Genomic DNA, 72089 nt, shown 5'->3' on the forward strand with positions numbered 1-72089 from the left:
TGGCCTGCACCGTATGGAACCCTCTGAACCTACTGACGTTATTATCAAGTGACAGACGCTGAACATCTGGGACTCCACATGTCAGATTTTTCTGCTTCTTTCATTTTCTTGTGGACTTCAATTTTTCCCGGATTCAAGGATCTGTGACTTAAGTTGTGTTAAAATTTTGATGGCCAGTAAATACAGGGTTATTAATACGGATCTTTGAGTTTTAGGAAGACGACTGTGTGAAAACTACAGGACATACGGAAAGTAGACTCATATCAGTGGACAGAGCACCTCTGCTAGTTGTGACTTACTTTAAGGTGCTGAATGTGGGCACCATCTGTGACACAGTTTTACTGTTGTCAAACTTTTGTCATATCAGGAATTATTACAAATTAAGCGCCAGTGGAGAAAGGAACACACAGTCTTTAACACAAGTCCATAAGAAAAAATCACTTGCGTTAAGTCAGGTGACCGTGGGAGCGAGAGTCGTGTTGGGAAGCAAGTCCACTCCATCGTTGAGTCAGTTTAGCGTTGAGGTAACCACGAATGACTGAAACAAACTGTGGTGGAGCACCACCTTGTATCAAAATAAACTACTGCTGCAGAACGTCCAGATACACGAAACCAGTCATTTTCTTTTCTGCAAAGAAAAATGGCCACTAAATTTTTAAAAAGGACGTCGTACAAAATTCGTTACATTTAGGTTAATCACTAATGTTTTCCACAATCTCGTGTGAGTCTTCTGTACCCCGCCTAACAGTGTCTTTTCGACACACATGAAGCACGTATTCGTCAATAAAAACCAACATCTGTGAAAAATCGTCTTCGTCCAGTATCCGCTGCAAGTTATTTCAAAAGTCAGAACAAAGCTCAGTGTCCCGAGTAGACAGCTTGTTCAAGAACTGCAGCCGGTATCTTTTACACGCTGGTGCTTGCGTAGGATGTGTCAGACAGTTGACAGTCGTTTCTGTAGTTCTGTAGTTGGGATTCCAAAAGAGTTTCTCTACTGAGAATGCCATTTACATGTTTATCCACTGTGTTTTACAAGAATTAAATAATAGAATACCGCCGACTGATGTTTTCTGCGACTTATTTAAGGCATTTGTCTGTGTGAATCACAGTATTCTCCTAGACAAACTGAAGTTTTATTGGGTTGATGGTATAGCCAACCAACGGATAATGTCATATCTCACCAAATGAATGCAGACTGTTGAACATAGTAATTAATTCAATTTCATCTGGGGACATTGTTCTGATTGGGGGAATCTCACAAAAGGGGTTCCCCAAGGCTCAGGTCCACTACTGTTCCTCACATACATAAACGATTTTCCGTATAATATACAACAAGGAGCATTGTACTTAATCCAAGCAAACATATAGAAACAGAAGAAATAATAAACGATGTTTTTTGACTGGTTTTCTATGAATGGTCTCACCCCCAATTTTAAAAAGACGTAGCATATTTACACCATTGGTAAGTGTAACACTTGATGAGGAAATAATAAATAGGGTGAAAACTTCAAAATTATTAGATGTCCATACTAATGAAAATTTTTCTTCAGTCACATTTACACTTCGAATCAATGCAAATCTTGGGGAGAGAAAAATAAGTATACATATTTTCCATGTTCTCGTTAAATAACGTCATAAGGAATAATGTTTTGGAGTAACTCCTTTTTATGAAAGAAAGTCTTAATTTTTCAAAAACGTGCTGTGAGAACAATATGTGGTGCTCGCCCACAAACATCTTGTAGATATCTTTTTAAGGAGTGGGCATTCTGACGACTGCCTCATAGTATATTTATTCCCTCCTGAAGTTTTTTTTGTAAATCATCCACTGCATTTCAAAAGGAACATTGATTTACATAGTTCCAATACCAGAAAGAAAATGACATTCATTACTCCACATTAAGGTCGTCTTTAGCAGAAAAAGAGGTGCACAATGCTGCAACAAAGATTTTTGTTAACTTACCCAGTGACATGAAATGTATGACACACAGCCAAGGTAAATCTGAAAACAAACTAAAAAGATGTCTTCTTGACGACGTCTTCTATTCCGTATAAGAATTTCTGTTACTGTAATGTGTAAAATGCGGTGGGTAGATATTACTATTTCTTATTTGTATATTAAATAAAGGACTTATAAATGTTCTTCATGTACCCATATTTACATATTTGCAATTTGAATGTAAAATGACTTGTTCCACATCATTATGACTTATGGTGCACGTGATCAATGGTACATGAAACTAACTAACTCTGCTCGCCCGTGACGTCGATGTCTTTGGACTGATGGTGAATGATCCCCGCACACGCTCCAGTTTCTCTGCTGAAAGTACCGCCCAGTCTGTTTCCTTCGCAGCACAGAATCAGCCAGACTCAGGGGATGTGTTGTACCACTCATGGATTGCTATCGCTATTGGAGCTTTTACCTGATATTTGGTACTCGTCTGAGTTAAAAATTTTTGAGACATTTTACCGTGTTTCTATTTGAAAGTAAGCGATTATAACTAACGTAATTTTTTTTCGTGAAACAGTCCGAACATCATAAAGTTGTTTCCACCACTGTTGTGGTCATCATCAGACCGGTTTTTCTGTGAAAAGAGTAAGATGAATGCACTTAAGTAAGCCCGCATCTCGTGGTCGTGCGGTAGCGTTCTCGCTTCCCACGCCCGGGTTCCCGGGTTCGATTCCCGGCGGGGTCAGGGATTTTCTCTGCCTCGTGATGGCTGGGTGTTGTGTGCTGTCCTTAGGTTAGGTAGGTTTAAGTAGTTCTAAGTTCTAGGGGACTTATGACCACAGCAGTTGAGTCCCATAGTGCTCAGAGCCATTTGAACCATTTGAACCACTTAAGTAAAGTAAACTACAAGCACTGAAAAGAAACATAGTACATCAACAAATACGTAAATGAAAGAAAGCTATACCAGTGGGAGTCTACTGATGATGGCGAGGAGCTTGTGTCAGGTGTTACTCAGGGAGGCATATATGCACTACTGCCTGACATGCAGTTCACATCGCTTAAATAGGGGAAGCTCTACTCACCCGCCCCAGCATTATATCATTGTTAACCAGTGACAGTAAGACTCGTTACACAAAACCTAAATACAACTATTTGTTTACAGTTTTACATAAATAAGCTTATGAAACGATAATGTAAAACTCAAAATTAATTTCAGCGCGATGCCCTTGGGATGGGGTATTCCTTAGCAGCTTATTTTCTTTCTTTTTACTCAATTTTATGTCTTATATTGTGGTTTAATAAAGTTTATTTGTATTTTCGGTACACTTCTGGACTGGACATAAGTATTGTACACAAATAATTGTCGCTGATAACCACGCAGTTGAGCGTCCCACAAACCAAACCAAACAAATAATTGTATTTAGTATTTATTTAACTTGTTTTACGGCCACTGGCTGACAATTATATACGCTGGAGACGGTGATTGGAGCTTCCGCTGCTTAAGCGACGTAAATTGCATGTCAGGCATCAGTGGCTGTATGCCTGCTCGTCGCCAGTTTCAGTAGAGTTCCATGGGTATATCTTTCTTTCATCTACCTATTTCTTGATGTAGTATGTTTCTTTTGTGCTTGTAGTTTATATTCCTGTAAGTATATTCATGTTACTCTCCTTACAGAGTAAACGGTCTGATGATGTCCAGAACAGTGGTCGAAACCTGTTAGAAGTAAATCAATAATCCTCTTTATGCGGTTGGATCTGTTTCATTATAAAAAATAAAATAAAATTAACACACATTGAGTAAATTCGAGGTCGTAAAACACACATTTCGCTCCATTATAAGCTTTGTCCTGACGCGCTTTCCACTTGTAGTGCACTCAGCAATTACACCACGGCGCGTACTTCCAATCCAAAACTGGAGAAATGCTCCATCGATCAGTATGTCTGTCGTTTTCGCACAGACATCTTCTGACATTCTGAAAATACTTATCAATAACCCTGTACGGCCAATACAGAAGTACGTTGCAGCAGTAACTGTGCAGTTGCGCACCCTCGGCGGGAGGCATGACGGTAGCGCGCGGCCGGCAGCACCTGCTGGTGGGTCGCAGCGGCGGCGTGCTGCGCCTGCTGGGCCTATGGACGCCACCCGCACAGCGTGATCGTCGTGGCTGCGACGCTTGCGTGCTGCTGCGCTGCTGCCTCAGCTTCATCCTGATGGCCTCCATGCCTGTCGCCTCCTTCTCCAAGCTCTACTGGGACACGCCAGACGACCTGGAGGAGCTTAGCTCTTGCATCTTCGTCATCATGGCTTCAATCGCTTTGCTGATTAAGGTAAAATCAACAAGTTACAAAACTAAGTGTCTTTGTACTCACTGAGCTAATATGTTGATTACTAGTAAAATGTTACAACGGTCCTATTCCTACCAAATAACCTGTCCAAACACCATTTATGCAATGGGCTCAGTGTAGGCTGTGAAGCACTCTGAAACCTGCAAGAAACGGAAGCAGAACATGAGAAGTATTTGAAACAAGAACAACGATTTAATTACACCTGAAATCGTCTGCTTGACCGCGTGTACATTAACGTCTAGAAACACTGAATGCTGCGTAGATTTAAGTGCACAATTGATAACAGGTTCCTCATAGTCGTTATGAAACGTATTGTTTGCCCACGAACATCGAACTGCGTAATTTTGTTACTTCTGTTTCTTGCAGAAAAATATGGAGATAAGTAACCAGAATGCGTCTCTTATTCAGCGACCACATGCAACTGCACAAGAAATTCAGTGTAAAGTTTCGATACTTAGCTTTTCTACAGCAGCGCTATTATGAGAGAGTACAGGACTGCAATCCAGCACGCAGAGCTGTAAGTTTTGCACAGCTACACAAATAAAGGGTAGCAGTCCTCGTTTATTTGCGAAATTTGCTGTATAATAATGCAAATTCTCAATGTAGAACGTACTGTGCTTCATTCAAAGTTGAGCAAATACGTTTCATCTAGTGAACGTATATTTCCGTTGAAAGTATCATTAACTTCCGAAAGCAGTCAGTAAGATTACGAAATCGCACTGGTTGTTAATATGTAAGTCCTTTGCAACTGTTCGTTCAGTTCAAAAGAGACTGGTAACGTACAGTACCAAAAGGCACCTGTAGGAGCTTCATCTTACATACGAGGTGCGACAATAAAGTATTGAGACTGATGTGAAAAAAAAAGGTTGCTTACCGTTTTAGTCAAGTTTAGTGTTGTCTCCTTCACAGTAGTTCGCTTTTGATTGCACACACTTTTTCCAGCGCTTCTGCCATTGATGGTGACATTTCTGGAACTCATCTTCTGTAATATCCTCCAAGACCCTCGTCACAGCTTTTTTGACATCTTGTGTTTTTTGAAAATGGTGTCCCTTGAACGCCGTTTTGACTTTTGGAAATAGAAAAAAGCCGCTCGGAGCGATATCTGGTGAATAAGGTGATAGTACTGAAATTTGTTTTGAGGTTAAAAATTACTGTGCTGACAGAGCAGTATGGGATGGCACATTGTCATGATGCAGAATTCAATTATCAGCAATGTTAGCGCGGACACGAATTATTAGACGAACCGTTTCTCGACTGATGTTCAGTTCTGCAATCATTTTCACGGATAATCTTAGATCAGATCGTACGAGTTCACGCAACCTGACCAAGTTGACATCCGTCCGAGAGGTTGATGTTTGTCCACTGCGGTCTTCATCTTCAACATTCGTTCTACCTTCACTAAACATTTTATGCCAACGAAAAACTTGAGATCTTGACATAAACTCCTCTCCAAACGCCTTCTGAAGCTTACCGTAAGTTGTCGTCGCGTTTTCACCCAATTTAACGCAAAAAGAAATGGCACACCGTTGTGCAATATTATGCGGTTCCATTTCCGTGACGAGAGACACAAGCACGTGTTAACTTACTACAGCACAGCTCACGACTGAGCACTTACATCGATGTGCCGCTTGGACTAGAAGCAGCTTATAGACCAAGGCCAAAGATATTTTGCCTATGCAAGCCTGCAGGGTTGACACATCTTGCAAAGGAAATCAGTCTCATTACTTTATTGTCTCACCTCATACTTTTCTCATCTACGAGTATGACTTATGCCGATGAAAACACAGTTAATCTTACAAGAAATAATAGTTTTACAAGAACTAAAGAGCATCTCTTGTCGGAACCGGGTATAATTAAATCGTGGAATTCACAGTTCTGGTCATATTTTAATTTATTTGCATCGATAACCGGTTTCGTGCCCAAATCCATCTTAAAACCTTCGAGAAATCTATTCCCGATCTGGTGATGGCCGTAAAGGCTAAACCAGTAATCGATGCAGATAAAGTAAAATCTGACCAAAACTGTGAATTCCACGGCTTATTTAGATGTAGTGGTCACCAGTCTCCTCAAAAGATCAAAGCGACCTCATTATATGTCGTCGTTGTTGTTGTTGTTGTTGTTGCTGTTGTCGTGGTCTTCACCTAAAGATTGGTTTCATGCAGTTCTCCACGCTAGTCTATCCTGTTCAGTCCTCTTGATCTGCGAAGAACTTCACCAGTCCACATCCATTTGACCCTCTTCACTGTATTCGTGTGTAGGTCTCCCTCTACAATTATTATCCTCCACACCCCCTCCATTACCAAATTGACTTTTCTTGGAGCCCCATGTTGTACTTCTTGTAATCTAGTTGTGGCTCAAATGTTTCTTTTTTTCCTCCCCAATTCGATTCAGTATATCCCCATTAGTAATTCGAGCTACCTGCCTAACCTTCAGCATACTCGTTTCAAAAGCTTCAGTTCCCTTCTTGTCTGAACTACTTATCGTCCACGTATCACTCCCACAAGAAGGCAACCAAATACCTTCAGAAAATACTTCCTAACGCTTAAATTTATAAGTTTTTCAAAACAGCCACAAGTCACACTTTGTATATTTTTATTTACCAGTTTCGCTCTTCAAATGAACAAGAGCATCATCAGAATACCCACTTTGAAAGATATAAATTGACATAATTCGGAAAAGTTACAATGACGTTACGTAAAGTACATATCTATTTCCCGTATGGTGACTTACGTTTAAAGTTGGCTGACAGTTCTAAAGATTAAACTGCCAGTACCGTTGTGGATAAACTTACGTGTGAAGTACATTTAAAATACGGTAGTAAATGATGACATTGACAGCGCCAAAGATTAAATTGACTACAACAGTACTTGTAACGTCCACGACATAGTGCCGACAAAGATAATTTATAACTACAGAAAACGAAATTTACATTGTAGCCGTCTCTTTTGTGGGCCTGTGAGTTTACGTCCCATATCTGTTTGTCTTTCAAAAAATTCGAGTACCTCTGTAAAAATTAAATAATCTTTAAAAATACATTGTAAAACTACACATTTAAAACGAACATTTGAGAACAACTAAACATACATTAGGTGAGATTCAGGGCAGTACGAACTATCGACAGTGCAGATAAAACACGCAAAATTCATTGAACGAATACAATTAATTTAATTTACATGAGTTCTTCCAGTTATTTAATGTAGTACTGTAGATAAGCAACCAAACACGTCGTATTGTCCAAACGGAAATATTTATAGAAACCATAGTTCTGAATGCATTTTTGTATGACATTTTTAAATATATAATTTCATAACGTATTTTGAATGATTTTTTAGTTTTTACTGATGTAGTAGTATTTTTTGAAAGATAAATAGATATGTACAGATATGAGATGTCTACACACACGCATAAAAGAGGCGATTCAAATGAAAATTTCCTTTTCTGTAGTTGTAAATTTTCTTTTGATACACTATAGGATGGAAATTGCAAGCGCTACTGTAAAAGTCAGTTTAATCTCGGGAGCCGGCAGTGTCATAATTTACTACTGTAGTGTAAAGGTAAGTTTAAGTGCTACAGCATATCCTGTTTTATCTTTACAGCTGTCATCCAAGGCAATCTTTAATGCATTTAGCGAAGTTTAAACGTAAGTCACTATACTGGAAATCTAATATGTACTATACGTAAGGTCAGTGTACGTTTTTCGTATTATCTCAATTTATATCTTTTACAGTGTATATTCTGATGATAATCTTATTCATTTGAAGAAGGAAACCAGTAAATAAAAAATACAAAGTGCCACTTGCGGTTGTTTTGAAAAGTCTAGTGTTAACAGTCGCTTCCCCTGCAGGCAATGACTGCACTGGCTAAAGTTAAATTTACGAGGGCAGTTCAATAAGTAATACAACACATTTTTTTTCTCGGCCAATTTTGGTTGAAAAAACCGGAAATTTCTTGTGGAATATTTTCAAACATTCCCGCTTCGTCTCGTATAGTTTCATTGACTTCCGACAGGTGGCAGCGCTGTACGGAGCTGTTAAAATGGCGTCTGTAACAGATGTGCGTTACAAACAACGGGCAGTGATCGAGTTTCTTTTGGCGGAAAACCAGGGCACCTCAGATATTCATAGGCGCTTGCACAATGTCTACGGTGATCTGGCAGTGGACAAAAGCACGGTGAGTCGTTGGGCAAAGCGTGTGTCATCATCGCCGCAAGGTCAAGCAAGACTGTCTGATCTCCCGCGTGCGGGCCGACCGTGCACAGCTGTGACTCCTGCAATGGCGGAGCGTGCAAACACACTCGTTCGAGATGATCAACGGATCACCATCACACAACTCAGTGCTTAACTTGACATCTCTGTTGGTAGTGCTGTCACAATGGTTCACCAGTTGGGATATTCGAAGGTTTGTTCCCGCTGGGTCCCTCGTTGTCTAACCGAACACCATAAAGAGCAAAGGAGAACCATCTGTGCGGAATTGCTTGCTCGTCATGTGGCTGAGGGTGACAATTTCTTGTCAAAGATTGTTACAGGCGATGAAACATGGGTTCATCACTTCGAACCTGAAACAAAACGGCAATCAATGGAGTGGCGCCACACCCACTCCCCTACCAAGAAAAAGTTTAAAGCCATACCCTCAGCCAGTAAAGTCATGGTTACAGTCTTCTGGGACGCTGAAGGGGTTATTCTGTTCGATGTCCTTCCCCATGGTCAAACGATCAACTCTGAAGTGTATTGTGCTACTCTTCAGAAATTGAAGAAACGACTTCAGCGTGTTCGTAGGCACAAAAATCTGAACGAACTTCTCCTTCTTCATGACAACGCAAGACCTCACACAAGTCTTCGCACCCGAGGGGAGCTCACAAAACTTCAGTGGACTGTTCTTCCTCATGCACCCTACAGCCCCGATCTCGCACCGTCGGATTTCCATATGTTTGGCCCAATGAAGGACGCAATCCGTGGGAGGCACTACGCGGATGATGAAGAAGTTATTGATGCAGTACGACGTTGGCTCCGACATCGACCGTGCAGGCATACAGGCCCTCATTTCAAGGTGGCGTAAGGCCGTAGCATTGAATGGAGATTACGTTGAAAAATATTGTGTAGCTAAAAGATTGGGGAATAACCTGGTGTATTTCAATGCTGAATAAAACAACCCCTGTTTCAGAAAAAAAATGTGTTGCATTACTTATTGAACTGCCCTCGTATATTAGATGTTTCACAAATGTTTTTTGAGCCGTGGCGGCTTTAATTTTTGCGGACATACCACTCCGATGACGTTACAAACTACTTAGGCTGCCGATATCAGTCCTGATTATACACTATGTGATCAAAACTATACGGTCACCCCGAAAAACATACGTTTTTCATATTAGGTGCCTTGTGCTGCCACCTACTGCCAGGTACTCCATATGAGCGACCTCAGTAGTCATTTGACATCTTGAGAGAGCAGAATGGAGCGCTCCGCGGAACTCACGGACTTCAAACGTGGTCAGGTGATTGAGTGTCACTAGTGTCATACGTCTGTACGAGGGATTTCCACACTACTAAACATGTGATAGTGAAGTGGAAACGTGAAGGGACACGTACAGGACAAAAGCGTACAGGCCGACCTAGTCTATTGACTGATAGAGACCGCCGACAGTTGAAGAGCGTCGTAATGTGTAATAGGCAGACATCTATCCAGGCCATCACACAGGAATTCCAACTGCATCAGGATCCACTGCAAGTACTATGACAGTTAGGCGGGAGGTTAGAAAACTTGGATATCATGGTCGAGCGGCTGCTCATAAGCCACACATCACGCCGGTAAATGACGAGCTTTGTGTAAGAAACGTAAACATTGGACGATTGAAGAGTGGAAAAACGTTGTGTGGAGTGACGAATCACGGCACACAATGTGGCGATCAGATGTCAGTGTGTGGATATGGCGAATGCCCGGTGAACGTCATCTGCCAGCGTGTGTAGTGCCAACAGTAAAATTCGGAGGCGGTGGCGTTATGGTGTGGTAGTGTTTTTCACGGAGGGGGCTTGCACCCCTCGTGGTTTTGCGTGGCACTATCACAGTACAGGCCTACAATGCTGTTTTAAGTACCTTCTTGCTTCCCACTGTTGAAGAGCAATTCGGGGATGGCGACTGCATCTTTCAACACGATCGAGCACCTGTTCATAATGCACAGCCTGTGGCTGAGTGGTTACACGACAATAACGTCCCTATTATGGACTGACGTGCACAGAGTCCTGACCTGAATCCTATAGAACACCTTTGGGATGTTTTGGAACGCCGACTTCGTGCCTGGGCTCACCGACCGACATCGATACCTCTCCTCAGTGCAGCACTCCGTAAAGAATGGGCTGCCATTCCCCAAGAAACCTTACTTACGCAAAAATGGCTCTGAGCACTATGGGACTTAACTTCTGAGGTCATCAGTCGCCTAGAACTTAGAACTAATTAAACCTAACTAACCTAAGGACATCACACACATCCATGCCCGGGGCAGGATTCGAACCTGCGACCGCAGCGGTCGCTCGGCTCCAGACTGTAGCGCCTAGAATCACACGGCCATTCCGGCCGGCTGTACTTATGCCTCCGAGAGTGAAAGCTGTCATCAAGGCTAAGGGTGGACCAATACCATATTGAATTCCAGCATTAGCGATGGAAGGCGCCACGAACTTGTAAGTCATTTTAAGCTAGGTGTCCGGATACTTTTGATCACATAGCGTATGTCGGGAGCTAAGGCCTTTGGTCGAGGCGTGTGTTTTTAGTTTTTGACGGGCGCTGGTACTGATGATTAGCTCGAGGACGCGTGGCTGGCAAGATGTTGGTTTTCGGGGACTCCTGCTGTCCGGTACGGTCTTCGAGAAGCGGCGAGCTTTTAAATCGCTCGGTGGCAAGCTTTGCCGGCTGGATTAAGGATTTACAGCGGCGAGTTGCGGGAAGAGCAGAGGTCAGGAAGTTCTGGGCCAACTCTTCTACTTAAATTGTACGGCACGTGTAACATCACCTGTACTGATTGGAGGCAATAATACTCCTGCTCGAAATCCTGGAAGGCAAGGTTCCTTCACATCTGAGTGGAATTAAATCTTTTTCTTTATTGGTAATTGTAATCGTAAGGCCACGTCTTTGTTGATGTGGAATTAGATCTGTCATACTAACGCGCCTCCGCGTAATTGTGTGGGTGGTCATCGGTCAGTGCAACTGACAATAATTTGTTGTTACTGGTCTTATTCCGTGCAACTGTACGAGCATTCTCTGTTGTAAACTCACGAGGGCTTAAGTCAGGGGAGTGCTGTAGGTGGTATAGCATTTAACAGCCCCATCAGTCAAAGAAATCGGTAACGGCTTGCACTGTACATGCTTAAACATTGTCCTGCAAAATGATGGTCAGGTCGCGCAGGAAGTGTCATCACTTCTGTCTCTATGCGGTTCATTTTTGGAACACAACCTGCGACCAGATTAGAAGTGATGACACTTTCTACAGGACCTGACCATCATTTTGCAGGACAATGCTCAAGCACGTACAGTGCAAGCTGTTACTGATTTGTTTGACTGATGGGGCTGCTAGGTGCTATACCACATACTGCGCTCCCCTAACTTAAGCCCTCGTGAGTTCAACTCTGTTTCTAAACTGAAGGAAACACTTCACGGCATTCGCTTCAGAACTGCTACAAATTCGTCCGGCAATAGACCGCGCCGCTCGAACTGTCAACACAACTGGCACTGCTGAGAGTGTCCTACTACGCCCACATCGCTGGCAGCGGGTTATACACAATGCTGGTGACTACTTTGAAGGTCAGCAAAACTTTGAAACACGTATCTATTTTGTACGAGCTGTAAATAAATAGTTGCCACTATTAAAGTTCCAACCATCGTAGTTCTAACTTGTACCATTATTATTCTTCAGATCTGAAGAGTACCTACCACATTCCTAGTACTTCGCATCTGTTTGGAAGTCTGGGAATAGAAACATCTATCTTTCTTCTTCTTCTTTTCCTCCTAGGCTAAAGCCCCTCCAGTACCCCCAACTATATCCTAAGGCTGTTGCTCCATCTTTCCCTTGGACGGCCATATTTCTTTTACCAGCTGGTGATTTGTTTTTCACGATTCTCACAATTTTTTTTTCATCCATCCTGTCTTTGTGTTCGTTCCATTCATGCTTTGTCATGTGCACTGACTCAGTAACGGGGTCCAGTTTACATCCTTTTCTAATGCTTTCACTTCTCTTACTATATGTCAGCGTCTTCCCTGTAATTCTTTGCGGAATTTTCATTCACATGGTTTCAAAAGTCTCTTTGCTTTTGATGTTTCCAGTCTTGTCTCATCTGTGTATGTCATTATTGGACTCACTATTGTTTTTTGTAGTCTTTTTCTATATGCTTGTTTTTCTAAACAGTACCATTTAAATTCCATGCCATTTTCTTTGCTTTTGTTGCTTGATATCTATCTCCCATTTGGACATTTCCACTGATGGGCAATTCAGTACCAAGATATTTAAATGTCATTACCTGTGGAATAATGTTTCCATTCACTTCCAGTTGGCATATAATTGGGTGCATAGTTGTCGTCATATATTTGATTTTTTGAGTTAATGTGACCATATTTAGATTTTCGCCTGCCACGTGAAATATATGTAAATGTTTCTGCATTTCACTGTTTGCCAGTAGAACTGCATAGTCAGCACAACAAATGATCTTTATTTCTGTGTCCTCCATTCTATAACCACTACTAGCCAGTATCTTCCACGATTATATTAAAAAGTAGCGGGCTCAGAGAGTCACCTTGTCTATTACCACTGTTAACTGTTGTGCAACTAGTTAAACCGGAAACAATTCTCATCTGTATTGGAATAAATCCTTTCAATTGTTTTTATTAAGTTGGAAGGATACCCTCTACTGTAGAGCAGGTTTAAAAGACCTGTTAACTAAATCCTGTAAATCAATAAAGCAAAGATAAGCTGGTCTGTTGTATTCAGTGGACTTCGCTACAACCTGTCTAAAAATGAACACACCATCTGTACATGACCTACCGGATTTAAAACCATACTGCTCCTCTGCAAGGGTTGTAATGCTTTTATTTTATGTCCTATTATTTTTGTTATGAGTGTACTTATTTCTCTGTAGTTCAATGGGTCTTTCTATTTTTTTACATGATAGTTGCAATACAAGTTCTCTATTGGTTTGGAATTTTATTGGCAGTTATAACATTGTCAATCAACTTGGATAGTTGTTCAGTTAGTGAACTGTGCCATACTTCAGTAGCTCATTGGAAATTATATCTTTCTCTGAAGACTTCTTATTTTTAAGAGAGTTACAGCTCTTCAACCTTTGCATGTGAAAGAATAATTATCGCAACATTTACTTTCACAGTCAGTCCCACAAGAAAGTCTACACCACACTTTTAAATGTGACGCCCGCAGCGACATTTCTGGGAGTGGTGTCGAATCTGTAATCAGTGCGCTTTTGCACTGTATACAGTTGAACAGTGTGAGAGTTGAATGTTTTGTTTTGTCGGTTGCAGTTTAAAATGAGTGCAAAATATCTGAAGCGTCACGAGACAGTTTTCCTTGTAAATCATCCAAAGGGACTAAAGCTCTCATATGGAGATGCTGCTAAAATTCTTAGAAAGTCAAAGACATTAGTTGCGAAATGGGTCTAAAGATATTTATAGGTTGAACACGGAGATGATTTACCGGAGAGAGGGGTAAGGTGTCAAGCTATAATCTATAATGGCGGTGATTAGATTAACTATTAGGTAATTGTACAACTTGTATTTTCATGAAAGCTTGTATTTATAATAGTGTCTTTTATTTCAAACAGATAAACGCCTACACTTTCTGACTGTGTATTGATCTCTGGTCTCTCTTTGTTTTCTGGTGATTTTTTACCTTTACAGAACTCTGTTAAATATTTAACCCATGATTCCTCATTTATGTCATTATCTTTCAAACTTTCATTTAATTCTTCCTTCTGTTGTCGTATGATTCTCCAAATTCTCTTCTGTAACCCTTAGAAATCATGTTCTAAATTTCTAGAAAAGATTTATCAGCGTTTCTGTTTAAAACGATTCAACGATTCACTAGTTATTTTGTCTCATTACGAGTTCTTTTGTAATCTTTGTAAGACTCTTGTGTTTTGAGTGTTTTATATTTCAAATAGGCACACCTATTTTTTACACATTTCTTTAATCTCTTTGTGAAACTATGGTGTTGTGTTTGTTTTCCTTTATTACTTTAAATCTCGCGTACCTAGCGCTTCTTGAGTTGCTGCTTGAATACTTCTTTCGATTTGCTCCCAACCCTGATGAACGTTATCCTAGGCAATGATGGGTTTCTCTTTTATTTTCTCTGCTAATCATTTCTTATCTTTTCTCTACTTAATTTGCCCACGACAGGCGGGCTGCTTCGTGGCGCAGCAGAGCAGCGTCCACCGACTGCTGCGGATGGTGGCGGCTGTGCGGGCAGCTCACAGCGAGCAGGCAGCGGCTGGGGGTGGCGGGGGCGGATGTGGGGGCGGAGGCGGGCGTACCGACACCAGAGCGGCCTACCGGATGCGCGCAGACGCCGTCTTCCTCTACATGCAGGCACGTACACAGCCAACACACGTGCACACTGCTGGAACTCCGATTTCCTGTTCAGTGCAACGTCCTATTCTTCCACATACCGTATTAAGCCGTTTGTGCTTGGTATGGTCCCACTGTCGATATCAGATGTAGATTGCCCAGCTGAAGAAAGCTTTGTCCTGCCAAAGTCCTCTGCTGCTATCAGATACTCACATGCAGATGTGGACCCATTTCCTGACAGTATATATTTGGAACGCTTCACTTTGTAAAAGTGAAAGGTGGACCACTGGAAAGCTAGAGAAGACAAACCGGAGACAATGTGAAATGTGTTGCTTGAAACGCCCTGCTTAAATCCGCAGGACAGAACAAGTAGATGGAATTGTGGTAAGGGGCCAAAAGGGGGCTCAAACACATATAATATTTAGTTGTCCAAACAATAAAGAAAATATTTTTGAACTTAGTTATAGGCTGAATAGGTCACACTATCTTACGCCTTAAGGGTACAATCACTTAAATTTAAAAACGGCTGAAAGCCATTAACTTAAAATTCAGACTGAAAACACAATATTTAGAAGGCAGAAGGCCTCACGTAACTAAGTTCTATAACTTTGCTGAAGTCCCAACAAATCTAACACTTGAAAAGCAAACAAGTTTAATTTAAAGACGACTGAAGGCCCATGATTAAGACTGCAGATAAAATTAATTTTTAAAAAAGAACACAAGGCTGAAGGCCTTATCTTCAGTTAGGCTGACGGTCCCACACAGTGTGATACTTAAAAGACAAGAACTATAACTTAAAAACGCCTGAAGGCCGATGACATAAAATAACTAAAATAATTTTTAATGGGCAGAAGGCCAAAGCTTTATCTTTAAACGATATTTTACACAGGCTGAAGGCCCAAACAATCTAAGATTTAACAAGTAAGGAATTTAAATTTTAAAGTGGCTAAAGGCCCATTATTGAAAAACACAACTACAATAAATTTTCAAAAAAATATTTCAAATGATGCTGAAGGCCCAAATATTGCAAGACTTGACAAGTAAGGAACTTCCAGTTTTATAGCGGCTGAAGGCCCATAATTTAAAACCCAACTAAAGGCATACAAATTCAAACCATCGGCTATAAGCCATTAACATACGAAATAAAACACGAATAAGGAAAGGCAGTACAGCCAGCGGCGCTCAGAAGTTTCCGGGGGTCGGCCTGCACTTGAAATACTAACAATCGCTTAGGGGAGACAGGTAGTCGACCCAACTATATCCGATCCGCCGGCAACCCAACCAAGAGACAATCAACGGACCCATCGACAAGACGACATGCTTTCCATCCGACCAGTACACGCGGAACTCTAAAGCCAAAACTTAAAAGGCGTAGCCACCCACAACCAAATATGCATAAGGTGTCAAAACTACACACACTTGTTGGACAGCGACAACACGGTGTGGAAAGGACACTGCCTGAATTTTACGTCAGCGGCCAGGGCAGGTAAACGGAACGCTAACGGCCACAGGGCAGAAAATTCCGCTGGTACACTTGGACTTCAAATAACCAGAATACAGTTAAACTCCACCGGATGGTGGCCAATCTTTCGCCAACTCAAACACTCGCTGTTGCTCATGGGAATACCCTCAACAGCCAACCATGAACACCAACGGCACAATGTGAACAGTCTGCCTTCGGTAATTAAATCACCACTCAACTTTGATGTCCTGGGTCGGTGAGCCACGAACCTCGTACCAATCGGAACATCTCCCACACACTCCGACACTGGGTAGATACCGCCAGCAGGCCCGGCCCACTGCGCCGTGCGGAGATTTCCTGGCTGATCCACACCAACCGACCGACTGCCGCACACCAGCTAGCCGGAAACTATAAGCACCAGACCACAGATAGTACAAGGTGCGAATATCGATACACACCGCTGCTGTCACACGTAGGAAGAGGAAGAACCAGGGCATAACCGCAATAACCGCGGGAAACCAAACGCAGAGTAACAGTCAAGGTTTAAACCAATGCATAAGCCTGGCCAGCACGACTCAGTGCTATCGAAAAATGTAACTAAATATTCTCGGGATTCTTTCCGCCTCAAGTCACGGCGTATATTGAAGGGTGAATGGGGAAGGGGCGGGGGAGAGGAGAAGTGGATGTAGATGACATCAGTTGAATCAAAACTTTATGCGGAATTAGCGGTGACAAGTACAAATCTGTACCAGACTGGGACTCGGATCCAGGATCTCCCTCCTACTAGACAGTTGCGTTGTCACCGCGCCAACCAGATCGCAAATGCGCGGACGATCCTAGCGCGCTTCCCGGCCGACTCACATCCCCACCTAGCGCCACCTATCTGCAGCTCCTGTCCACGTCCTCTATGGTCTCTAATTTTAGATTTCCATTGAAGGTCGAAAGTAAATGTGCATCAGCACTGAAGGTTGTCGATCCATTAACCATCATGTGAATCATTTACAGGAATGCGTGGTGTCTGGTCTTTCGTACATGTCCGAAGGAACCGACACCTTGCATTCATATAATTCACAGTGCATCCGCGACATTTCAGAAGGTGTACACTACCCTTCCATCTTGCGGCGAAATGTCTGTACCTCTTTTTCTTTATTGTTACTTCAATTCCCCCTGAGAGGGCGGTTTGTAAGCAGATGGAAACGCTCCCCAGACAAGGGTTTCACAAAAGCTTTAATTACATAAAACTCTTCTATTTTTAAAAATAACCATTCGTTAAAATCTTGTAACTAGAAAATGAAATCATAGAAGACGGATAGCCACGCGCCTCTTCCGGGACAGCGAGGTTCATTGGTCCCGGATCGAATCTGCCTGGCCCATTAACAATGAGGGTTGGTGTGCCGGCCAGCCTGGGTGTGGTGTAAAGCCGGTCTCCAACATCCTATTAGGTGAATACCGGAAAGGAACTCATGTCCCGACTCAGTTACTTGATTTCGCTCACCTTCACATGAATGACACTACATACATACAACTAGGGTACACACATCCCGCCCCTGGAGGAGGGGGAGGGGGGTATCTGGGTGGCGACAGGAAGGACATCTGGCCACCCCTTAAACTAACCACGATAAATCTGTTAATAAACGTGCCAACCCTGTGTCGATGCACAAGACAAAATAAGAGATGTGAATGCTCCTATGATATACACTCCTGGAAATTGAAATAAGAACACCGTGAATTCATTGTCCCAGGAAGGGGAAACTTTATTGACACATTCCTGGGGTCAGATACATCACATGATCACACTGACAGAACCACAGGCACATAGACACAGGCAACAGAGCATGCACAATGTCGGCACTAGTACACTGTATATCCACCTTTCGCAGCAATGCAGGCTGCTATTCTCCCATGGAGACGATCGTAGAGATGCTGGATGTAGCCCTGTGGAACGGCTTGCCATGCCATTTCCACCTGGCGCCTCAGTTGGACCAGCGTTCGTGCTGGACGTGCAGTCCGCGTGAGACGACGCTTCATCCAGTCCCAAACATGCTCAATGGGGGACAGATCCGGAGATCTTGCTGGCCAGGGTAGTTGACTTACACCTTCTAGAGCACGTTGGGTGGCACGGGATACATGCGGACGTGCATTGTCCTGTTAGAACAGCAAGTTCACTTGCCGGTCTAGGAATGGTATAACGATGGGTTCGATGACGGTTTGGATGTACCGTGCACTATTCAGTGTCCCCTCGACGATCACCAGTGGTGTACGGCCAATGTAGGAGATCGCTCCCCACACCATGATGCCGGGTGTTGGCCCTGTGCGCCTCGGTCGTATGCAGTCCTGATTGTGGCGCTCACCTGCACGGCGCCAAACACGCATACGACCAACATTGGCACCAAGGCAGAAGCGACTCTCATCGCTGAAGACGACACGTCTCCATTCGTCCCTCCATTCACGCCTGTCGCGACACCACTGGAGGCGGGCTGCACGATGTTGGGGCGTGAGCGGAAGACGGCCTAACGGTGTGCGGGACCGTAGCCCAGCTTCATGGAGACGGTTGCGAATGGTCCTCGCCAATACCCCAGGAGCAACAGTGTCCCTAATTTGCTGGGAAGTGGCGGTGCGGTCCCCTACGGCACTGCGTAGGATCCTACGGTCTTGGCGTGCATCCGTGCGTCGCTGCGGTCCGGTCCCAGGTCGACGGGCACGTGCACCTTCCGCCGACCACTGGCGACAACATCGATGTACTGTGGAGACCTCACGCCCCACGTGTTGAGCAATTCGGCGGTACGTCCACCCGGCCTCCCGCATGCCCACTATACGCCCTCGCTCAAAGTCCGTCAACTGCACATCCGGTTCGCGTCCACGCTGTCGCGGTATGCTACCAGTGATAAAGACTGCGATGGAGCTCCGTATGCCACGGCAAACTGGCTGACACTGACGGCGGCGGTGCACAAATGCTGCGCAGCTAGCGCCATTCGACGGCCAACACCGCGGTTCCTGGTGTGTCCGCTGTGCCGTGCGTGTGATCATTGCTTGTACAGCCGTCTCGCAGTGTCCGGAGCAAGTATGGTGGGTCTGACACACCGGTGTCAATGTGTTCTTTTTTCCATTTCCAGGAGTGTAGTTCTGATACTGGTGGTACATCAAAATGATTATGTTCATAATGGAGATAGAATGATGAGCAGTACAGTGAGACCCCACGTAACTACATGGAGCATTGGGAGGATGAAGGAAGGACGGAAGAAGGAGAAAACGGAAGGATAAGGCGAGGTGCGGCGTTGTTGACTATGGCTACGAATGACAGGTACATTGCGGGACAGATTTAATTATTTGGTTCTGGGGTGGGTATATAATGCATTAAGCTGCGTGGAAGGTGGGACACAGGTGTACGATCTCAGCAGCGAAGTTGGTACAATGATTAATGAGTAGAATGATGGATGCAGTGAAAGGGTTAAAGGGTTAAAGGTCTCTGAAAAGAGAACAGTGTGCGGGAAATGTATTAGTTGGGATAATTCAGGTAGCTTTGGCGGCTGCTGAGGGCAAGATAGAGTTCATTTCTTTATCAGATTTCAAGGAAGTGGAGAATTTAGGACAGCCGGAGATCAAAATGGTAGGAGGCTGTAGATCCTAGGTACAGCCTATTAGTAGTATTTTAGTCAGTGTGATTGATGGTAAGAAGTCTGCATTACTTTTCTGTGACGATTACCCCTAAAAAAATTACTGTGTCATTATTATTACTATCATTTTATCTAGATGTACTCAGCTTCACGTTGCTGTGGGTCAATCTCATTAAATGGAAAAGAAAGAAAAGAAATAACAAGTTTCTACTACGAATAGGAATTAGATGTACCTGCTAATCCTCTTTTCCCCTCTGTTTCTGTTCATCTTCTCCTCCCATTTCTTTGTCCATCATCTCCTCCCTCTCTCTGTCTCCATCTTCTTCTATTCCTTCTCTCTGTCCATTCCACCATTTCCACTATGTCCATTTCTTCTCACCACTCTGTCCAGGTCCTCTTCCGCCTCCCTACCTACGTTGAGCCTTGTTAATTGTTGCTACAAATTTAAATTTTGTAGTAGTATTCTAATTATAAGCTAATAAGCCATAAATACAACTTTCCTGTTTCCTGAAAAAAAAACACACACCATCGTGTGCACAATTTATGTAAAATATATATGTAATGAGTAAGAATATATTTGGGAAAACAAATTGTCTAATGGTTTAAATGCCGCACTGTCATAATTAAAACTGGCAATGAGAAAGGCAACAAAACCGTTCATTTTTGTAGCAGAGCACAGCAGATCATTTTCTTTCCCGCAGCCCATTTTAACAAAAAATGTGTGCATTCCTGTTGAAAAACATACATAGTTACGTTTGTAAGAATGTTTAATACTGCATTGTTTGAAATTTGAAGAAAATCGATCAATTACTTCTCGAGATTTTTGTTAACATATACATACATTCATCAAATAAAGTATTGCATCACTCTCGGTTCCGAGAGTTCGTCAACCTGTACAGAGAATTGGATAGAGATCAACATTAACATAATTTCCGTCCTTTCTAATGCTCACGAAAACTACACTAGCGAGAACTTCAGAGGCGGTGGTCCAGATTGATGTACGCACCGGTACCTCTAATACCTAGTAGCACGTCCTCTTTGCGTTGATGCCTGCCTGTATTTGTCGTGGCATACTATCCACAAGTTCATCAAGGCACTGTTGCTCCAGATTGTCCCACTCCTCAACGGCGATTCGCCGTAGATTCCTTAGAGTGGTTGGTCGGTCACATCGTCCATAAACAGCACTTTTCAATCCATCCCAGGCATGTTCGATGGGGTTCATGTCTGGAGAACATGATGGTCACTATAGTCGAGCGATGTCGTTATCCTGATTAAAAGTCATTCACAAGATGTGCACGATGGAGGCGCGAATTGTTGCCCATGAAGACGAATGCCTCGCCAATATGTTGCCGATATGGTTGCACTATCGGTCGAAGGATGGCATTCACGTATCGTACAACCGTTACGGCGCCTTCCATGACGTCGGCCCCACATAATGCCACCCCCAAACTGCTGCACTCGCTGGGCAGTGTCCAAAGCGTTCAGCCTGACCGGGTTACCTGCAAACAAGTCTCCGGCGATTGTCTGGTTGAAGGCACATGCGACACTCATCGGTGAAGAGAACGTGATGCCAATCCACAGCAGTCCATGCGGCATGTTGTTGGGCTCTTGTGTACCGCGCTACAAGGTGTCGTGGTTGCAAAGATGGACTTCGCCATGGACATCGGGAGTGAAGTTGCACATCATGCAGCCTATTGTAGACAGTTTGAGTCGTAACACGCCGTCCTATGGCTGCACGAAAAGCATTATTCAACATGGTGGCGTTGCTATCAGGGTTCCTCCGAGCCATAATCCGTAGGTAGCGGTCATCCATTGTAGTAGTAGACCTTGGGCGGCCTGAGTGTCGCATGTCATCTACAGATCCTGTCTCTCTGTATCTCTTCCATGTCCGAACAACATCGCATTGGTTGTCTCCGAGAGGCCTGTACACTGCCCTTTTTGAGAGCCCTTCCTGGAACAAACTAACAATGCGGTCGCGATCGAACCGCGGTATTTACCATCTAGGCATGGTTGAACTAGAGACAACACGAGCCGTGTACCTCCTTCCTGGTGGAATGACTGGAACGGATCGGCTGTCGAACTCCCTCTGTCTAATAGGCGCTGGTCATGCATGGTTGTTTACATTTTTGTGCAGGTTTAGTGACATCTCTGAACAGTCAAAGGGACTGTGTCTGTGATACAATATCCACAGTGAACGTCTACCTTCAGGAATTCTGGGAGCTGGGGCGATGCAAAACTTTTTTAGGTGTGAGTATATGTTTTCTATTTACATGTTACTTTTATATATATGGATATTATATACCCCCCCCCCCCATGAACCATATACCTTGCCTTTGGTGGAGAGGCTTGCGTGCCTCAGCGATGCAGATAGCCGTACCGTAGGTGCAACCACAATGGAGGGGTATCTGTTGAGAGGCCAGACAAACGTGTGACTCCTGAAGAGGGGCAGCAGCCTTTTCAGTAATTGCAGGGGCAACAGTCTGGATGATTAACTGATCTGGCCTTGTAACACTAACCAAAACGGCCTTGCTGTGCTGGTACTGCGAACGGCTGAAAGCAAGAGGAAACTACAGCCGTAATTTTTCCCGAGGGCATGCAGCTTTACTGTATGGTTAAATGATGATGGCGTCCTCTTGGGTAAAATATTCCGGAAGTAAAATAGTCCCCCATTCCGTTCTCAGGGCGGGGACTACTCAAGAGGACGTCATTATCAGGAGAAAGAAAACTGGCGTTCTACGGATCGGAGCGTGGAATGTCAGATCCCTTCATCGGGCAGGTTAGAAAATTTAAAAAGGGAAATGGATAGGTTAAAGTTAGATATAGTGGGAATTAGTGAAGTTCTGTGGCAGGAGGATCAAGACTTCTGGTCAGGTGAATACAGGGTTATAAATACAAAATCAAATAGGGGTAATGCAGGAGTTGGTTTAATAATGAATAAAAATAATAGGAGTGCGGGAAAGCTACTACAAACAGCATAGTGAACGCATTATTGTGGCCAAGATAGGCACGAAGCCCACGCCTACCACACTAGTAGAACTTTATGTGCCAACTATTTCTGCAGATGACGAAGAAATTGATGTGATGTATGATGAGATAAAAGAAATTATTCAGGTAGTGAAGGGAGACGAAAATTTAATAGTCATGGGTGACTGGAATTCGAGAGTAGGAAAAGGGAGAGAAGGAAACATAGTAGGTGAATAGGGATTGGGGGTAAGAAATAAAAGAGGAAGCCGCCTAGCAGAATTATACACAGAGAATAACTTAGTCATAGCTAACACTTGGTTCAAGAATCATAAAAGAAGGTTGTATACATGGAACAAATCTGGAGATACTAGAAGGTAGGATCATATAATGGTAAGACAGAGATTTAGGAACCAGGTTTTAAACTGTAAGAGATTTCCAGGGGCAGATGTGGTCTCTGGCCACAACCTATTGGTTATGAACTGTGGATTAAAACTGAAGAAACTGCAAAAAGGTGGCAATTTAAGAAGACGGGACCTGGATAAACTGACTACACCAGAGGTTGTACAGAGTTTCAGGGAGAGCATAAGGGAACAATTGACAAGAATGGGGGAAAGAAATACAGTAGAAGAAGAATGGGTAGCTTTGAGGGATGAAGTAGTGAAGGCAGAAGAGGATCATTTAGGTAAAAAGACGAAGGCTAGTAGCAATCCTTGGGTAACAGAAGAAATATTGATTTTCATTGATGAAAGGAGAAAATATAAAAATGCAGTAAATGAAGCAGGCAAAATACAAACATCTCAAAAATGAGATCGACAGGAAGTGCAAAATGGCTAAGCAGGGATGGCTTGAGGACAAATGTATGGATGTAGAGGCTTATCCCACTAGGGGTAAGATAGATGAATATCAAGAGCTCAGATGGAAACCCACTTCTAAGCAAAGAAAGGAAAGCAGAGGTGGAAGGAGTATACAGAGGGTCTATACAGGGGCGATGTTCTTGAGGACAATATTATGGAAATGGAAGAGGATGTAGATGAAATGGGAGATATGATACTGCGTGAACAGTTTGACAGAGCAGTGAAAGACCTAAGTCGAAACAAGGCCCTGGGAGTAGACAACATTCCATTAGAACTACTGACAGCCCTTGGGAGAGCCAGTCCTGACAAAACTCTACCATCTGGTGAGCAAGATGTATGAGACAGGCAAAATACCCTGAGACTTCAAGAAGAATATAATAATTTCAATCCCAAAGAAAGCAGGTGTTGACAGATGTGAAAATTACCGAACTATCAGTTTAATAAGTCACAGCTGCAAAATACTAACGCGAATTCTTTACAGACGAATGGAAAAGCTGGTAGAAGCTGACCTCGGGGAAGATCAGTTTGGATTCCGTAGAAACGTAGGAACACGTTATGCAATACTGACCCTACGACTTATCTTAGAAGAAAGATTAAAGAGAGGCAAACCTACTTTTCTAGCATTTGTACACTAAGAGAAAGCTTTTGACATTGTTGACTGCAATACTCTGTTTCAAATTCTGAAGGTGGCAGGGGTAAAATACAGGGAGCGAGAGACTATCTACAATTTGTACAGAAACCAGATGGCAGTTATAAGAGTTGAGGGGCATCAAAGGGAAGCAGTGGTTGGGAAGGGAGTGAGACAGGGTTGTAGCCTATCCCCGATGTTTTTCAATCTGTATATTGAGCCAGCAGTGAAGGAAACAAAAGAAAAATTCGAGTAGGAATTAAAATCCATGGAGAAGAAATATAAACTTTAAGGTTCGCCGATGACATTGTGATTCTGTCAGAGACAGCAAAGGACTTGGAAGAGCAGTTGAATGGAATGGACAGTGTCTTGAAAGGAGGATATAAGATGAACATCAACAAAAGCAAAACGAGGATAATGGAATGTAGTCGAGTTAACTCGGGTGATGCTGAGGGAATTAGATTAGGAAATGAGACACTTAGAGTAGTAAAGGAGTTTTGCTATTTGGGGACCAAAATAACTGATGATGGTCTAAGTAGAGAGGATATAAAATGTAGACTGGCAACGGCAAGGAAAGTGTTTCTGAAGAAGAGGAATTTGTTATTATCGAGTATAGATTTAAGTGTCAGGAAGTCGTTTCTGAAAGTATTTGTATGGAGTGTAGCCATGAATGGATGTGAAACATGGACGATAAATAGTTTGGACAAGAAGAGAATAGAAGCTTTCGAAATGTGGTGCTACAGAAGAATGCTGAAGATTAGATGGGTAGATCACATAACTAATGAGGAGTTATTGAACAGAATTGGGGCGGAGTTTGTGGCACAACTTGACTAGAAAAAGGGATCGGTTGGTAGGACATGCTCTGAGGCATTAAGGGATCATCAATTTAGTATTGGAGGGCAGCGTGGAGGTTAAAAATCGTAGAGGGAGACCAAGAGATGAATACACTAAGCAGGTTCAGAAGGATGTAGGCTGCTGTACGTACTGGGACATGAAGCAGCTTGCACAGGATAGAGCAGCATGGAGAGCTGCATCAAACTAGTCTCAGGACTGAAGACCACAACAACAACATTATATACATTAAAAATATATAACCTACTTTTCCTCTGAATTCTCCTGTGAATGAACTGTGTTAATTTACTTGCATATTAACATTAGTCATATTACCTCTTGATCAATGATTGAGCACGTCAGTTGTTCAGACTTTTAAAAAGCCCTCCTTCAGCAAAAAATGACAGATATTGCAGAGCTCCCATATGAACTAGACGGGTTGTAATGTAACCTTTGTCCGGAATGAAGACCAAAAGAAAATGATAAAGACAACTGAATCTGCTCAACACTATGCAGTGCATAAACAAACGTTCACCATCTAAAGGATACATCACAAAAGTTATGGCACGACTTACTGAATTTAAGTCCATACAAGCAAAATTAGTTATTCTGTAAATCGTCGATTTGTTTTCCTGGAAAATAAAACAGCCCTCTGCTTACTGGTTTATAAGTGTATCAGGCCATGAGTGTTGCTTTACGTATCATTATTCGATAAGGGAAGTGACCGTGAAAACGCCAATCTGATGTCCACCTTAAGTAATAGAAGCAACAGTGATTTTAGCTTCATATTAAAAAGGTGCAGGTTCTATCTGAAATGAAATGCTTAAATAGCAAAACGCGATACGTGATCGGTCTGATGGCTTTCGAACAACGTATGTGACTCTTCCTGAAACATCACTGTGAGGATAGACACTAGCTACAAAACGTGCTGTCCCTGTATCACTCCTCTCCATTGCGGCACATGCTTGACCTGCACACTGCAACCCCACTTAAAATCAAACAATTTAAAATGAGTGCACTATACTTACTGTTTGTAAATCACTTGATTGCTGGGACTCCTTACTTCTGAACTGGCACAAACTGGACGATTTCAGGCTGTTAATGTTTTGTGTCTATCCAGCCTAATAACAGTAACAATACTGTGTACAGCTTTATGTAGTTACTGCTGTATCGTGCTGTCAGTTCATTTATGTGTTTCAAAGCGAGTAATGAAGCAATTTGTGGACGACCGCAGATACTATTTACAACTTGGAGAAGACATTTTCTTGAGATATTTAACATTTGTTACTGTATATGTCTTACTTGTATCATCAGAAATATACGGGACAAAGCACAAGATATACGTGTAGTGGGTCGACTATGTGATGCACTTGAAACCTCCAACTGATTTATGCTACTAACCGAGAAAAAGTGATATACAGTAAAACCCCGTATTAACGAACCCGTTTTTAAGGAAATCCCGATTTTAAGGAATACTTTCATTGGTCCCGGCGATAACGCCATAAAAACAGTGTTCCTGAAATTCGGTTTTAACGAATCGCGCTTTCATTTAAATCCCGCTTTTAAGAAATAAGTGTGTTACAATTCCCAAATTAAAATACGGTTTGCAGCTGCAATTCTTGTTTTCGGACATTAAATCGTAACGTTAGGCTTTGATCATTTGTATTCTTAAAATCGATGTCCGCGTTAGCGTTCGGATACTGGTCTCCTATCGATAGTTGTGAAGTTATCGAGGTTGGTTAATGTTAAACTGATCATTTGAAAACACAATTCTACCGCACTACCGCGCTCCAGCTGTCGTGTCTGACGCTATAAAGTGAAAGCATTAAGTGTGTACTGTAGTTGTGTAGTCTACTTACAATAGTGTCTTTGCACGTGTAATATGACCAGCAAACGAAGAAAACTGGCGATACAGCAGAAGCTAACGATTATTCGGGATCTTGAAGAGAATCACAATACGTATGGACAATGAAAGTCTGGAGCATTGGGAAAGTTATACTTTGCCACGTCTGATTCAAGGGTATGATTCCAAAAATATTTTTAATGCCTATGAGACTGGTGTATTTTATAACCTCCTTCCATCTAAAACACTTTCGATTAAGGTTGAAAAATGTCATGGGGGACAAAAAAGTAAAGAGAGAATGACGACATTATTGTGCGTGAACAGTGACGGAAGTGAAAAGTTGCCACCTTTAATTATTGGTAAATTTAAAACTCCGAGGTGTTTTAAGAACATAGAGACTTCCGTGCAAGTATGAGTTTAACAAAAATGACGACAGACAGCAGTTTTATTCATTATTGTGATATCTAATTCATTGTGTGCCATTAGCTAAATATAATTTTCTTCCTTTTAAATCAAAATACCAGTTGATGACTTTTTATGTGGCCTAACACCCAAAATGAGCCGTGGATTTCTTTTCAAAGAATTTTCTTGAGAATTTATTTTATTTACTAGCGATTCGTCAAGAACATTAACACATTTAATCACACTATGTGAGCGTGGAAGCAGTTGCCAGAGAGTAACTGGTGGAATCAAAATGAAATTGCTTTTAACAAATGGGAATTTTATTCCTAAAAGCTTTTTTTTTTTTAAGAAACAGATTTAAAATTATAAGAAGAAAGCACCCTCTAAATACCAAGTTACAATTTATTCAGAGGCAGAAAGAAACAAATTTTTGAGTGTATAAGCTTTCAGGCTGAGAACCTTGCCGCTCCCTTTTGACATGGCCGTAGTCACGACCGCTCACAACAACCTCTGAAAGACTACATAGGTGCAAATCAGCAACATACCCTTAAAGCAAAAGTTTTAACAAGTCACACAAGCACACAAACTATGCACCCCGTAGGAGGGATGGAAATGGTACAAAACACTAAAATTAAAAGGATTAACTTGCCACGGAAGGTGCAACTTGATATTAACTTCTAAGAAAAGTCTTACGGTGGAAGGATGGCAACTTTACATATTAAAATGATCATTTAAATAAAAGTCTATAAAACGCAATCTTATATAAAATTCTACACGGTTGGCCAAACCAATTAAGATGCTCTACAGTACACAGATACCGCCTCTCAAGATGATAGGCAAGATCAAAACATATTTCAGGAATTAGGCCGTTACACTTCGAGCAATAAATTCGTTAACACACGAAATCCGACAAACATGACAGAGGCACCTCCGAACGACAGACCGACACTAACTGCCTAAAAAATGCGGACGAGAGACAAACGAGCAGGCTGGGGACGAGAGACTGACCAAGAAAACAAGTTGAATTTAAGAACAGAAAATTACACAATATATCACCAATCACTTCCAATAAACTGCGATTTTTCGAGACCTGGCGCAGCACCCCCTAATCGCTCTCACGGCTGCCAGCCGCTTCAACGAACGCAGGAAGGCGCGCCGATCTCCCGTCTTTCCCGGTGCGCACCAACCGACCGACTGCCAGCTGCTCCGTCCGCGACCGCTGCTCCGTCGCGACTGCCCTGCTGGAGCGTCTCCCACTCACTTCCAGACACACGACGGCGGAAATACTAGCTCGGACCCAACCGTGCAGAGGAAACACGCCCACTGTCAAAACGACATCCCTGCTCCAGGAAAGGACTGAGCTAAGCTCCACAAGATGGTAACTGAAAGGGCCCAGAAGCGCTCGGAGAACTAGTTACACCGCGGCGTCGCAGCTCGCACCGGCCAGACAGATATCCTGTTTCTCTCGTGTCGACCGTGAAGTCACTACCCCTCGTTATACTGCGGGGTCCACGGGACTCACGTGGCGACCTCACATGCACCGACGCCCAAGACGGACAAGGCATCTTGTGTCTCAGTGCGCGACCGACCAACCGACAGACAGACAGAAACTAACTGCCGCACGAATGCGGACGAGAGAGACCAGCAACTAGTGATGAGTGACTGACCCAGACTCACTCCGACTGACCAACTGACCGACTGGCGAGCTCATAGCGCCCCTTAAATGCACGTGAACAGGCAACCTTTCCCGTTTCCCACCAGAGGGAGACACCAAAGCTGTGATTGCCACAGCAGCGCCACCGCCAGAAACGGAGGGCGACTGCTTCACACTACGCGCTGCGGCGTGCTGTTCAAGAGAGCAATTTTTACCACGGCTCACAAAATATCCTGAAATTAAAAACAAGTGTTATAAATATAACGAGTAGTTTTAAATTTGCCAAGAAACGTTTTCATGTTCACTCTATTTTTGTATTCAGCATAAAGTGAGTTTGTGATTATGGAGTATTTATATGGCCTGCAATAGCCTAGGTTCCAATTTTGATTATGAAACGCTTATTTAGTCCATTTTGACCTAGAACCAATGTTTTGGTCCCCTGAGATTCGTTAAAAAGGGATTTTACTGTATAATCAATATTAGAGTCTTACAAAATTGTGATAATTGTAACGATCTTCTGAAAATAAAGTCTGCTGTTACAACCTGTAGACCGGTTTTCGTAACAATTGAATTAAAAACAAGTCGTGAATGACCCAACACGCAGCTGGTTTCAGTGTCGCTCAGAGAGCCCGGTTGCTCGGCTGCAGGGCATGACGGCGGTGGCGCTGTGCGGCTGGGTGTGCGCCCCGGTGGTCTCCGGCGACGCCTCCCCCTCCTCCTCCTCCTCCGCCGAGCTCAACGCGACGCTGCCGCACACCAAGACGCCGCTGCCCACGTGGCTGCCGGCCGGCGCGCAGCGCTCCCCCGGCTACGAGCTGCTCTACCTGTTCGAGGCTCTCTGCCTCACCGTCTCCTCCCAGGTGCTGCTCTGCGTAGACGTCTTCTTCATCGACCTCATCCTCCTGGTCGTCGCAGAGCTGCAGGTGCTCAACGACAACGTCGCGGCTGTGTTCGCCGGTGCGACCTGCTCTGAGAGACGCGAAGAAACACCCACCGGGGACTCCGCTCTCCCTGCAGTACGACGGCGCCGCCGCACGTTTTCCGAGACGTTCGCGGTTTTAAATGTGACGGTCGATAATACAACGCAGAGGATTTCAGAAGATATGTATGACCAGTTAGTTGGCAACATACGACATCATCAGATGATCATACAGTAAGTAGTTCACACACACACACACACACACACACACACACACACACACACACACTGTCTAAGGGATCTGAATTAAATACGACGATTGCCCAGAAAGTAATGCACCGCACTTTTTTCTTCAACAGTTCTTTACTGAACATAACGAGAGTTACAAACACGAAAGAATAGAGTTTTATCTGTTGTTGTTATGGTCTTCAGGCCAGAGACTGGTTTGATGCACCTCTCCATGCTACTCTATCCTGTGCAAGCTTCTTCATCTCCCAGTACCTACTGCAACCTACATCCTACTCAATCATCTTAGTGTATTCATCTCTTGGTCTCCCTTGATGCCTCAGAATATGTCCTGCCAACCGACCCCTTCTTCTGCCACAAATTTCTCTTTTCTCCAATTCTTTTCAATACCTCATCTTTAGTTATGTGATCTACCCATCTAATCTACAGCATTCTTCTGTCGCACCGCATTTCGAAAGCTTTTATTCTCTTCTTGTCCAAACTATTTATCGTCCATGTTTCACTTCCATACATGGATACACTCCTTACAAATACTTTCAGGAACGACTTCCTGACACTTAAATATAAAAAAATGTTCAAATGTGTGTGAAATCTTATGGGACTTAACTGCTAAGGTCATCAGTCCCTAAGCTTACACACTACTTAACCTAAATTATCTTAAGTACAAACACACACACACCCATGCCCGAGGGAGGACTCGAACCTCCGCCGGGATCAGCCGCACAGTCCATGACTGCAGCGCCTTAGACCGCTCGGCTAATCCCACTTAAATCTATACTCGATGTTAACAAATTTCTCTTCTTCAGAAACGCTTTACTTGCCATTGCCAGTCTACATTTTATATCCTCTCTACTTCGACCATCATCAGTTATTTGGCTCCCCAAATAGCAATACTCATTTACTACTTTAAGTGTCTCATTTCCTAATCTAATTCCCTCAGCATCACCCGACTTAACTCAACTACATTCCATTATCCTCGTTTTGCTTTTGTTGATGTTCATCTTATATCCTCCTTTCAAGACACTGTCCATTCCTTTCAACTGCTCTTCCAGGTCCTTTGCTGTCTCTGACAGAATTACAATGTCATCGGCGAACCTCAAAGTTTGTATTTCTTCTCCATGGATTTTAATACCTACTCCGAATTTTTCTTTTCTTTCCTTTACTGCTTGCTCAATATACAGAGTGAATAACATCGGGGATAGGCTACAACCCTGTCTCACTCCCTCCCGAACCACTGCTTCCCTTTCATGCCCCTCGACTCTTATAACTGCCATCTGGTTTCTGTACAAATTGTAAATAGCCTTTCGCTCCCTATATTTTACCCCTGCCACCTTCAGAATATGAAGGAGAGTATTCCAGTCAACATTGTCAAAAGCTTTCTCTAAGTCTAAAAATGCTAGAAACGTAGGTTTGCCTTTCCTTAATCTATCTTTAAGATATGTCGTAGGGTCAGTATTGCCTCTACGGAATCCAAACTGATCTTCCCCGAGGTCGGCTTCTACCACTTTTTCCATTCGTCTCTAATGAATTCATGTTAGTATTGTGCAGCCGTGACTTATTAAACTGATAGTTCGGTAGTTTTCACACCCGTCAACACCTGCTTTCTTTGGAATTGAAATTTTCTCTACACACCATATTTTTCCACGTACTCTCCATCCCGTTCTGTGGCCTTCCTCCAGCGCGAAAGAAGGGCGTGTCTGCCCCGTCAGTACCAATCGTTGTCCTGGTGGCGGAGCCAGTGCTTCACTGTGTGAATCTCCTCCTCGTCGTCCTCAAAATGTCTTCCACGAACGGCATCCTTTAATGGTCCAAACAAGTGGAAGTCCGACGGGACTAGTTCAGGGCCCTAGGCTGTATGGGGTAGCACTGTCCAACCATGTTTTGCGATGTGTTCGGCAGTCCTCAGACTTGCGCGGGGCCGATCGTTATCGTGTCGCAGCAAAACATCATCTGCGTTGCTGTCGCGCCGAAGTCGCCAGAAGCACGTTTTTTCTTAGAGTGTTGACACATGCTTCTCAATTAATGGTACCGCCTCTCGGCATTACATCAATGAGAATCACATCTTCACAGTCCCAGAAGACGGTGATCGTGACCTTACCGGCGGAAGCAGTCACTTTGAATTTCTTTTTTCTGTGGGGAGTGGAAATGACGCCATTCCATCGACTGTCATTTTGTTTCAGGCTCATAATGGTGAATCTAGCTTTCACCACTTGACACAATTCGGGACAAGAAGGCCTTCCCCTCAGTTTCAAAACGCTGCAACAATGTTTTTTCTGTGCAATTTGTGATCCATCTCATCTTGCACACACTTTTGAGTATCCAAGAATTCGGATAATTGCACCCGTACTTCCTTTGCTGATTTACAGACGCGGCGCCAGCTGCCGAGTCGTGATGCGTCTGTTCTCGTGAATGACATGCTCGCTGCAGCATGTGAGGTGTGACAGCCGTGGATGGTCTCCCCGACCGTTGCAAATCGTGGAGCTCCGCCGAACCGCCTTCTCATGACCTCACCCTTCTGTTGACAGCAGATGCTTCATAGATTTTGCACAAGCGTTTGTGAATATTTCCCATTTCATCCACATCTCCGGCGCGCAAATCGCCCAATGTGGCGTCGAATGAAATAAGACTGCACTTGGCGGCCGAACTTCCCCGAATAGGGGCCTCCCGGCCAACGATACCATACGCTCATTTTTCCCCACAGTGTCTTCCTCTGCAATTAAATGACGGTACATTGCTTGTGAAGTACATCAGCTGAAGACGCCATTTTGAAACTGTCCTGCAGCTACGCTATCTGTCGGAAGTGACGGAAACTTGGCGCGCTCTCTCAGGAGACTTCAAATAATACATATGTAACGTTTCGCATTAGTAGCATTGTTTTCGGCTGAGAAAAAAGGCGGTGCTTTATTCACTGGGCAACCCTCGTAGATAGCTACTACTTACAGTCACAATGAATTAATGCATGCAGCTCTGTGCACAACGATCGTTTCACTCTAGCAGGAGACATTGGGAATACAGAGTGATCATCACGTTTCGATACATTTACAAAAATAATGGATGCATTTATGTAATATGCAAGGACGATCATTGTCAATCTATGTATACAGTTCCAACGCACTTCAACGTGGTATCCGTTCATTTCGAATCATTACTTCCACCGTTGAAGAGTAGACCTGAATGCGTTATGAAACATAACTTCTGAAACAATCGACGATGTACCTTGGATTAGAGCTCTTGGACCCTGTAGGTTCCTTACTTCTGTTTTGCACATTCTTGACTTTACGTCTTCAGAGAGAATCAAATCACGTGAACATAACTGATGCAGTCTTGCTAAACGTCTGCACTTCTGTCTGATGGCGAATCTTCGATTTACGAATAGGTACTCTCTTACTATAAGAGCAAAATGAGGGGATTGTCCACCCTATTCGATCACAACCATGTCACCAGGGTCTTCTTTCTGAATTGCGGAAACAGGAATTTCTCTGGTATGTCGAGGTAAATGTTCCACGTAATTGTCTCTTCTGCAGAAACGAAGGGTCCGTAAACTGTAGTCTTCTCAATAAGTTTAAAACTTTAAAGTTTAAAACTTTCAAAATTATCGACTTTGCCACGTCCCAACTCGTTGCTTAAAGGACGACTTGATTGATTCGGACGTCTTTCGATTGCTTCTCTGATTCACTGAGCAGTCCCTGGGTTACAGGAGGTCTCCAGGAGTGTGATTCATCGGCAACGTTTCCAGTTTTTTGGAACTTATCGACATGCAACCGGATATTAGCTCTTGTTGGTTCTGGCTTGTGTGATTTCCAAGTGACTCCTGAAGCATCTCTGGATAAGATAAACCTCCCAATCGCTCACTAACAGCATCCACGCGGTCTCTGTCGTACCCATTCTTCTTGATCACAGAAATGGAGCCGGTTAGTGTGGCCGAGCGGTTCTAGGCGCTTCAGTCTGGAACCGCGCGACCGCTACCGTCGCAGGTTCGAGTCCTGTCTCGGGCATGGTTGTGTGTGATGTTGTTAGGTTAGTTAGGTTTAAGTAGTTCTAAGTTCTAGGGGACTGATGACCTCAGATGTTAAGTCCCATAGTGCTCAGAGCCATTTTAACCATTTGAACAGAAATGGATTATAATTATGTTTTATGTAAATATATCACTTATTTCTTAGAAATGAATCTAGACTTCATAACCAACCTGTATAGTAAAGCATTTATGACTGAAAATATCACACAGTTCACCTACAAAGATTATGAGTACTTTAGCAGTGGTAAAAGTAGTTAAAATACAGCAACCTTTGTTACACAGGAAATAGAGAATGTGCTTTAAAATAATAAGTTACCCTTAAACTATTTTCGAATTGCATTTAGTTAAAAATGTAATTATGTTGTTCTAACCCTAATTCTGCTTCTTGTGACAGCAAACCATCTTTGATAATAGTTTGTATACCTGAAAAATCAAGTTGTGCTACAATAGGAATGAAGGGAGGCTTGTGTCTGTGGTGCTGCATATGTATTTTGTAACCTTACAAGGTCAACAACACACCCTCGGACTTCGACCGTGAAATAAACGAATTACTGTTGTATATAACTTAGGTAATTCAAATAATAATACGGACGCCAAGATACCGGTGGCTAGTAGACATGTATCTGAAATTTTCAGAATTAGTTTTTTGGGTAGGAATCTCTATGGGGCTAAGACAAATTATTTTATATACATTAGTCCGATTTTAAGTTTTTCTGATTTTGAAATTCAGACTGAAGAAAAAATAATTATTTAAATAACACTCAATTTTTGATGTACCACCTTTTTAAATCGGACTAAAAAGTATAAAATAATTTCTCCTAGCCTCTTACAGATTCCTAACCCCACACATATAGTTCTGAAATTCTGTGACTGTGAAATTTTAATAGCTGTGAAATTACTTGTAACATTTAAAACGAAAAACGTCAGGCGCATGCAGTACGTAATTGATACACGAATAATTCACCACCTAACTATTTTCTGTTTCATGCTCTCCACGTTTCCCGTTTCAAATCTTTCAAATACGAGGGTCGTTCAATAACTAATACCCTACATTTTTTAAAGGCGTTAATATACATAGACAAACGTCCCTGTTGGTGCTTCACATTTGATGTTTGTTTCGTGCGCCGGTGAAGTTTCGCACCGTTCTCGCAGATGGAAGAGCCGTAGTATAGCGTCAAAATGGCGTCTACATATGACTCGCATTTGAAGGTACTTGCTGTTATTGAATTGTTGTGTGCAGTAAAACGAAAGCGTGGTGAACATCTACCAACGTTTGAGTGCAGTGTATGGCGATGCTGCAGTTGATAGGAGAGCGGTCAGGCGATGGGTAAGGAAAGTTACTGCCTCAGTTAATGCAGAAACAGAGCTCCATGATCATCCACGCTCGGGGCGTCCTGTTGAAACTTTTTTATTTAACTGTGTGAATCTGTACTTAAATTGCTGAATGACTGAGAAGATGAAACTTCTACGTTATTTGATTCTGAAGCAGCTGAGTAAAACTGAACGTACTGAGCCTACTTTTTCTTACCATGTCAACACTGACCCAACATTATCCTAGCGCAACGCAGTCTGACTTCAAATAATTGATACAAAAGAATGGCCCTGAATAAGAAGCAGTCCTGACTATAATATATACATTTCATTAAGCACTTGCCTCACAAAAATCTTCATTACACGAACTACTGCAATATAGCGTGCGTCAATACTGCCAGCTAAATAAAAGATTCTAACTGCTAAGGCCACTACCTACTAATAGTCATGTGGTTAGCAAAAGAATGATTTTGTTACAAACCAAATAATGTATTTTTTACGTTAATAATGTGACATCCAGTTCAAACACGAATATAAATCGTCATTGACATCCAGTACAAAGATGTATAATCATGAATAATTTTCAGTCTCCAAGTCGGATACTTCCAGATCATTAGCCTACGCTAACACTTCAGACCTCTACCCTCCATCAATGCTAACTTCTCACATTGAACATCCATCACTGCTGGCTGTCCACCTCCAACTGCCCAGCATTACTTCCAATACTGCTGGCGACTAACTTCCAACTGCCCAACACTACTGGCAATTAACTTCCAACGAGTCCAAACAGCCACAGAGTCTCTTACAAAGAAAGCGCAGTCAGAGATCCAATGCAAAGCGCTACACAGCGCTGCCAACGCAGAAGCATCCCACTTACATTGTCGCAGCCGCTGCTCCAGACATGCTGAATCGTGCGAATGCCATTACTCGAGCCGTTTAAAGGTCCTCTACGTGGAACACACTTTGAATATGACGGGAGTGTCAGTCATGCAGTGAAAGTGTGGTTACGCCTACAGGACAAGAGCTTTTACTAGCAGGGAATACATGCTCTTCCACAACGATGTCGCACGGCCATAGAACATAATGGGGACTACGTAGAAAAATGGGGCATGGACAAGATATGTTGATGTACATTGTCACAAAATTCTGACTCTTGACAATAAATACGTTCTGAGGAAAAAAATGTGGGCCATTACTTATTGAACGACCCTCGTATTTTCATACCTACTAAAATTTTTAGTAAGATTTAAAAACGTGATATATTAAAAATAATTTTTACTTAAATAATTGTTTTCTGCGTTTTAGTAGAGTGTAAGTGAAATTTTTCTGTCGATTTCGAACATTTTCATAAGATTAAAACACAGACATGTGGTAAATTACAGGTTTACATCAGTTTCTCAGCGCCTGAGTCAATCAGTGTAGTGCTTTCTCCTGCGTATATCTCGCGAAAAGACCGTAAAGGTAAAAATTACAGAGAATCTACCTCACCTGGAGGAGACTCACCAGCAATCGTTCTTCCCGTAAATCATTCGCGACTAGAACAGGAAAATAGGAAATAAGCAGTGGCACACAATATTCGCTCCGTCACACACCAAACAAGGTCCGCCCCCGGTAGCTGAGTGGTCAGCGTGACAGATTATCAATCCCAGTCTGGCTTTAGCTGTCGCAGCGGTCGCACGCTCCTGAAGTTTGCTCCGTGAACGTTCAGTATTTACGCCAGTGTTTTCGAGTTTCGTGCTCGTTTATTGACGTTTTGCATGTGAATTAAGCGTTATCAATTGAGCATTTTGTCTTCGTCGTGTCATCTTTCTACGTAGTGCTGTTGGGATTTCGGAGTTGTCCGAGATTTCTTCGCTGCAGAACACCATGGCAAACTCCGTGAGAAAAAACACCGTGATTTTCACCTTCGACAAGTACACCCGTCGAGTACAGCCCTCTGCACTTGAAATACACGACTGGATTACCGAGGTAATTGGCCTTCATTCTGAATCTGTTCATACCATGCAGCTAGACTCTGATGAATACTGCATTTTTGTAAAGTTTAACGATTCCGTGAGTGTAGACCGCTTTCTGGCAAAATTTGGTTATGAAATGGAATTTATACACCGTGATGGTACTAAAAGTACTGTAAAACTCCGGAGTTCCGAGTCTGTAATTAGGAATGTTAGGGTTTTGAATATTCCCATAGAAGTAGACAACTCGAAAATTAAAGAAGTCCTTTCAAAATATGGGGTTGTCAGGCAAATAGTCAACGAAAGGTGGGCTTCGCATTTCAAGCTGCAGTGCTTTAATGGCATTCGCCCCGTGGAGATGGAAGTGAAGGCAAACATTCCCTCCCACATCTTTGTTGACGGGCACAAGGCGCATGTTATGTACTCAGGGCATACATGTCATGTATGTAACGAGTCTGGTCACCTCCGTCAGGACTGCCCTCGCCGTGTTTTTGTGCTAACAAATAACCTTACGCAACGCCGGAAATTAACACTCAACGATTTGTTGCCAGCCAGTAATACAACAGAGCCGGCGGCTGTCGTGGATCCTGTTACTAACTCTGAAAATGTTGCACTTAATGTTAATGACTTTCCGTCTTTAAAACCTGCATTAACTGCTGAAATTCCGTCCCGTGACAGCGAGATTCCCACTAAAAAGCGTCCTCTAGAGGACACTGAAAAAAATGTTGATGAGGACTCTTCCTGTGAAACACCCGTTGCTAGGAGGCCGAAGCCCAGTCCTGAAGATCTGTTGGAAGTGGAAAAAGGAGATGGAATGAAGGTCGATGTGGCTCCCACTTCCGCACAAGGACTTATACCGCCACGAACAAATAGTGACGCAGCTGGTAGTGACTTTTCACGGAAATGTGACCCTGAGCCTGAGGTCACGACTGAAATAACCGCATCAAGTGCACAGCCCATACAGTGCGAACAGTACGAGGAAGTACCAAGTAAACAACCTGCTGACTCCGAAGCGCAACGCCGCGCCGAAGGAGGAAATAAACAAGCATCATCGCCTCGCCAGCAAGACAACACAACAGACACCACGCCGGAACCAAACATTGACGACTCGCAAGCCACGGCCGTTGCCCCATTCAGCCACCGCCGGCGGCAGCGACAGACACCGGGTCTTGCTGTCACGCATCAAGCGAAAGCCACACCAGAGAAGAAAGACATCAAGAAAAAGAATATTAAACATGAAGTCATCAGGGCCAACACTGACGAGGAGAAAGAGAATGGCCACAGTGACTTATAGCAATGCATTGTCGGGATTTCAGGATACTTTTCTTCTCAAGCTCTTTGTTTAAAAGCAGTGCAAATTTGACTAGGAATTTAGTACATGTAATGGGCACACAGCTTGTAAAGATCGTGCCTTGTAGGGAAACAGTTTGCTGCTATAAGCATACCGATCCTCATCCCAAATAGCTTCTTATGGTATGTCTGTGATGCAAGCTTATAGCATTACTACTATTAACATTAATAAAATACAGTCACCCTTGAAATTGGCAGCACTAAAAGAATTCTTGTACCAGTCCGGGACAGATATCGCGTTGCTACAAGAAGTTGCGATAACGGAATTTCGGATCCCAGGCTGTTTTGAAATTGTTAATGTTTCTACGGAAGCCAATATCGGTACAGCCATTCTTATAAGGGAAGGCATTCCGGTGACTGAAATCGAACGACTAGAATCAGGAAGAGCCACAGGCATAAAAATAATCGATGTGACAGTGCTTAACCTTTACGCCCCATCAGGAAATTCCCACAAATTGCATCGTGCGAAGTTTTTCAAGATGAACTGATTTATTTATTGAGGAAAAATCCGTGTTCTCTTATACTAGGCGGAGATTTTAACTGTGTTTTAAACCAGAAAGATCAACAACCCAACTTCAACTACTCGCCACAATTTAAAAAGTTAGTAAGTGATCTACACCTTAAGGATGTGTGGGAACTTCAGCACCCGACGTCAGTCGGGTTCACGTATATAACCAGCCACTCCCGCAGCGGACTAGATAGAATTTACGTATCACCAAATTTGCAAAATTATTTATTAAACGTTGAAACTATTCCCGTGTATTTTAGCGATCACAGTACACTTTTAACTTGCTTTAATTTAAGTGTACAGCCAACCCGACGATTCAGAGGCCAATGGAATTTAAATATCTCTGTTTTAACTGACGAAGAACTGGAACAGGAAATAAGAGTAGCGTGGACTATGTGCCTCCGCACAGTAGACAAGCACCCAACAGTCATTGACTGGTGGACTAGGAGGGCTAAACCAAGGCTGCGGAAAGTTGTCATGCAGTATAGTGCAGCGAGGCACAGGGAGTTGAGGAATACAATGGAGTTTTATTAAAAAGTTTTAAGAGACTTATATCAACAGGCCCATGATGACGTAATTCGTCTGAATGATATCAAAAAAATAAAAGTCAAGTTATTAAGCATTAAACGACAACAGATGGAGGGACTCAAAATTAAACCGAAAGCCACATCAGTCGTAGCAGATGAAACAGTTTCGCTGTATCACTTGGTGCGGCATGCTAAAAACAGACGTCTAACTTTTATTGATGAAGTCCAGACGCATACTGGTACGAGGCTCACATGCCAGAAACAAATACTGGACGAAGTCCACAGGTACTATGAAACCTTATATGCCCCTACCACAGTGGAAGATGCAGCTCTCGAGGACTTTCTCACTATTTTAGGTCCACAATTGTCGGGAACAGACAACGCTGACATCCTGTCACCTATTACTAAAGATGAAGTGCATGAGGCAGTGCGTAACTCACCTCTCAAAAAATCTCCGGGGCTTGATGGCCTCCCTGTAGAGTTTTATGCCCGCTACTGGTCTATAATTGAGGACAAGATCACTTCCATGGCAAATGGGGTCCTGAACGGAAAACCGGTCCCTGCAGAGTTTAAGGAAAGTAAAATAGTACTGATTCCTAAGAGTAAAGGCAAAACCAACTTAAACAATTTTCGGCCTCTTTCGCTACTAAATTCTGATTACAAAATAATTTCGCGTATTATCAACAAAAGACTCTCTGCCTTTTCCAACAAAATATTGAGTCATCATCAATCTTGTTCTCCGACCAGAACGATATTCGAAAGTCTATCTGCATACAGAGACGTCATTGCAGTTACCTCAGTGACAAGTATAAAATGTGCGTTAATCTTTATAGATTTCAACAAAGCTTTTGACCGCGTTAGTCATAGATACCTTTTTGCGACGCTGTCAAGAATGGCTTTCCACCCCCAGATTGTGAACATGCTAAGGAATATTGCAACAGGTATAAATGCAAAAATAGCAATCAATGGCCAAACATCTAAACCCATACAGATAAGGCGAGGGGTTCCACAGGGCAGTCCCTCATCTATGTTTTTATTTTCCGTATCTTTAGAGCCCTTCCTCCGCACTGTCCACGTAAGATTAACAGGCATAACATTGAGTGGTGAGAAAACTGTCATACGAGCTTATGCTGATGACGTGGGCGTTGTAATAAGAAATAAGGAGGAGACAGTTACACTGGAAAGAGAAATCCAAAGGTATTGTCCAGCGTCGGGAGCGACAGCAAATGAAAACAAAAGTAAAATATTGAATCTACGGGGCCTAGATCACCTTCGACTGGCATGGGCAAAAAAAGACAACAAACATAAAACTTTGGGAATAACCTTAATGGCATGTCCGATGAGGATGGCTGCTTTCAACTGGACGGAAACTAGGAGGAAAGTTTCATGGTGCTGTAATGGAGATTATCCATCGAACTATGGACCTGGTGCAAAAAGTCAGGTTCATCAACTCCTGCGTTTTGTCTAAAGCGTATTTCACTGCGCAGGTATTTCCAATCTCTAAACTAGTAGCGAAAGGGATCATGTCCACTGTTACCAATATTTATGGCGAGGAGACATATTCAGGGTTGGTTTGACTACCGTTATACTGGATGTCAGAAACGGGGGCCTCGGTTTGGTGGATATTTGAAATAAAGCGTCTGCTTTGTTCCTCAAACGGACTTTCCATATACTCAGAGAACTTCCACAATGTATAACCGCAAAGCTCTTTGAGGCTGTGACACCCCATAGCCTGCAAGCACCGATTGATGTGCGAAGGATTAATGCCCGTCTGCAGTATGTGAGGAACTTTTTCCTCGAAGCAAGTTATCTTAGTGACGAAATCAGAAGCAACACACGTATCACAGCGCGCGACATCATACTTGAGAGGAAGTTAAATGAGGGTAGAAACAAAATTGAAACGAAATTCCCAAATTGTGACTGGAAAGCTGTATGGCGGAACATCAACTATGCCAGGCTATCTACAGACGCTATTTCCGCATGGTACAAAACAGTTAATAATGTCATCAGCACCAACGAGAGACTATATGGGATCGGTTTAAACCAGACACACCTTTGTGGAAAAGGCAATCTGGTGGATACACTCAGCCACAGATTCACCTGTGGTGGCAATGTGCATAACTGGAATTGGATCAGGCAACAAATCGCTTTTCTCACCAGATCCTCTACGGAATATACACTCCTGGAAATTGAAATAAGAACATCGTGAATTCATTGTCCCAGGAAGGGGAAACTTTATTGACACATTCCTGGGGTCAGATACATCACATGATCACACTGACAGAACCACAGGCACATAGACACAGGCAACAGAGCATGCACAATGTCGGCACTAGTACAGTGTATATCCACCTTTCGCAGCAATGCAGGCTGCTATTCTCCCATGGAGACGATCGTAGAGATGCTGGATGTAGTCCTGTGGAACGGCTTGCCATGCCATTTCCACCTGGCGCCTCAGTTGGACCAGCGTTCGTGCTGGACGTGCAGACCGCGTGAGACGACGCTTCATCCAGTCCCAAACATGCTCAATGGGGGACAGATCCGGAGATCTTGCTGGCCAGGGTAGTTGACTTACACCTTCTAGAGCACGTTGGGTGGCACGGGATACATGCGGACGTGCATTGTCCTGTTGGAACAGCAAGTTCCCTTGCCGGTCTAGGAATGGTAGAACGATGGGTTCGATGATGGTTTGGATGTACCGTGCACTATTCAGTGTCCCCTCGACGATCACCAGTGGTGTACGGCCAGTGTAGGAGATCGCTCCCCACACCATGATGCCGGGTGTTGGCCCTGTGTGCCTCGGTCGTATGCAGTCCTGATTGTGGCGCTCACCTGCACGGCGCCAAACACGCATACGACCATCATTGGCACCAAGGCAGAAGCGACTCTCATCGCTGAAGACGACACGTCTCCATTCGTCCCTCCATTCACGCCTGTCGCGACACCACTGGAGGCGGGCTGCACGATGTTGGGGCGTGAGCGGAAGACGGCCTAACGGTGTGCGGGACCGTAGCCCAGCTTCATGGAGACGGTTGCGAATGGTCCTCGCCGATACCCCAGGAGCAACAGTGTCCCTAATTTGCTGGGAAGTGGCGGTGCCGGCCCTATGGCACTGCGTAGGATCCTACGGTCTTGGCGTGCATCCGTGCGTCGCTGCGGTCCGGTCCCAGGTCGACGGGCACGTGCACCTTCCGCCGACCACTGGCGACAACATCGATGTACTGTGGAGACCTCACGCCCCACGTGTTGAGCAATTCGGCGGTACGTCCACCCGGCCTCCCGCATGCCCAGTATACGCCCTCGCTCAAAGTCCGTCAACTGCACATACGGTTCACGTCCACGCTGTCGCGGCATGCTACCAGTGTTAAAGACTGCGATGGAGCTCCGTATGCCACGGCAAACTGGCTGACACTGACGGCGGCGGTGCACAAATGCTGCGCAGCTAGCGCCATTCGACGGCCAACACCGCGGTTCCTGGTGTGTCCGCTGTGCAGTGCGGGTGATCATTGCTTGTACAGCCCTCTCGCAGTGTCCGGAGCAAGTATGGTGGGTCTGACACACCGGTGTCAATGTGTTCTTTTTTCCATTTCCAGGAGTGTATAATGACATCGCTCCTCCTGAGACCAGACATGACATACTTTCCGAAATTAAAAACCAACGCCATTAGCTGGTTACTGGGAAAATATGTTAGTTATGTCATCCACACACTTGGGTCGGACAACGAGATAGAATTCCGCATTTACATGAAGTGTGAATATGCAAAAATCAGCACGTATCGCAACCACAAGAAGCACTACGGCAACATGCTGAAGATCATTTTTGAAAGAATGGGTGTTGGTTAAATATGTGGAACCACTACAACACCTTGAACGAGAACGAACAGAAGAAAATTAAAAGTCACTTGGTTTCTTATTATTATTTACTATTACCTTGCTTCCGGAATATATATTTTTTTTTCTTTTATCAGTGTTCAGTTTCTACTCAGAGAAGAGGTTTCTTTGTCTTTCTTACAACGGAGAATGGAAATATTGTGTTAAGATTACTGCACACTCAGTGCTATGACCCAACAGGGAACATGAAAAAGGGGTGGGAGGGGTTTGGGCCTCGACGCACTGGCAGTGTCGTGAACAGACCCCACTGCTAGTGCGGCGTGTACCACGCCCTGACCATCCTAAAAATAAAAATAAAAATAAATAAATAAAAAATAAAAAGAAAATAAAAGTGGTTAATAAAAAATTGGATTGCTGGGAAAATAAGGATGGATAAAAAAGTGGATAGAGAAAAAAAAAAACAAAAAAAAAGTGGTCAGCGTGACAGAATGTCAATCTTAAGGGCCCGGGTTCGATTCCCGGCTGGGTCGGAGATTTTCTCCGCTCAGGGACTGGGTGTTGTGTTGTCCTAATCATCATCATTTCATCCCCATCGACGCGCAGGTCGCCGAAGTGGCGTCAAATCGAAAGACCTGCACCAGGCGAACGGTCTACCCGACGGGAGGCCCTAGCCACACGACATTTCATTTTTTCACACCACACAAGAAAGCGAGTTGATACTTCACTGTCGTTCAGTTTTCAGCTAGGTTGAAAGTAGCATATCTCTAGCTCACCGGAAAGTTACTTTGAAATCAGTTTCAAAATTTGTACCGAACGTACAAACAAGAACCGACCTAATAACAACGTGTTAAAATAGTAATCCGTGAACAAGATACTGATGTCAAACAACAAAATTTTTGTTTAGAGGTAAGTGGTGGCTTAGTAACGGGACAGTTTTCTCTCAACAAAACTTCGCAGTGGATATATAAGTTCAAGTTATTTGCACCTCCAGCATCACACACCACCAGATCACCATTCCCAATGTCCGCAGCTCGTGGTCGCGCGGTAGCGTTCTCGCTTCCCGCGCCCGGGTTCCCGGGTTCGATTCCCGGCGGGGTCAGGGATTTTCTCCGCCTCGCGATGACTGGGTGTTGTGTGATGTCCTTAGGTTAGTTAGGTTTAAGTGGTTCTAAGTTCTAGGGGACTGATGACCATCGATGTTAAGTCCCATAGTGCTCAGAGCCATTTTTTGAACCATTCCCAATAATATTTTGATTCCATGAAAGCGAACAGTTATTCTGTTTTGGCAAGGAACAACCAAAAGCTCGCAGTCCCTCTTGTTAAAACTATGCCGCAATTTGGAAAGACCACGTAAGTGGATTGTGGTTATGCGACATACAATAAAATATATAGGCCTAACTAATTCCAAAATCACTTCTCAGCAATAACTATACTGGTGTCCAAAATTAAAGCAGCGAACCACTATTTCCCCGTCTTGTTTCTAATTCACCGCATAAATATACATACTGTCAACAGATGTCCGTACAGTCGTGATCTGCAAGGAAAATGGCATTCTGGTCAATGGACGACCACTTCAACGATGACGCTAGGGCACCTTTCAAACGGGGTGTGTTTGCCGCGTAGCCCCACATCCACAGTCGCTATGTATACAGTCGCCGACGGTGCGGTATGGCACAAAGAAAACGTCTACCAGACTATCTGCGGTGGAGGGCCAAAAGAAGAATGGAAGCAGGGCAGTGGTAAACCGATGCACCCGATAGCTTAATGTGAATCATTCTGTTGTTTCTCGGGTGCGGCAACAATTTATAGAGACCGAAACAGTACCCTAAAGACCAGGGCAGGGCAGACCACGTGCGATATCAGAAATTTGGATGTAAGGGCACGATAGTCCCGCTTTAGTACTGCACAGCACCTTGCATCTGACCTCCCAGCATCCACAGGACGTGTTGTATCGAGGCAAACTGTGTACAGAGGGCTTCGGCAGAGTGGCCTTTATTGTTGGACACCTGCTGTACGTGAACCTCTGAGCGTCCTCACAGAAAGGATCGTCTAAAGTGGAGTCGTCAATATGCCAACTGGACGGTAGAATAGAGGGCCAATGTTATTTTCATAGATGGGTCCCGATTTAGTCTGGAAAGTCATTCTCGACGCATTTGCATCTGGAGGGAACTTAGAAAACGAGTTCGAGGCCCAAACATTATCGAAAAAGACCGATATCAAGGATGATCCCTAATGTTGTGGGCATGGATTATGTTGATCACATGAATACCTCTTCATGGAACTGCATGGGTGAATCGACAACATCTAAATGCTGTCAGGTATCGTGACGAAATCCTGGAACCTAATATGCTGTTATTGCGAGGTGGTGTGGGCCCGTTTCACTATTGCAATGAGCTACACAGTAGTCTTCTTCCGGTGCTGCAAGTTGTGTTCAAATGGTTCAAATGGCTTTGAGCACTATGGGACTTAACATCTATGGTCATCAGTCCCCTAGAACTTAAAACTACTTAAACCTAACTAACCTAAGGACATCACACAACACTCAGTCATCACGAGGCACAGAAAATCCCTGATCCCGCCGGGAATCGAACCCGGGAACCCGTGCGCAGGAAGCGAGAACGCTACCGCACGACCACGAGCTGCGGACCAAGTTGTGTTGTTGTGTGTTCTCCAACCAGCGAATACACAAGACGGCTGAGCACTTGAAGAAATATTATGCCTAAAACAGAAACTACAACCCGACTGAACACCCAGGAGTACACTACTAATCTTTACGGATGTGAAACGAATCAGTATATTCCTAGAGAGAAGAAGCTGTAAGAAATCGCTTCTGTAAATACAGTGATTAATTTGGTATACCTATTTTTCCTTAGGAAGGCTATAAACGAAAATAATGCAGTTATACACTACTGTATAAAAAGTAAACATTCATAATCAATGGTCCACAACACGTCACAATATGAGGGCGTGTAGAACAGCGGAAGCTCAATAAGTAAATAAAATAGCAGAGAGGTGACGTGCACTTTGGTCTAACAGCGTTCTCTTTTCTATGACCCGACAAGTCAGGTTACGCAACACTCAGTCGGTGTGGAGCCGTTATATGAAGTGGAAACGTGCAACCAAGTGCCACTATACCTCGCAGGGTGGAGTATTTGCTTGTGAGTGCGTTAGAACGGGGCAAAGTGATTGGTAGACATTGCGTCCGCTTCCACTGACCGGAACAGATCAACGCCGCAGGTTGCAATGGGCACTTGAATATCGACACTGGCGTGCTGAGTGGCAAAATTCAGTGTTCTCGGACGCGTCCCTCTTCATCTTGTCCTACAGTCATGGCCGCATACGCTGTCTGGCAGGCAGAATTGTTGAGTGGCATAGCGAACACACCTAAGTATGATGGTTTGGGTTGCCAATGCTTATATCACACGATTTCGCCTCCTAAGTCTTGAGGGCAATCTGAACACTTACCGCTGCAGCAGGGATGTTTTACAGTCCGAGACTCTGCCCCTCCTGCAGGCCGTTCTACATGCCATATTTCAGCACGACAACACCCGTCTGCATGTGGTGAAGAACGTGCAAACCTTCTTCGAAGAAAGATGGTTATCACTGCTTCCCTGGCCTGCCTGTTCACCTGACATGTTGCCAAAGGAACATGTCTGGGATATGGTCGGCCGCCAACTTGTTCATTCAGGTCCTCCTGCAGTCTTAACTGATGCTTTATGGAGGTGCCTACTAACCGCGTGGCGGAGTATTCCTCGGCAACATATTCAGGTGCTCTAGGCTCCATGCCAAAAAGTCTAGCTGCTCTGATTGCAGCATATGATGGCGCTTCTCTGTACTGAATTTCCACAGTCACAGCGCATATACGTCTGTAATGTTAATAATTTGTGTCCCTAATCGCTGGAATAAATTTCATTGTCATCCCATCTCCTTGTCTTGGTGTTTCACTTTTTCCAAACAGTGGTGTAAATTAGACATAAATGCTGTAAATTAGCTATTTTCCTACTTAAGCCCTTCTGGTTTTCGCTGCAACTTAATTTCTCGTAATATTTACATACGTAGACATAATTTTAGAACGTCTGCGAATGCAACTTTCAATGAAAGCGGAACTGATGCGCTAATTGTCAATTTACCGAAGTGTATAGCACAGTGCGGTATCTGCTCTCATTAGTAAGTTTCCTTCTAAACGAGAAACTCTCATTTGAAACTTATCTACCAACATTGACCTTTACGTGTCGTATTTTCACGTATTTTACAATTGGTTCAAAAATGGCTCTGAGCACTATGGGACTCAACTGCTGTGGTCGTAAGTCCCCTAGAACTTAGAACTACTTAAACCTAACTAACCTAAGGACAGCACACAACACCCAGCCATCACGAGGCAGAGAAAATCCCTGACCCGCCGGGAATCGAACCCGGGAACCCGGGTGTGGGAAATTTTACAATTGTAAGTTAGTTCTCTTCTTACGCGTGATAGCTGTCAGAATGTTGCAAAAGTGACGTAAGCTACTCGCATCTGCTGTAGAACGAAAATTTCGCGTGTTTTTTTTTCTTTTTTATATGGAAGTCATATTTTTTTCATCGATTAAAGACTTTGGAAGTCATATTGTCGTTCTGATTCTATTGCAGCTCTTTGGCTCGTGCACCCAATTTGTTGATACATTTATCCCAGATCAGAATTCCTTTTAATCACGCTATTGTAAACTAGCCCTCTTTCCGGAATTGCTGGTGCTGTGTCATACTTAACTCAGTTTTCCGGTTTCATTCCAATACTGAAATCATTTGCCATAATCTCGATTACCGTTAATGTGCTGCACATATTCAGTCGATTAAAATCTATCACACTATGAAGTAAGAAACGAGTAGTTGTCTGCCAAATTTTGGAGTGTGTAGCGCAGAGAAAGAGATACACATTTTTGTGTGGCAAAAATGTCACACCATGCTCCGACACCCCGCTAGACATCCATGAAAGTTTGGACGCTAGTTACGTTCAGAGACAGTGTCAAACTGCCGTCTCATGAATACTCTTTCAGAGATGTCATTGAAACTGTCGTCCGTTTACATCTAGCACAGCTGGCGCCTGTGTGCTAATGATTGTCTAACACGCTCAAAACAACCAAGTGTTTCGCCAGTAATGGCTGCACCTTCAGCCAATTGGGCAAGCAGTTGTTCTGCAGTGGCTTTTAGCGTTTCGTTCACCAGATGCTTCATCTCCACCCACAAAAAGAAATTCGTTGGAAGTCAGCAACATCTCTAAAACAATAGTCATCGCAAGGGAGTTGGAACGCCGTGTCTCAACGCCACTAGCGTCAACATCTTCATGGACCCAAGGCGTGGAACGGTGCACTTGTGACATTTTTGTCTCATAAAATAAAGTTTATTTTTATATCCCCAAAACATTATAAAAGTTTGTATACGCAGTTTTTTACACCTTGTATGTAAAGACGTCACTTCTGTCGAATTTATCATAACAATTTGCGACACGTCACTTAGTAACAATACAGACAACCATTTTATCAGTACCTGAGGATAGATGAAAACATACTATTCTTGCCCATACACGAAACAACTACAAAAAATGTGATGCAAAAAACCGGCGTGCTAACGACACAGTTCTGCTGTTTTATGCTGAAACTATGAAGTGCTTCCTGGAAAATTACTGCAAAACAGCAGCTAATTTCTAGTTTGACACAGGAACAGAATTTCAGAGAACTTCATTTACTAATATTTCTACTAGTATCAGTACAGCGCAACGTTTTCTGATTTGCTTACAGATGCGTCCAAGTACTTCAAATGGCAATGAGTTATTCCATTTTCGCTCTGCTCTTCTTCAACATGACGAGCATATGCCTCAACATATTCGTCACTGCTAGCGTAAGTACATGCCTTGCGTTCTCTAAATCAGCGTGCAAAGCACGTTACTTATTACACTTAATGTATTAACTTTCATTATATTCGCTTTTAAATAGGAAGGAAGTTGGGGGTTTAACGATCCGTAGATGAAACTGACATTAGAGAAGAAGCATTAGCTCGGACTGGACATAGATAATCGATTATACTCTTTTCAAAGCAACCAGCTCGGCATTCGCCTTAAACAATGTAGGGAAATCACGAAAAACATGAAGAGTGTTGATTGACGAGAGTTTGAAACCTACTACTCCTGAACAATAGTCCAGTGCCCCAGCACGCCACATCGTTCCGTTTCGCCTTCAGTTGTGCTAGCAAACTCAGTTAAGCTATAATTTAACTATCAGGACATCTAAATATTTATTTTTCAAAGCATATAATTACGGTGCCACATTGCACCAACTCTGATTAACCCTTATAAACCGACGGGGAAAAAAACCGCAACACTAAAAAGAGATTAGTGTTGAGTAATGACATTTATGGAATACTTTCATCTAGCTAACATATTTAGGTGATTAGCACTGCAAGATCACAGGCTAATGTAGTGCGAGATAAGCCACTGCAACAGCGAAATCCTTTACATTAATAACCGGTGTAACCACCACAGTGTTGAATGCAAACACGAAAAGGTGCATACATACAAGTGGTAGAATGCATTGACATTCTGACAGAGCAGATGCACAAGTCTAATGCCAATGCTATGGAATTGAATGACTTGAGACTGGTGACTCAGACGTGCTTGGCACAGAATTATTCCCAGTTCCAAGGGACTCTTCATAAAAAATTAGAAGGCTTAGTTATAGGTTCTCCTCTTGGTCCACAGTTGGCTGAAATATTTATGGACAATTTTGAACGAAATATTCTAAAAACAGAACCTTTCAGTGCAAATATCAAATACTGGTTTAGATATGTAGATGATGTTCTGTGTATGTGGACTGGTACTACAAGACAACTCAACACAGTTTTGAAAAACCTAAACAGTCAACATAAAAATATCCAGTTCACAATGGAGATTGGCCACAAACCCATAAACTTCTTAGATATCACCATTGACATCAGTACACACACAAATTATTTCAAAATTTACAGAAAAACTACAACTACAGACACAGTAATACCATCTTGCTCACAACACCCCATAGCTCACAAACATGCAAACATGCAGCTTTCCACTTAATGGTACATCGTCTAATATCTATACCCATGCCCAGATATGACTGTAACGCAGAGTTAGATACAATAAAATTTATTGCCACAGCCAATGGCTGCAGTCCAGTTGTTATTGACCACATCTTGCACAGAAAACAAAAACGGAAAATTATACCCTTCCTCTATGCCCCTCCTGCTTCCCTATCCCCTGTCCGCAAGAAATGGTGTACAATACCATTTCTAGGTGAGGTATCACAGACTGAAGCCAAAGCACTGAAAGCCAGCAAGTTTAGGCTTTCATACTATGTTAAGAACACCACAGCCCAGTGTTTTTAACAGCAAATATAAGATCCAGTTATTACCCAACAGTGGAGTATACAAAATCACCTGTTATGATAGTGACAAATTTTACAATGGTCAGTCAGGAAGAGATATAGCAACTAGGCCGGCTGAACATGAACGCAGCTGGAGGTTGCAGAATTTTGACTCCGCATTTGCTGAGCATGTACTGAGTGAGGGTCACAACTACCAGCCAGTGTCCCGTGTAGTTCACTTAGCAAACAAAGGCCATAAACTCAGGCTGCTGGAAGCACTGGAAATTAACAAACATCTTGCTCACAGTCCAGATCTAACCCTAAACGACCAGGCACAGCTCAACACTTCAGCTCTCCTAAACTTCATATAATCATGTCTGTTGTTCATTACTTCCTACACTGTCTGGTCCTACATATTCCAATTTTCCTGTATTCATTAAATTCTTTTGTTTCGTTGAAGTTGTCTTTGTATTCCATACAGACTGTAGTTTCAATAGTTAAGGCTTTCTTGTAACTGGTGCTTGATTACTGTCCATGTTTAACACCTCTTGTAGTTGTCTCATCAAATATTGTTCATATTTTACTTTGTTCATTTATTTAATGCAAACTGTTACATAGCCACTGTTTTGAATATAATGTTAATGTTAAAATGCAGTACCACCACACTCTCAAAGATTGCATTCCCTCAAACACCTCCATTTTTCTGCATTTATTTATTTCTGTTTATCTTATTGATATTGCTTAAGTTCCTTGCGTATTCTGTAGGTACATCGATAATTGTCTCTTCTTTTAATTTGTTTGTGTATCACTCGCCATGTTTCATACCTCCTGATGTAGCCTTGTCTAGTACTAATTTTATTTTATTTTATTAGTTTGAGGTATTAGTAGAAACTGTTATGTGGGCATGCTGTTCCTATTTTGTGTTAAATATTTTCCTGTCTACTTCATTGTTATTTATTTACTGTTTACTTTTTCATTGCATTACCACCACTCTGTCAAAGATGTTACTTACTGTATGTTTCTACTTCAGTCTAGACGTGTTACTTCTCTTCCAATGTTTTTTGCAAATATTGTAACTTCTTTGGGGACAATACTCAGTAAATGTCTGAAGATGGCCTTGCAAGCCGAAAACCACTTAACACAATAAAAGTAATATTGTAGAACAAAATCAAACTGGTGCTTTTCATTTATTGCATACATTGTGGTGCATACGAGCCGGATGTTAGTTTGTGGGGCGGGATTCCATTCCTGTTGCACTTGGTCTGTCAGTACAGGGATGGATAATGCTGTTTATGGATGACGCTGGAGTTGTCGTCCAACGATCTCCAATATGTGTTCGACTGGAGACAGAGACAGGTGTGATCATCGAGCAGGACACAAGGCAACATGTCAGCACTTTGTAGAACATGTTGGGTTGCAACAGTGGTATGTGGGCGATCGTGTCCTGTTGGAAAACATCCTCTGGAATGCTGTTCGTGAATGGCAGCAGAACAGGTCGAATCACCGGACTGAAGTACACACGTGCAGTCTGGGTGCGTGGGATAACCACCAGAGGGCTCCTGCTGTCATACGAAATCACACCTCATATCCTAGCTCAAGGTGTAGGTCCAGTGTGTGTAGCACGCAGACTAGTTGGCTGCAGGCTCTCAGTTTGGCCTTCTCCTAACCAACACACGGCCATCAGTGGCACCGAGGCGGAACCAGCTTGCATTAGAAAACACAGCAGATCTCCAACCTACCCTCCACACATCTCTTACTGGACACCACTGAAGTCGCAAATGGTCAGTGGCGTCTGGGTCGGACCTGTCCTTTACCGTAACCGATTTGTAACAGTTCATTGCGTAAGTGTGTTTCCAACTGCTGATCAAATTGCTGCTGCAGATGCAATACGATTCACAAGAGCCACACGCATAAAATGATGGTCTTTCCTCTCGGTAGTGCCACGTGACCGCCCGAAGCCCGGTCTTCTTGCGACCGTACATTCTCGTGACCGCCGCTGCCAGCAGTCATGTACAGTGACCACATTCCAGTCAAGTCTTTCTGCAGTATCGCAGGAGGAACATTCAGCTTCTCGTAGCCCTATTACACGACCTCGTTCGAACTCAGTGAGGTGTTGATAATGGCGTCGTTGTCGCCTTTAAGTCAACTTACCACGTGCAATGTCAAAGGTAGCTAACGCTCAGGACTGTCACAGCAAACCTGATTTGCATCTCATTGTGGCGCTGCTAACGCCACTCTCATGCGACTCGTACGAAATCTGACTAGACGTCATGTTTCAAATGTAGAAACACGCCCGTTAACTTTCGTTTATGTTGCACAGCTCATTCTTGGTGTCGCGAGTTTGTTTTCTGTCAGTGTATTTAGGAAGAGCTGTTTTTTTTACTCTTTCAACAGCAGTCATGTTGTCTTCGTCGTTTTTCTATCAACGATATCATTGAATTGGGTTCTCATACGTCTCTATTCCTCCAGCACCAACCTTTTTGAAATCATTTCGTAGAGAGTGCGTTCCATTTGTGAGTGACTTCCCATATACAGGGTTATTACAAATGATTGAAGCGATTTCACAGCTCTACAATAACTTTATTATTTGAGATATTTTCACAACGCTTTGCACACACATACAGAAACTCAAAAAGTTTTTTTAGGCATTCACAAATGTTCGATATGTGCCCCTTTAGTGATTCGGCAGACATCAAGCCGATAATCAAGTTCCTCCCACACTCGGCGCAGCATGTCCCCATCAATGAGTTCGAAAGCATCGTTGATGCGAGCTCGCAGTTCTGGCACGTTTCTTGGTAGAGGATGTTTAAACACTGAATCTTTCACATAACCCCACAGAAAGAAATCGCATGGGGTTAAGTCGGGAGAGCGTGGAGGCCATGACATGAATTGCTGATCATGATCTCCACCACGACCGATCCATCGGTTTTTCAATCTCCTGTTTAAGAAATGCCGAACATCATGATGGAAGTGCGGTGGAGCACCATCCTGTTGAAAGATGAAGTCGGCGCTGTCGGTCTCCAGTTGCGGCATGAGCCAATTTTCCAGCATTTCCAGATACACGTGTCCTGTAACGTTTTTTTCGCAGAAGAAAAAGGGGCCCTAAACTTTAAACCGTGAGATTGCACAAAACACGTTAACTTTTGGTGAATTGCGAATTTTCTGCACGAATGCGTGAGGATTCTCTACCGCCCAGATTCGCACATTGTGTCTGTTCACTTCACCATTAAGAAAAAATGTTGCTTCATCACTGAAAACAAGTTTCGCACTGAACGAATCCTCTTCCATGAGCTGTTGCAACCACGCCGAAAATTCAAAGCGTTTGACTTTGTCATTGGGTGTCAGGGCTTGTAGCAATTGTAAACGGTAAGGCTTCTGCTTTAGCCTTTTCCGTAAGATTTTCCAAACCGTTGGCTGTGGTACGTTTAGTTCCCTGCTTGCTTTATTCGTCGACTTCCGCGGGCTACGCGTGAAACTTGTCCGCACGCGTTCAACCGTTTCTTCGCTCACTCCAGGCCGACCCGTTGATTTCTCCTTACAGAGGCTTTAAACTGCGCATACCATCGCCGAATGGACTTAGCAGTTGGTGGATCTTTGTTGAACTTCGTCCTGAAGTCTCGTTGCACTGTTATGACTGACTGATGTGAGTGCATTTCAAGCACGACATACGCTTTCTCGGCTCCTGTCGTCATTTTGTCTCACTGCGCTCTCGAGCGCTCTGGCGGCAGAAACCTGAAGTGTGGCTTCAGCCGAACAAAACTTGAGTTTTTCTACGTATCTGTAGTGCGTCGTGACCATATGTCAATGAATGGAGCTACAGTGAATTTATGAAATCGCTTCAATCATTTGTAATAGCCCTGTATATGTCGGTCTCGATCAATCCCTTCTTCAGATGTCACGCTTTTATTTCTCATAGAGTACAGTCCCATTTGGGTAACTCTATGTAGCATTACAATCAGAGGATTTAACTCGATACGTAGATACTACGTTAGGGTGGAGCTCTTCCACGCCGACACCGGCATAATGGCCAACTCAAATGCCCACCGCCATCTCTGCATATAGATTTTACAGGACGAGGTACTGAAATGTATCCGTACATCTGGTTATGATTCAGTTAAAATAAGGATAGCTGTTTGAAAGGCAGAGGAAAGGTCTTAATGCGAGCGCCAACAAAAATTTCCGTTGTGACAAATGGGTCGGGTTATAAGAGCAGTAGCGGTTTCCTTACTGCCTGCGAGAGGTCATGGAAAGGTAGGCTTTGTTAGTAGTGGGTATCATGCAGGCGGATAAGGTATCTTTGACGTTGTGCAGCGGTGTTACTCGGCGGCTGCAGCTGAGTACCGGTGGTGGCTTCTCCGTCAGCATCAGCATACATGTAACAGTTGGGTTCATCATCGGTTAGTGTCATATCGTCATATATCGGATTGACAGTGTAGGGCAGTGTTGCCAGTTTGCTCGTGCGTTAGTGTGCGAGCTTGTCGGCTTCCCTGCTGTAGCCTGTTGGTCGGCTCTGGTAGCAGCTGGGATATCCAGTGTGGGTTGCTGATGTGTAGGGGCTTGTTGTCGCTTGTGAGTGTATGTTAGCTCGCTATAGGTGGTTATGTCCTAGCTGGCAATGTCTTAGGCCGCTTATACTTCCATCAATAGCATTCATAATTCTTCACCAATTATGGATGAATGAAGAGTAAATTTAGAATCATTAACATTAGAAGAACACTATCAAAAATGTTCAAATGTGTGTGAAATCTTATGGGACTTAACCGCTACGTTCATCAATCCCTAAGCTTACACATTACTTAATCTAAATTATCCTAAGGACAAACACACACACCCATGTCCGTGGGAGGACTCGAACCTCCGCCGCACAGTCCGTGACTGATGCTCCCTAGACCGCTCGGCTAATCCCGCGCGGCAACATTTTCTGTGTGAACGTTTAAAACCTAAGTTGTTCGTGAATGTAAAACCTATGTATTTAACTGATATTTCACCCTTTCGATTTGTGTGATTTATCAAATAACCAAAATTTAACGAGTTACTTTCAGTACTCATGTGGATGACCTCACACATTTTATTGTCTGGAGTCAACTGCCACGTTCCGTGCAATACGTGTATTTTGTCTATATTATTTTTCAATTGTTTGCCCGCATCTCGTGGTCGTGCGGTAGCGTTCTCGCTTCCCACGCCCGGGTTCCCGGGTTCGATTCCCGGCGGGGTCAGGGATTTTCTCTGCCTCGTGAAGGCTGGGTGTTGTGTGCTGTCCTTAGGTTAGTTAGGTTTAATTAGTTCTAAGTTCTAGGGGACTGATGACCATAGATGTTAAGTCCCATAGTGCTCAGAGCCATTTGAACCATTTTTTTTCAATTGTTTTTCATCTTCTGACAACTTGTCTGCTGTAGCGTATTGTGTTTGCGGATCACTGCGTAGAAGTATGAATACATTTCAGAGAACAACGTTAAGTATATCCAATACAAGCAGCGCATGGTAGGAAAGTTGCCTGGAGTTAGGAAAATTACATGTTTCATACAGAATTGGCGTTAGGAGTGACATCTCGTGGCAATGACTGGAAAATATCATGATGTCGGTAAACCATAGAGAAAGTAAGAAAAAACCACAGATGACGTACGTGTATAAGTCGTGTTACAGCACTTTTCTTGTGAAGCTTGGTACGCACTGTGAAGTACTGCCCGTTGTTCAATGAATTTGTAGTGAGTTAAGAGTGCAAATTGCGTTTGCCGATCTGAGGGAAGCAGAAATTGACAGTCTGAAATTGTCATAATTCGAAATATGTATCTCCACATCACTGAGAAGTGAATTCTGGTTTAAATGCCGGAGTGAAAAGGTGACCCAGCTGGGAACTCATCCCACAGCCTTGCGGTATCCAGCCACACACAATCTAGAGGTGGACCACGACTCCAGGTGCAAACTGTATTACGCTTGCTGCGTTCTCGAGACACTGCTGCTCTTGAGTTATGTCAGCTCTTTTTCTGGGTGGCAACGGTATCGTTTTCACAACTTAAACTTAGTTCATATTATAGTTATCAGTTATATACAGGCACCTTCATCGTGAATCACTGTACCTACTAGTCAAAACCGGATCAAAATCGCTAAGCAATTCCTGACTTTAGCCCGCGCGTACAGCAGAACGCGAGCAAGCGACTTACACTGAGGTGACTACAGAGTGTGGATAGTGGTAAGCAAATGTACATATGGCAATAGTGTCGCAAAAAAGGGCAGTGCATTGGTGGAGCTCTCATTTGTACTTGGGCAATTCATGTTAAAAGGTTCCCGACGTGAACGTGGCCGCACGACGTGAATTCACAGACTTTGAACGCTGAATCGTACTTGGAGCTAGACGTATGGGACCATACACTTCGGAAATCGTTAGGGAATAAACAGTGTCAATAGTGTGCCGAGAATGCCAACATTTGGGAATTACCTCACACCACGGACAACGCAGTGGCCGATGGGCTTCGCTTAACGACCGAGAGCAGCAACGTTTGTGTACAGTTGTCAGTGCCAACAGACAAGCAACTATGTGTGAAATACCCGCAGACTACAATGTGGGACATACCACGAACGTGTTAGGACACTGCTGCGAAATTTGGCGTTAATGGGCTATGGCAGCAGACAACCGACGGGAGTTCCATTGCTAACAGCACGACGTAGCCTGCACCGCCTCTCCCGGGCTCCTGACCATATCGGTCGGGCCCTAGACGATTGGAAAACCGTGGTCTGATCATATAATCCAGATTTCAGTTGGTAAGAGCTGATAGTAGGTTTCGTGTTTAGCACAGACCCCACAAAGCCATGGGCCCCCGTTGTCAACAAGGCACTGCGCAAGCTGGCAGTGGCTACTTAAAGGTATGGCTATCTACATGGAATGGTGTGGGTCCTCTGATCATTGACTGCAAATGACACTTTTCACCTACTTGGAGATCATTTGTAGCCATTCACGGACTTCATGTTCCCAAACCACAACGAAATTTTAATGGATAACTACCCGCCATGCCACTGAGCCACAGTTATTCGCGACTGGTTTGAAGAACATTGTGGACAATTCGATAGAATAATTTGGCCACTCTGATCACCCGACATGAATTCAAACAATACTTGAGAGGTTAGATCGTGCACAAAATCCTGCACCGGCAGCCCTTCGCAATTATGGACGGCTATAGAGGCAGTACTGCTCAGTACTTCTGCAGGGGACTTCCAACGACTTATTGTGCCCACGTCACTTCAAGTTGCTATACTACGTCAGGCAAAACGAAGTCCGGAACGATTTCAGGAGGTATCCCATAGCTTTTGTCACCCCAGTATATGCGCATAAATAGAAGAAAACTTCAAATTTTTATTACATGAGTCCAAATTATTATTGGAATGAGTCACAAGCGTCAACTGTGTCTCGAGGAGTACCGATACAGTGCGATTTGAAAGGCAAAGGAAGGTTGTTATGTGGGCTATTAGCTGAGTTAGGAGTTGGAAATGACCCTGTGACACGTTGTTGAAGGAATCATACGAGCTCTCGCATCGAATGATTCCGAGGGTCTGCAGTAAAATTAAGCACAATGGATGGACGACAATTCGGACCTCACTACTCATTAATTCGAATGCAAAGTTGTCTTAAGGCCTGAGGCACTTTTTTCTGCCGGCGACCCAAAGTACAGGCAGAGGTTGAGTAGAACAGCGTGAAAACATAATGCGACACGCCGGACACGCATAAGGCTATTCTCAGACTGATGAAGTATTTTTAAGAGGGTTGGGACCATGTCTATGCAAGGTTAATGGAAGAGATACCGTCGATTCAGCAGAGAGATGTGTCGTTCGTCTAGTCAACGTGACAGGATCAAAATGGCTCTGAGCACTATGGGACTTAACTTCTGAGATCATCAGTTCCCTAGAACTTAGAACTACTTAAACCTAAATAACCTAAGGACATCACACACATCCATGCCCGAGGCAGGATTCGAACCTGCGACCGTAGCGGTCGCGCGGTTGCAGACTGAAGCGCCTAGAACCGCTCGGCCACACCGACCGGCTGTGACAGGATCGTAGGGCAGGACAGAAGCGTACAGTGGCAAGAAATACTGGTAAGGTATTGTGCATTACAGAGTAACACTTAAAAATCCCAGAAGTTGACGCTCCGAGTCGGGGAATTTATTCCCTTCTTCCACGTACATCTTGCCCACTGACGCTTGACGTAATAAATAGAGAGGGTCGAGTCAGTCATTGTTTTTGAGCATTATCCGCGCACGGTATAGGAAGAACGGAAAATAGTTCTAGTAGCGTTCTACGGAGAGAGGTCGAACTATGATACTGGAGAATCGGGCGTAACATCTCCACCTGTCCATCCGTATTTCGGTTCCCTATGGTTTCCTTACACTGATTAATGTAAAGGTTGGTGTGGTTCCTTCCCCACATTCGTCTATTACAAGCTAGTCCTCTGGCTCTAGTACCTCTGTCCTTAATCCTGGTTATCCTTCAATCCGTTCTTTCCATTGGTATTATACATAGCCCTCGAAATTGATTCCAGAATGTGTTCTGTTGAAAATTGAGAGGTGGCCGCTGTGGCCGAGCGGTTCTAGGCGATTCAGTCCGGAAGCGCGCTGCTCGACGGTCGCAGGTTCGAATCCTGCCTCGGGAATAGATGTGTGTGATGTCCTTAGGTTAGTTAGGTTTAAGTAGTTCTAAGTCTAGGGGACTGATAACCTCAGATGTTAGGTCCCATAGTGCTTAGAGCCATTTGAACCATTTGAAAACTAAGAATTCCTCGCAGTTTACGTATTATGACACCTTCACATGCGACTCACGAATGCAGGCTTAATGTGCTGCAGTTATTAAAGAAAATTTTTTATCCACTTGTGTCTTCAATGGAACCGAGCGAGGTGGCGGTTCAAACCCGCGTCCGATCATCTTGATTTAGATTTGCAGTGATTTCCCTAAATGGTTTCAGACAAATTCCAGGATGGTTCCTTCGAAAGGGCACGGCCGCTTTCCTTCTCCAACATTCCCTAAAGAAAGCTTGTGCTTCGTCTCTAATGATCTAGTTGTCGCCGGAACGTTAAACACTATTATCCTGCTCTCTCCAGTGGAGCTGAGTGACGACATCATTGCTGTTACTTCATCATACGAAGCATAGAAATAGTTTATAACATAATATGACTGGTGTTGTGTTTTGTTTTACTATGTAGACAAAGCTAACTTGATTTAATACAAGTTTGATAGTTTCTTCTCTTACGAGTAAACCAAGGACCTCATAACATAAACGTATGCAATACAATAAAAATATGCTGTTTTTAAGACTGCGTTTATGATCACTATAACGTCAAACTGAAGCACAAAAAAATTCCTAAACCAATAACCATTACCAAATCTTCCTCATACTAGAACTACAGTCAACTTTAAAAGGCTGTAAAAGCTTGCATTAACGTTATTTAATCTTTCAATGACTGGAGCAAATACCTTGAACGAAATAAGTTGCCTGCCTCGGCTGTTTTATTTTCATTTTGTGTATTTTGACGTTTACGCTGTGTAACTATCTCAAGCACTGCATACAATCAGAAGAGCGCAATTAGAATAGAAATTACAAAGCAAAAATTGGTTGTAGCCACCAGCATAAAATCAGGCTACAAAATAATAAATACGACGTTTAACTTGTTGATTAGTGTATGTTTTGGGTCTCGGTCATACGGTTTTGTGGTTGGCCTGTTATAGGAGGACAGTGAAGTAAAATAAAAATTGAAGACTGTGTAAGTAGAAGTAAAAATAGCAAGTAGGCAATAAACCATAACGTAATAAAATAATATGGTTGATGACATTTCCGCTCTTCAGGGTTTTGGCCGTGGCACACGGTGCAGTGTAAACAGTAGCACAGAAGCACGCCATTTACTGTTGTGAGGGAGCACTGAACTCTACGCAGCGACACCTCGTGGCAAACAAGTGACACACAAACCTGTGTGGAGAGGTACCCTAAATGTACAATGTATGTTATCTGTTAATATGAATGTTGGGAGGAAAGGATTTTTTTCTCTTTGTTTTATGTACAAGGATCTAACATACTATCAAAATATAAGTTCTTCCAATAATAGCATTTTTGTAACAGTTGTTACATATTAATATAATTTGCAAAAATAAAATGAAATAAGATAATGTACAGATTCCCATCTCCATTCTTAACAATAGAGCTTTTAGGCGTATTAAAATAAAATGATACACAATATAAATACTAAGGATCTCCGAATGACAAAATTAGTGGAATGTCTCCTTCAAAACAGACGTTTTCACACGATGCCGCAGTGGAAGAACAGCCGCTGGAGGAGTCAAAAATAAATGGTCTACCCCAAAGCATTGTCTTGTCACCAGTTTTATATAACATCTATATGACCAGCCTATAAATGCGGATAAGAGACGATTCATACATGCCGTGAGTGCTCAAGGAAAATCGTTTGAGGAAATGCGAGGGAAACTGATGCGAACTGGGGGAGACTTCGGTGTCTAGTACAGAGAAAATTTCCCTGTAAAACTCTTGCGTGTGCCTTCCATCGTAGGAACAAAGACGCTCATTGGCAATTTAAAGTGATATGACAGGGTCAAGAGTTGAGCCATGATGACTTGGCGAAATATTTGGGTATCCTACTTGACAAGACTCTCACATTTCGGAAGCACTGTCAGAACATTAAGGGGAAAGTACGTGTGAGAAATAATATACCATTGTTCGGAAAAAGTTGAACACTGACTCTTTAGGGACATGACACCACACAAATGATTAGAATTACAGACCTGTACGTGTACTGTGACTGTGGAAATTCAGTGCTGAGTAGCTCTACGAAGTGCTGCAACCACAGCCGCCAGACGACGTGGCTTGGAATCAAGGAGCACCTGAATATGCTGTTGGGGAATACTCTGCCATGCGGTTTGTGGGCGTGTCCACAAAGCATCAACTGCGGCTAATGGAGGACGTGACCATATATTGGGCGACGTGTCAGGTGATCGGGCAGGCCAGCGAAGCAGTAGCACTCGTCATTCTTCGAAGAAGGCTTGCACATTCTCACCACATACAGCCGGACGTTGTCCTGCTGAAATATGGCATGTGGAACGGCGGGCAGGAGGGGCAGTGTCTGAGGCCATAAAAGTCCCTGATGTAGCGGTGGCTGTTGAGATTGTCCTCAAGACATTGGAGGCCCGATTGCGTGCTGCAGGCAATGAAGCCCCAAACCTGGCATTTGTCAGCTACCGCACTCGACACAATCCAGTTTGCCCAATTGTCTTCACCACGACGGCGTCGAACGCGTATGCGGCCGCCAGTGTGGGACAAGTTGAAGCGGGACTCGTCCGAAAATACTGCAGTTTGCCACTTAGCACGCCAGTGGGTCAATGGAAGCCGATGCAATCTTATGCGTGCCACGAGTCCTGTCCCCAGTAGACGGTATCGACACACTGACGGAGATACGTCTACAGCCGTTGCAGTGCTCAGGCGTCGTAATAACACTGTGCACGAAGCTGTTCTGTCCGTTTGGGCCATGCGAATAAGATGGCGCTCCTCTCGCGCTGTGGTCATATTGTGTCATCCATTGCCCTGCCGGCACCGTACGACCCTCTTCTTGCCACTGGGTTCACATTTGCATCATTGTTGAAGCAACGTGTCCTGTAGGAAGCGCAATGTCACGGAACAACAGACTCGCCTGCCGGAGACCAATCATTCTGCCCTGTCCGAAAGGACTCACATGCCGATATACCACCCTGTGATCCAATCACCAACTTTCTCCTCCGAATGCGAAAATATTTTGTTGGTATAACAGGTGTAGGATTCGTTATGAATAGGAAGGTAGGGCAGAAGGTGTGTTACTGTGAACAGTTCAGTGACTGGGTTGTTCTAATCAGAATTGACAGCAGACCAACACCGACAACGATAGTTCAGGTATACATGCCGACGTCGCAAGCTGAAGATGAACAGATAGAGAAAGTATATGAGGATATTGAAAGGGTAATGCAGTATGTAAAGGGGGACGAAAATCTAATAGTCATGGGCGACTGGAATGCAGTTGTAGGGGAAGGAGTAGAAGAAAAGGTTACAGGAGAATATGGGCGTGGGACAAGGAATGAAAGAGGAGAAAGACTAATTGAGTTCTGTGACAAGTTTCAGCTAGTAATAGCGAATACCCTGTTCAAGAATCACAAGAGGAGGAGGTATACTTGGAAAAGGCCGGGAGATACGGGAAGATTTCAATTAGATTACATCATGGTCAGACAGAGATTCCGAAATCAGATACTGGATTGTAAGGCGTACCCAGGAGCAGATATAGACTCAGATCACAATATAGTAGTGATGAAGAGCAGGCTGAAGTTCAAGACATTAGTCAGGAAGAATCAATACGCAAAGAAGTGGGATACGGAAGTACTAAGGAATGACGAGATACGTTTGAAGTTCTCTAACGCTATAGGTACAGCAACAAGGAATAGCGCAGTAGGCAGTACAGTTGAAGAGGAATGGACATCTCTAAAAAGGGCCATCACAGAAGTTGGGAAGGAAAACATAGGTACAAAGAAGGTAGCTGCGAAGAAACCATGGGTAACAGAAGAAATACTTCAGTTGATTGATGGAAGGAGGAAGTACAAACATGTTCCGGGAAAATCAGGAATACAGAAATACAAGTCGCTGAGGAATGAAATAAATAGGAAGTGCAGGGAAGTTAAGACGAAATGGCTGCAGGAAAAATGTGAAGACATCGAAAAGGATATGATTGTCGGAAGGACAGACTCAGCATACAGGAAAGTCAAAATAACCTTTGGTGACATTAAAAGCAACGGTGGTAACATTAAGAGTGCAACGGGAATTCCACTGTTAAATGCAGAGGAGAGAGCAGATATGTTGAAAGAATACACTGAAAGCCTCTATGAGGGTGAAGACTTGTCTGATGTGTTAGAAGAAGAAACAGGAGTCGATTTAGAAGAGATAGGGGATCCAGTATTAGAATCGGAATTTAAAAGAGCTTTGGAGGACTTACGGTCAAATAGGGCAGAAGGGATAGATAACATTCCATCAGAATTTCTAAAATCATTGGGGGAAGTGGCAACAAAACGACTATTCACGTTGGTGTGTAGAATATATGAGTCTGGCGATATACCATCTGACTTTCGGAAAAGCATCATCCACAAAATTCCGAAGACGGCAAGAGCTGACAGGTGCGAGAATTATCGCACAATCAGCTTAACAGCTCATGCATCGAAGCTGCTTACAAGAATAATATACAGAAGAATGGAAAAGAAAATTGAGAATGCGCTAGGTGACGATCAGTTTGGCTTTAGGAAAAGTAAAGGGACGAGAGAGGCAATTCTGACGTTACGGCTAATAATGGAAGCAAGGCTAAAGAAAAGTCAAGACACTTTCATAGGATTTGTCGACCTGGAAAAAGCGTTCGACAATATAAAATGGTACAAGCTGTTCGAGATTCTGAAAAAAGTAGGGGTAAGCTATAGGGAGAGACCGGTCATATACAATATGTACAACAACCAAGAGGGAATAATAAGAGTGGACGATCAAGAACGAAGTGCTCGTATTAAGAAGGGTGTAAGACAAGGCTGTAGTCTTTCGCCCCTACTCTTCAATCTGTACATCGAGGAAGCAATGATGGAAATAAAAGAAAGGTTCAGGAGTGGAATTAAAATACAAGGCGAAAGGATATCGATGATACGATTCGCTGATGACATTGCTATCCTGAGTGAAAGTGAAGAAGAATAAAATGATCTGCTGAACGGAATGAACAGTCTAATGAGGACACAGTATGGTTTGAGAGTAAATAGGAGAAAGACGAAGGTAATGAGAAGTAGTAGAAATGAGAACAGCGAGAAACTTAACATCAGGATTGATGGTCACGAAGTCAATGAAGTTAAGGAATTCTGCTACCTAGGCAGTAAAATAACCAATGACGGGCGGAGCAAGGAGGACATCATAAGCAGACTCGCTATGGCAAAAAAGGCATTTCTGGCCAAGAGAAGTCTACTAATATCAAATACCGGCCTTAATTTGAGGAAGAAATTTCTGAGGATGTACGTCTGGAGTACAGCATTGTATGGTAGTGAAACATGGACTGTGGGAAAACCAGAACAGAAGAGAATCGAAGCATTTGAGGTGTGGTGCTATAGACGAATGTTGAAAATTAGGTGGACTGATAAGGTAAGGAATGAGGAGGTTCTACGCAGAACCGGAGAGGAAAGGAATATGTGGAAAACACTGATAAGGAGAAGGGACAGTATGATAGGACATCTGCTAAGACATGAGGGAATGACTTCCATGGTACTAGAGGGAGCTGTAGAGGGCAAAAACAGTAGAGGAAGACAGAGATTGGAATACGTCAAGCAAATAATTGAGGACGTAGGTTGCAAGTGCTACTCTGAGATGAAGAGGTTAGCACAGGAAAGGAATTCGTGGCGGGCCGCATCAAACCAGTCAGTAGACTGATGACCCCAAAAAAAAAAAAAAAAAAAAAAAAAAAAAAAAAAAAAAAAAAAAAAAAAAAAAAAAAAAAAAGCCTATCTACATAGGGAGAAACGATCACCACGATAAAATAAGGGAAATCTGAGCTCGTACGAAGAGACATAGGTGTTCGTTCTTTCCGCGCGCTATACGAGATTGGAATAATAGAGAATTGTGAAGGTGGTTCGATGAACCCTCTGCCAGGCACTTAAATGTGATTTGCAGAGTATCCATGTAGATATAGATGTAGAAATGACAAAACCATACATGTGGCGGGTCATTGGAAATATGAAGTATTGTTGGTGGACTGGACACCTAAAATAATTACTGTTAAAACGTGACATTTATGTTCACACGATATGCCTACAGCTTCAGCAATTACTCGCACTTTCAATCGGCAATCTGCTATTTTATGCATTTTTGGATTAATATCTGGGGTAGTAGCACATCTTGGCCGACCACTATGCGGTTCATCATGTAAGGCTCTAAGCTGTCCCACACAAATTTAAATAGGTGTCAACAGCTGAATATGAAGGAGCATAGTCTCCCAATGTGTTCTGTAGTTTGGCAAGAATTTCCTTTTCTTTCATGCTTTTTCTTTGCGAAGTTCTCAAGCGCAGCTCGAATTTCGATATATTTCATCATCACAAATCACTATGTGGGACCAACAGATACACGTCCTCACCACAAATCTCTACCTAGACCACTGACATGTTGTGTTTTTACTCCTAAAGGATGACCTATAATCACGTGGGAATCTTGTCGCACTACCACTGACATCTGGTGGTGATTTCGCGAGCTTTTCAAACTACACTCGCAGTTAACGGATAAAATATTAAGCGCTTTTTTGTTCTTTTTTTGGTCTAATGTTAATGGCTGTTGTTTAATTTGTATTCTAATTATGTTGCTTGAGAATACCTACAGGTACAATACGTCTGAGAATACTAAATAAAAAGAAAATGTAAACGAAAAACAGCCGATTCAGGAAACTTGTTTCGTTCAAGAAATTTGTCACGGCTGTGGACGCTGTTGCAACCAAATTATTTAAATGGAAGAAACAATTATTTTGTAAGCTAAGTTCGTATGGATAAATGCTGAAATCATCTACAATACTGATGAGAAATAATAAATATACAGTAACAGACAACAGATCTGACTTGTCTGAATGATAGGTGTCAATAAATCTACCTTAAAGGACGTCAGTCAATCGAGAACAGTGAAATTCTGGGACGACCGTCTCCAGTATTTTCTCATTTTATCAGTTTTCAGTACCTTCATGTAGCTCTAAGACAATTTCATTTATTAGGAATGATACATAACGGCTCTTTTCAATTTTTCCTGTTATGTAATGACAACATGAAGTAGCGGTGCCTTGCCTTGAAGCCTTATTGTCAAAACTCTAGAATAATTTATCAAAATCTGTATTTTTTTAATAATCCTTCGAGTATCTTAAACGACATACGCATTTCATGCATTGAATTCTAATTAACAGCTGCTGCAAAGTGACGTTGACTTGGTAACGGCACTGAAGGCTGTTTTCACTACACCTGTTTTCCTGTACGAAAGTGCAATGTATTGCATTTTTGGCCAGATGATTATAGATCAGGTACGTTTTTAACCATAGGTGTAAGTTGCTTAATAATCATAAAGACAGGACAGAAGTTTAAATAACTAATTTCCTTGGTACTTAATTTGACATGAGCAGTTCATCCCAAGTGATTTATTTCTCATAATTTTGTACCAAACACGTGCAACACACTGCGACAATGTGTAAGCTGAATTCCGCCTAATATGATGAACATGTGTCAGTTTTCCTGACAATTTAAAAAAATATCGTAGTGAAAGGTAAATAAAAACGCAAATATGTGATGGGTTTGACTTATAAAGTAGTTGATGGTACTTCATAAAGCTGCACTGAAACAAAAGTACATTGTTTGTTGAACACAAAGGGTAAAACAATGATTACCATCAAGATTAGAATTCTGAGATTTGTTTACTGCAAAGTTGTTTAGGAAGGAATATAATTTGTATCTCGGGAAAGTAAATATAATGATCTTCAACAACAGAGTAGATGCTTTTGTTTCTTGTTGCTTGATTGAAACATTTCAATACAGTACATGGACAGGTGTAATGTGTATTGCAAAGTTAGTACAAGTTTTAGGGCGTCCAGGAACCTTCGCTTTTCTCTGCGTTCTTCCACAACAAATTTCTTCTGTCAGGTATAAGAACACCAAAGAAAAGGTGAACATTTTAAAATGATTAATTTTCGAAGAAATATAGGGGCGGACAAATGAAAACGAGACACGTGGAAAAATGTAAGTTAACAGTTTAATGTTTCGAAAATTTTAATATATTTATTCCATGTGAGACTAGCCAGTCAGTGCTTTCATAGAAAATGTTTGCGGTTGAATGTTGAACCATGATTGAATCCAGACGTGCACTTGTTCGTCCGAAGCCAATCGGTGGTCATGAATGTTTCTCTTCAGGGCTCCAAAAATATGGAAATAGCACGGGCAGCGATCACAACTGTATGGAAGATGTGTATGGCAGGGAAATTTCTGCAGCATAGTCGAAACAACCTTGGCAGCATGTGGGTCTGCCCTGGCGATTCCTCCATATCGTTCCGATCGCTACACATGCGATATCCATATTTTTGGAGCCCTTAAGAAAGACATTTGTGGCCGTTGATTGGCTTCGAGCGAAGAGGTGCACGTTTGGATACTATTATGGTTCCGTAGGCAACCGCAAATATCTTTCTACGAAGGCAGTGATCGTCTTGTGCCACGGGGTGATAAATGCATTAACAGTTATGGCGATTAGTTCCTGAAATAATGAACAGTTTACTCACTTTTTTCCATCTGTCTCATTTGCATTTCACTGCCCGTTGCACATCAGAGTATCTGAGTACAGAATCAGTCTAATATCCATGTGAGATTCAGGAAACCACATCTTTCCCTCCTAGTGTTGCCTAAGTTTTATTGGTCGGCAGTAGAAGAAGCCCTGACCAGTGTATTCTTCACAAATCATCAGCTCTTTTTCCTATTGCAGAGAGCTGCCAATACTCTCGAAAGTTTTTTTAAAATATGATTTACTTTATAACCTCCATTATATCCGTCAATATATTTCAGCTCAGAGCGATTGTGGTTTTTAATTCTACAGAGAAGTAGCAACGGACAGAAATGAGACAAATCCTCGAACTGTTAGATTTCATTTTTAGTGTGACACCCAATACTCTTTGCATACTTTTCTCCCTTAATTGGATTATTTACGGAATTTATGTCTTAGAATACTGTTCTTCATTCCTTCATCTCAGTCAGGCAGCAATGGCAAACACTCTATGAAAAATCATATTCTGCAAGTTTGAATCTGAAATACTGGTTGGTCCACAGAAGGGGAACCAACCTTCTAAATGGAAACAGGAGGAGAAACAGAAATTTAAAGTCAAGTAGAAGGAAATGAGAGATGGGGTAAACATGTGACGCTATGTTACCAACCGAACCACCTTTTTGGAAACCCTCATCTTGGATGCAGCTGATAATTTTCATACAGAAAAGCTGTTACATGACATGTCAGATAGACACTCGCAGAGAATTACATGAGAAAAATAATGGTGCCTTTCATTTTAGCATAGCCGCATTCATTCTCGAGTTGTGTCATATGTTTGGTTGCTTACAGGTGACCAGAAAACTGATGGCTTTAACTCAAGAAGAACGCGTTGAGATTGTCCCGATATCAGGTGGGAGGAACACCCGCGTTGTCCCACGGTATTTCAGTCAACGCCGCCCAGGCAGATCACCCATTACCAACAGTACTGTGGTGAAAGTTCTTGGAATTTCTCTGAAACTGGCTCCGTTGCAGCCAAACAGAAAGCTGGACAATCGAAGACTGCTATAGATGAAGCAACATCAACCGCTGTTCTGACATCTTTAAGCAAGAATCCACAGCACAGTAGTCGATGCATCTTGCAGGACATCGGTGTCGGCCATACGTCAACAATGAGAATTGTTGCCACACGTAAATCGCGCCCTTATGAAATGCAGATGTTACTTCACCTCATCGAAGACGATGTAGATCAGTGGTCGTCAAAATTTTTGTTTAAGGGGCAATTTTGACATTGCTGGGCGACATCTCTGGCCACACACAAAAATGGGAGGGGGAAGGGGGGAGGCGTAAAGTGGCCACTCGAAATGCAAATTTCGTCAAACCATGGATATTGATAGAAGCTTACAAATGACGCATTTTGCATCTACGTATTATAAAATATCATATGAAATATTTTTAAATGAAGAAGAAAATAATATATAGGAACTACATGCATTTTTCTGAAGACTTAAATAGCAACAAATTTTTTGTACTGAAGCGGGTAGTGTGACCAATGCCATCGCAACAGGATCCCACATTTTTTTCTGATTACCATGCACATTTTCCAGGGTTTTTGATGCCCTGGTATACGAGGGGGGACCCAAAAATAACCGGAATTTCTTTCTAGAAAGCATATACTTTATTGTTTCCCATTACAACCTTAATGTCCTTCGAAGTACTCCCCATTAGCATTAATACACTTGTCCAAACGTTCATTCCAGTGTTCGAAGCACCTTTTAAATTTATCCTCTTTGATACCTGCTAGCACTTTCATGACATTGCGTTTTATGTCTTCCACCTCCGCAAAACGCTTCTCTCTCAAGTCTATTTTCATCCTCGGGAACAGGAAAAAGTCCTAGGGTGCTAAATCCGGCGAAAAGGGCGCGTGGGTCAAGGTAGTCGTCTTCGTTGAGGCCAAAAACTGGCGAACGCCGAGAGCCGTGTCGTGATGCAGGAACCACACCCCAGAATCCCACAAAGCCGGACGTTTTCGCGACAATCTTCTGCGAAGCAGTTTCATAAACTCCAAGTAGAATTGTTGGTTTACTGCCTGGCTTTCAGGGACAAATTCAGAGTGTACGATCCCTGCGATGTCAAAAACAAAAACAATCAACATCGTTTTCACATTCGATTTCACTTGTCGAGCTTTTTTTGGTCGAGGTGAGCCAGGTGACTTCCATTGTAATGACTGTTGTTTACTTTCTGGATCGTACCCTCTGCACCAAGACTCATAACCTGTAATGATTTTGTTGAAAAAATGTGGATCATCTTTGAACGCGTCCTTCATTTCGACACAGGCTTGAACGGGACGATCCCTTTGATCTCCAGTAAGAAGCTTCGGCACGAATTTTGCTGCCACTCTTTGGATCCGCAAATCGATGGTCAAGATGCGCTCAATTGAGCTCCAGGACAACCTGGACAAGTTCTCGAGTCTTGCGTCGATCTTCACTGATGAGATCACGGATTTTGTCGATGTTGTCATCTCTTCGAGCAGTTGGAGGTCGACTGAAACAGGGCTGAACTTCAACCACCATTTGTCCCTTTTTAAATCGAGAATAACATTCGTACACTTGCGGTTTACTAAGAGCATGGTCTTTGTAGGCTGTCTGAACCATGGCAAGAGTTTCTGCTGCGTTCTTGCCGAGCAAGAAACAAAACTTCACCGCCGCACGTTGTTCGTAAGAACTAGCCATTTCCTCGTGTCACGTCTACACTGAACGCACACTCAAAAACTGCCGAAGAAACCACACTTTTCACTGTTGGGTGACACCGCGTTGCAGAATGACTCAGCAACCTGCTACTACAAGTACACGATGTGCAGCGTTACGATCCCGGTTACTTTTGGGTCCCCCCTCGTATGAACAATAACAAGCGACTGCGCAGTCCATTTCCATTCGAGCTTTTGTATTAGACCATTTATAACAAAAGAAAGACGGTTTTCGAAATAAGATAACATTATTAGTTTGAAATTGTCACAAAGGTATAGAATAGCAGATGATATCTTTGTATATAATAGTGCTAGGAGTTAGTTCTTACCTATTGTATTGTATGTGTTTTTTTTTTTTTTTTTTTTTTTTTTGGAAGTAACTAACTTATCCTGGGATAAACATCTTGACCACTTTTCCCGACTGAATGCCATGTCAGCAGTGCAGCGTCTATAAACTATTAGAAGATGATGAGCAGTTAACAATTTCTTCAAAATTTATTAATCACAAGTATGGGGGAAATGTTTTGCCCCTACTGATATACCTGCTCGCACGTCTCGCCTGTTTGGGTCAACGTAGCTGGTGATGTGCTCCCCTTTCTTCTCCCTACAAAACTGTTCCAACGCATGATGAGTCAGCATGCACAGCCTCACTGCCAAGCAGTGCGCACGGAGGGGCATGGGCATGGGCAGGAGCACGCATCTATGGTTCATGCTACTGAGGTAGGGCAGACATAAGGATTAAACACATTGAATATTGTACAGGGTGTTTCAAAAATGACCGGTATATTTGAAACGGCAATAAGAACTAAACGAGCAGCGATAGAAATACACCGTTTGTTGCAATATGCTTGGGACAACAGTACATTTTCAGGCGGACAAACTTTCGAAATTACAGTAGTTACAATTTTCAACAACAGATGGCGCTGCA

The 72089-nt window shown here is 43.2% G+C and overlaps 1 protein-coding gene across 1 annotated transcript; it reads left to right on the forward strand.

The window, feature by feature from the left end:
- The first annotated feature begins 4009 nt into the window (after window positions 1-4009).
- LOC124604450 lies at window positions 4010-30254 on the forward strand. Its single transcript, XM_047136483.1, has 3 exons — window positions 4010-4276; window positions 14678-14866; window positions 29745-30254. The coding sequence occupies exons 1-3, from the start codon at window positions 4010-4012 to the stop codon at window positions 30252-30254; spliced, it is 966 nt and encodes a 321-aa protein (XP_046992439.1).
- Window positions 30255-72089: the final 41835 nt, after the last annotated feature.

The sequence above is a fragment of the Schistocerca americana genome, chromosome 1, assembly GCF_021461395.2.
Source record: "Schistocerca americana isolate TAMUIC-IGC-003095 chromosome 1, iqSchAmer2.1, whole genome shotgun sequence".
In the NCBI taxonomy this organism is placed as follows: Eukaryota; Metazoa; Arthropoda; class Insecta; order Orthoptera; family Acrididae; genus Schistocerca; species Schistocerca americana.

Excerpts from the sequence above, each read along its gene's own strand:
- LOC124604450 (XM_047136483.1), top strand. The coding sequence starts at position 4,010 with ATGACGGTAGCGCGCGGCCGGCAGCACCTGCTGGTGGGTCGCAGCGGC. Across the intron at positions 4,277-14,677 it reads CAATCGCTTTGCTGATTAAG|GCGGGCTGCTTCGTGGCGCA; the intron begins GTAAAATCAACA and ends TGCCCACGACAG. Across the intron at positions 14,867-29,744 it reads CCGTCTTCCTCTACATGCAG|GGCATGACGGCGGTGGCGCT; the intron begins GCACGTACACAG and ends GCTCGGCTGCAG.